At 38.0% G+C, this 72,089-nt stretch overlaps 1 pseudogene; it reads left to right on the top strand.

Moving 5' to 3' along the window:
• Nucleotides 1-50,812: 50,812 nt before the first annotated feature.
• LOC100992895 (superoxide dismutase [Cu-Zn]-like) lies at nt 50,813-51,770 on the top strand (annotated as a pseudogene).
• Nucleotides 51,771-72,089: the final 20,319 nt, after the last annotated feature.

Here is a 72,089-nt window from a genome sequence, read left to right as displayed (position 1 = left end):
AAATTTAAATACCATGGTAAGATTTTTTTAATTTTAAGAAAAAATTACATACAGTATAATTAACAAACATTAATCATTTGGCTCAATGAATATTTAAAGTTTGTTCCGGTGTACCTTCCATATCAGTATACAGTATTTCCAACAACTCAGAAAGTTTTCTGGAGAGATATCAGAAATAGCAGACTTTCAAGACTGCTCATATCTTCCCGCAACTACTTGACCTTATTGTGACTTCTATAATAGTAGTTATGTTGACCTGTTCTTGAACTTCATCTTCATGAAATTATATACTCTATATTTTTTGTGTCTGTCTTCTTTTGACCAAGCACATGTTTTAAACACTCATTCAATACTGTTATGTATACCAGTAGTTTATTCCTTTTAATTTCTGAATATTATTCTATTGTATTGCATGAATATACCACACAAATTTGTTTATTCTTCTGTTCAGAGACATTTAATCTGTTTCCATTTTCTTATATAAGTAATAAAGCTGCTATAAGTCATCTTATAGACTTATTTTTATGGATATATATATTCATTTCTCTTTGATGTATACCTAGGAGTGTAATTTCTTCGTCACAGGGTAGGTATATCTTGAATTTTGTTTGCAATGTCTAAAAAGTTTTCCAAAGTGGTTTTGCTATTATAAATTCCCACAAGCAATGTATAAGAATGTCAGTTGCTCTATTTCATCTTCAACGCTGATATTTCTCCAGTGAAGTTTTAAGCCTACAGGTTTAGGGAATTCAAATTCTGTACATTCCAAAGAACCATTGGTCCTTGATCTGCTCCTGAGAGATAACCTTAGAATCCTTGAAATATCCTGCATGATAAGAGGGAGTTTGTAAATGTGGGGCCTTCGACCATGCCAAATAGTTTATGCTAACCATGTGATTTATGGTGGGGAACTTGAGCCATGCTGTCAGTTTGACATCCAGAGGGGCTGAGTGCTGAGTAACTAAGGTTGGCCACATGGGCAATCCATGCCTCTGTAACTGAAGCTTAATAGAATCTCTAGAAAACAAACAGCTTGGGTGAGCTTCCCTGGTTGATAATATTCCACATTGTTTTCTGGAAGAATTGAACATTCTTTACACAGCTTCACTAGGAGCAGACAACTGGAAATTTGCCTGTGGTCTCTCTTTGGGAGACCTCTGTGTCTTTTACCTTTGCTGATTTTAACCTGTATCTCTTCGCTGTAACAAACCATAACCATAAGTATAGCAAAGTATAGCTTTTCTGAGTTCTGTGAGTCCTTCCAGAAAATCACTAAACCTGAGTGGTATTGGGGACACCCGGCACAACGCTGTCGGACTTTAAAAATTTAGTCATTCTTGTAGTGTTGGGGAGGTATCTTATGGTTGCTTTAATTTGTATTTCTCTAAAAACTAATGATGTTGTGTATCTTTCTATGTGCTTATTGGCCATTCTGATATTTTCTTTTTTGAGGTTTCTGTTTAAATTATTCACCATTTATTTTTTAAAACTAGGTGCTTGTCTAATTCCTTTTGATTAATGGAGGTTCTTTACATATTCTGCAGATGAGTTATTTGTAAAATGTATGTATTTCAAATATCTTTCCCAAGGCTGTGGCTTGTATTTTGACATACTTAATAGTGCATTTTGATGAGATGATTTTAATTTTATTAAGTCCAATTTATCAAAGAATAAATAAATTTTTATATTTTTTTCAAGAAACTTGATTAGCATTCACATTTAGATATGTATCCCAATTTAAGTTAATTTTCACATATAGTGCAAGAAAGAGGTTAAATTTTACTTTTCAATATGACTAGCCAATTGCTTCAATACCACATATTAGAAAGACCTCCCCTTCTCCCATTGAATTCCTTTGGCACTTTGTTGAAAATCAGTTAAACTTATATGTGATTATCTACTTTGGGGCTGTCCTTTTTTTTCATGTGTATTTATTTTATGCCAATATCAGGCAGTCTTAATTAGGGTAGCATAATAGTGAGTCCTAAAATCTGATAGTTTAGGTACCCCAACCTCTTATTCACATTTTGATATTGTCAGGTAGCCTAAGTTTTCCAACTGTGTTCTTCTTTTTCAAGATTGTTTAGGTTATAGGCATGATCATATCTACTTTAAAAGCAGCTTGTCCATATCTTTTTAAGTTTCTTGTCATTTGACTTTAATATCACAATTTTTGTAGGATTGCATTCAATCTGTGGGTCAATAAAGAATAGTCGTCTGATTTAATTTGGATATTTGTCCCTTCCAAATCTCATGTTGAAATGTGATTCTCAAAAGAAATGGAGCCTGGTGGGAGGTGTTTTGGTCATGAGGGCTGAACCCTCATGAATGGCTTGGTGCTGTCCTCGCAGTAATGAGTCAATTCTACTCTATGAGTCCATGCAAGATCTGGTTATTTAAAAGAGCCTGACACCTCCTCCCTCTCTCTCTAGCTCCCTCTCTCACTCCCTCTCTCGCTATGTGACACACTGGCTCCTTTTGCCTTCTGCCACGACTGCAAGCTTCTTGAAGCCCTCACTAAAAGCAGAAGCTGGCACGATGCTTCAGCCTGCAGAACCATAAGCCAAATAAACCACTTTTCTTTATAAATTACCCAACCTCAGGTACTTCTTTATAGCAATGCAAAATTGACTAATACACCATCTTAAAAATATTTTGTCTTGGCCAGGCGCGGTGGCTCACGCCTGTAATCCCAGCACTTTGGGAGGCCGAGGCGGGCTGATCACAAGGTCAGGAGATCCAGACCATCCTGGCTAACACGCTGAAACCCCATCTCTACTAAAAATACAAAAAATTATCCGGGCGTGGTGGTGGGCGCCTGTAGTCCCAGCTACTCGGGAGGCTGAGGCAGGAGAATGGCGTGAACCCGGGAGGCGGAGCTTGCCGTGAGCGGAGATGGCGCCACTGCACTCCAGCCTGGGCGACAGAGTGAGACTCCGTCTCAAAAAAAAAAAAAAAAAAAAAAAAAAGTTTGTCTTTCAATCCATAAACATAATGTATTTCTAATTAATTAAATATTATTTCAGCATTTGAGGGGTTACTTTTTAGTACAGACAAACGTCTTTCATTTATTATTAAACATTTGATATGATGGTATTTTACATATTTTATTATATTTTCCAAATGCCTGTTGCTAGTATATAGAAGTGTGACTGATTTTTGTGTATAGATTTTGTAACCAATTATTTTGACATAATTATTGATTAGTTCTAGTGGTTTGTAAATTCCTTTGCATACTGTACGTATACAATCACATCATCTTTGATTGAAAACAAATATACATATTTTTCCAATATTTATGACTTTTGTTTCTTTTCCTTGTCTTATTCTACTCGTTAGAACCTCCAAGTTAATACTGAATTGAAGCTGTGAGAGTGGACATCCTTGCCTTGCGTATTAGTCTCCTCAGGCTGCCATAACCAATACCTTAAACTGAGGGATTCACACATAAATTTATTTCTTATAGTTCTGGAGACTGGGAAGTCTCAAATCCAGGTGCCAGCAAATTCAGCTCCTCAGTGAGAGCTCTATTACTGGCTTACCGATGGCCACCTTCTCACTATGTCTTCACATGTCAGAGAGAGAGCTCTGGAATCTCCTCCTCTTCTGACATAAGAGTCCCACCGTGAGTGCTCTACCAGCTTGACCTTATCTAAACTTAATTGTTTTGTAAGATCTCATCTGAGTATCTCATCACATTGAGGATCAGCGCTTTCAGCATATGAATTTGGGTTTGGGAGGATGGAGGAACACAATTCAATCCATACCACCTTGCTTCAAATCTTAGAGGGAAGACATTTAGTCTTCCACCATTAAATATGATAATATCTGTAAAAATGTCTAAACTCTTAATCAGTCTGAAAAAGTTTCCTTTTATTTATAGATTGTTGAAATTTTTTGTTTTTTATCATGAAATAATGCATATATATGTATTTTTTCTCTCTCAAACTAAATTTTACCACTTTTTTTTTTTTTTTTTTTTTTTTGCTTTTCAAGAGTTTTGGCCAAGACTATAAACACAAAGATATAAGATAAGAGCAGTAATGTATACTAATGTATATTAAGGACCTAGAAGAGTACCTAAAATACAGTAGACATCTAATATAAAATTTATTAAGTGAATGAATGAATTATGGCAAATGAAAGAGATGTTATACAACTGCAGTGTTTCCCAATAAAGATGAATTATAGAGAATAGTAGACACCCTAGGTACATGCCTGAGTAATTCCTCCTTTCTTTCTAAATTGAAAAAATATGAGCTAAAACAATAGGGCCTTCCTGGTTTAGTTACAGGCTTAAGTGCACAAAGCAGAGGCAGTTAACTGTATGGAATCAAGACCCAAAGAACATAGTCCTTGAGAGAGAGGGGGAGGGGAAAAAGAAATAAAGAAACACAAAGGCATAGAGACAGAGACAGAAACAGAGACAGAGACGGAAAAATTGAGTCAGAGAAATCTGTTTCTGAGACCCCACTTATAACATGGATAAGTCTAAATTACCATTCATTCTTTTTAGGAGAAGAGCAAGTAAAATGTTGAACAAGAAGACGGAAGTGTCTTCTTGCAGTTCCTGTAAGAAGGCAGAAGTTTTTGCAGAGGGGAGAATGTGGAAGAAATAGAGAATAATTATCTCTTACCAAATGTAATGGCTTTTGTTGTGTTTTTTTTTTTCTAATAAAATAGTGTTAGCTGCCCTTTTCGTGTTTCTGTTTGTCTGTCAAATATTTTCCTGTCATTTACAAGTTATTTTTTATTTATAATTTTAAGTATTTTGTAAACAATTTGTGATTTGATTTTGTGTTTTAAACCTTATCCAAGCATTTGTCACTTACTAAAATAATTAACCCATTTACTTGTTTTATCATACGGAAGTCTACCTTTTAACTGACACTTTAAGTGATAGAATAGTGCTTATTATAACTTAGGGTACAAGTGATTTTTAACAATGTAGTAATGGCTAAATTACAAAGCAAAGACACTACTACCGAGCTCAGTTGAAAGACAAAATCACTCTACAATTGGTTCTTTCACATATTGAAAATATCATCAATTAAAAAAATAAACATCACATCAGACGGAACCAGAGACACTCAAGAAGAACAAACTGCAAGGAAAATTTGACCAACAAATTATAGCAAGAGCAAGAGTTTAACACTTGGGATCCTTTTTTTTTTCTATTAAGAATATGTTGTGGCCTTTTTGGGCTTCCGAAAATGACATTATAATAGGTTTAGCTAATAATAATAAGAGTTAACATTGAGTGGCTGTTTTGTGGGAGGCCTGTTCTAAGAGTTTTACATTTATCAGCTTATGTAATGCTCACAAAGATACTAAATGGTCCTATAAGTCTCCTTACTATTAGATAGTATGCACCCAGTATTGCCATAACCATCAGAGAAATACCAAAACCCTTCTGGGTTTTTCTGTAACATATTACTTAGTAACCACTTTGCTATGTACCCTGTGTATATGTTTAGAAAATAAAAGAAAATCTATTCTAATGTATGTATTAAAATGGCAATACTGGTGCATATTATCTAACAGTAAAGAGCAACTCTTTAACTATTGAGACCACAAGTCACCAAATAATGTCACCTGGCAGTGGTCAGAGACAGGTGATGGGGTCTAAGAGTGGTGCTGGCTCATAGGAAGAAAGACCTTGGTGACTGTTGAGGAAACTAAGGCTACAGAGAGGCTGTGTGGTGGCAAGAGCGTCTGCGGTGCCTACTGGCTGCTCCTTGGAAGCCCAGCATTGGCAGGGGCATCTGTCCAGGTGGCAGGACAGGTGGTATTCACAGCAGCATTGTCAGCATGAACCAAAGTTCAAGCAATAGAGTATGTATTCCCATCTAAATGAATACTTGGCTCTGCCTTATAAGCAATGTGTCCAGCCACCTTCTGGCTGCAACAAAACACCAGGCATCAAGCCACCTTCTGGCTAAAATAAAGCACTAGACACCAAGGACCTAATGATAATGAGTTAAATGGGAATGTTGAAACATTTTGATGCAGTTCCTATGTCAAGCCATGACTCATCAGGGGTAAAATCGCAATTACCACTTTTCAAAATTAACAGGAGATTTGCGAATAAAATGACTTGATAAGGAGTTTTCTCTGTAACCACATTACTTAGTAACCACTTTGCTATGTACCCTGTCTATATATTTAGAAAATAAAAGAAAATATATTTTAATATATGTATTTATTTAGGTAATAATTTATATTACTATACCAGTGGCTGAGTATGTTGAATATTACATCGGAGATCTATTTTTATTCCCTTTTTTTCAGATGAAGAAACTAGACACAGAATAGTTAAGTAGCTTGTCCAAGGTTATAAATATCAGCTCTGAGTAAATATCAGAGCTGAGATTCAAAAACAGATCAGCTCTAGACTTTATGAGCTTAAACACTATGTTTTATTGCCTGTCAAATTATTGCTCTGATAAATGATTTTTCCACCACTTTTTATTTAACACAACATTTTAATATTATTGTCAGATGCTAAATTACCTTTTTTAGGAGAAGTAGTGCACATTTCAAGTTCTGTTTTGTTGTCAAAATTGGTAAGAAACTTCATTTATGTTCTTTTATAACTAAAATTGTTTTGGATTTTTTTGCCCTACATTCAATCTAAAAGAAAAGGAATAACAGACACCTAACACATTCTCAGATTAACTAGCAAGATTATATTTGGTAACATGAAACCTTAAATTTGTTTTTCTTTTTAGATTCTAAATTTATTCTATGCCATATCCACTACAACACATTTTAAGGTTAAGATATCCAAACTCTAGAAAAAATATTTTATCCAAAACAGGTCAAGTACTGGATATTTCAGTTAAATTAGTTTCTATATCAATTGCTATGATTGATATTTCTTCTATTACTCTCTTTCATGCTTTCTTGTTTTTCTGCCTTGTTGTTCTTTTATGTCATTTTCTGTAAGTACAAAGTTTAATTTGCTTATATCTTCCCAGAGTTTTGGAAAGTTTATATGTCTTGTTTTTGTAATTATGCATAGAGAAATTGCCAAGTTTTTCAAAAGCACCTTTTAAGCTCTATTTCTCTAATTATCAGTGGCAAGAAAAGGCTACAATTAGTTTGTAAAATATAAGCTATTAAAGAGTCAGTACATTTTTTTCACTTTCACCATTATGCCATCCCCTATTATTCATACTTCACAATGTTTGTAAAAGTAATCTGAAATTGTAAATTGGTATTATTAGTGTCACAGTCTTATGTATTATTATTTTAAGTATCTTGTGCTTACAAATAATATAAACAGTAAGATCTCCAATGTGCCCATTCCCCAAGCTTATGAAATAAAGCTTAATGAAGACAAATTAAGGTTTTTCTATGGCCACCAACATTAACTTCTATCCCGAATTTAGTATTTATCTTTCCCTGCATTTAAACAAAAGTTACTACATATTTAAATGTCTCTACATTTTAAAAATGTTACTACATATATACCTTCCTATATATGTATGTTTATATAATATATAGTTTATAACTATGTATACAGTTTAGAAATATATATTGGCCGGGCGCGGTGGCTCACGCCTGTAATCCCAGCACTTTGGGAGGCCGAGGCGGGCGGATCACGAGGTCAGGAGATCGAGACCATCCTGGCTAACACGGTGAAACCCCGTCTCTACTAAAAATACAAAAAATTAGCCGGGCGTGGTAGCGGGCGCCTGTAGTCCCAGCTACTCGGGAGGCTGAGGCAGGAGAATGGCGTGAACCCGGGAGGCGGAGCTTGCAGTGAGCCAAGATCGCGCCACTGCACTCCAGCCTGGGCGACAGAGCGAGACTCCGTCTCAAAAAAAAAAAAAAAAAAAGAAATATATATTACATTGTTTTGCCTGCTTAAGCTTTATGAATAGTACATGTTCCATGGGCTATCCCGCAACTAGCTTATTTCATTCAATAGTATATTATTGTGATTACTATATTGATATGTACAGTTTTATTTAAATAATTTAAATGTGGTATTAAATAGATTGTAACCAATCTGATTATTCTCCTGTAAGTGGACATTTCAGGTTCTTTCCAACTTCCTACTGCAGGCAAAATGGCTGTGAAGATTCTTATTCACATATTTTTGTGAAAGGTTCTCCAGGATCAAATCCTCAGAGTGGAATTACTAAGCAATAGATCTGACTTCACACAGACTTCAGCTTTACTAGATACTGCCAAGTCCTTCCCAAATCAACTGCGGCAATTTACACTCCCACAAGCAATTAGAGTTTCCAACTCCATTCACATCCTTGCTAATGTGATTTTGTCAGAATTTTTTATCTATACCAGTCTGTTGCATGTAAAGTGTATCTCATTATGGGTCCTATTTTTACTTCCTTGGTTACTAGGGAGGTGGAACATCTTTTCATTTGTTTACTGGCCATTAAGGTTTTCTTTTACCTGTACCTATTCATTTTTTTTTTTTTCTTTTTGGTTGCCTTTTTCTTATGGATTAGTAGAAGTTATTCTCCTTTTTATTCTGGATGGAAAGTGCCTTATCAATTTTTTGTGTTACTAAAATCTTCTCCCAGTCTACTGCTTGTCATTTGTATAATGTCATTTTCTGCAAAGAGGCAGAAAATTTTAAAATAGCGCATCTAATTTTTCTTTCACGATTTGGGCTTGGCGACATCTTATTTAAAATATTTGTTCCTTCTCTAGGTCATAATATTATCTTCGAACGTTTTTGAAGTTTTACTTTACACATTAAGACTTTAATCCACTTATAATATATTTTTGTGTATCATATGAGGTGGATTTATTATATTACCTTTATATTTGGATAACAAATTGTTCAAGCAAGATTATTGAACAGTCTACTCTTTTCCCATTGGCTTTAATGCTTCCTCTGTCATGCATCGTATTTTCATGCTTTTGTATGGCTTTTTCTGGGTTCTTTATTATATTTCATTGCTATAGGCATATGTATAAATTCTTGTAACAATATTCCACTTGATTATTATATGTCATAATACATTTTGATATTTGATAATGAGGCTTATTATAAGACTTATATAAGTTATTACATAACTTTGTAATTCAATAAATTAGAGGTATTCTTTGGCCAGGATTTTTACCAGACACTTTTAATCTGAATACCAAGGGGAAAAGTTCATATCAGAAGAATTTTCTTAAATTAAGTTTTTGATTATTATGAGAAACAAACTCACCCATCCAAACCAAAGAATGAACTCAGAGCCCAGAGGATGGCAAAAGTGAGACTTTCAATGACGGTCTTGCAAGATCGGGGATCTAACGGGCAGGCACATGTAACACAGTTACAACAAGCAATTTTTCCCCTAGTGCACTGGTCCCTCCCCTGGTTCCTCTTAGGCTGAGTCCTATGGGGTCACAGTCTTCCTGGATGTCACCTATCGATAGTTAGGTAGGGGCTGTAGGTGCTTTCTTTAGGGTTGTCTTGCTGCATTTTGTTGCAGCCCACAATGCACCGCAATCCTAGTCAGCTCAGGGGTTTTTCAAGTATTTGACTTATGACCTAAGTATCTGGGCAGGCTGATAAGAACAGACAAACTGAGCTATTTTGCAGGCTAGTAAACTTTCATCTTGGATGGAACTTCTTTGGCTCAGGTGAGGGCAACTAAGAGGTGACGGGGGGCGGGGGGGGGTGGGGGGTGGGGAGGCCTAAAAAGCAGGCATTGAATATCCAAGCAGGGGCCTAGTATATCCTATTTTTTATGTATCTTGCTGACCTAAACCGATTCAAGGCACTTTGTCTTGGAAATGGACCACTGTATACATTATTTCCTTCAATTCCCTCCTCTTTTTCTTTTTACTCCTTTTGGTCCCATTTTCACATTTATTTTTGCATCCTTTGGTCCTCAAATCGTTTCAAGAACTGTTGACTTTCTTCATTATAAGAGAGTAGATGTGATTTGGTTTCTAATAATTGTTGATACATTATGGGCATTTGTTGATGGCTGTTTCAATTAATTTTGGGGTTAACCCTGTAACACAGGGGACACAGGGGATAATGTAACACCCTACAGCTGTCAGGATTTCAGCCACTATTATAAGGGAGGTTAAAATGGAGGCTACCATTCCTTTCCATTTCCCAAACCATCTCTCTAGTCAATCAGTAAATGGGTCATCAATTCTGACATTTTCCACCAATTCATTGGCTAAAGTTGTTAATCCTTATAATGTCTTTGTGATGTTTCCATCTGGGGCCATATTGTTAGGAATGAAAGTGCAACACTTTCCACCCAGCATGATGCATATGCCACATTTCTCTGCTAAGATTATGTTTAGTGCAAGTTTGTTCTCCCAGGCCATTTGGTTGGTGGCATTTAACTGGCTAGCCACCCCTTTGAGAGCGTTTTGAGTATAGTTGATGAATCTTTGTTGATTATAAAAGATGTAATTAATTTAATTCATATTTTTATTAATAGTCAACCACCAGAAGAGTGCTGATTTAAACCCAGCAGCTATTTGGCTTCAGGCCTTAAATTTATTAGGTACTCCTTTAGGGACTTCTATTGAGTCAATATAAATGTTGGGATTAAAATAATTTGTTAGATCTCTCCGACTTCGGTGGCCATGTGGATTCTTGGGGATTTTATGGAATGCCAGGGTGAATGGAATGGCCAATTGAACTAAGGCACAAGTCCCAGCCCAACTGGACAGTAACAAGTTACGGAGGTTCCTCTTTCCACAATACCACCAGACATCAGCTCAGGGTATATGAAGAGCCAAGTAGTTGCCTTTTTTTTGACTCACCAGTAATGTTTCAGATGTGGGTACAACTTGAGAGTCCTCCCATGGGCTTATTGAACTCTGCCCCCTGCCTAGAGAGACAAGAGGAGTGGTTTATATTCCCTATGGAGAACAAGGGGATTGCTCTAGGGTCTGATCTCTGCAAGACGGGAAAGAACAACAATAGACTTTTGCAAGCCTCATTTCCCCATGCATCCCTGTCCTGGTATAGGGCCAACATGCAACGCATTCCATCGGGATTGGTATCCCATCCTAGGGGAAATGGAACCACCTGTGCCCTGAGGCTGCCCAGCGGAGCATGCATAACAGTCGCTCTTATTCAGAGCCAGTACCGAAAATTTGACCCATTCAACCCAGGCATTTACGTCCCCCAGTCCAGTCTCAATTTCTAAAATCTGCCTCAAGTCAGTTACCTTAATTATTTTTACTCTCTTAGGGTCATTGTCTGGTGGGTTAAAGGAAGTAGTGGGACCAGGAGTTATAGTAACCCTGGGTGGGCTCAGGGTGGAGTTGGTGACTAGCCTAAAAGCCAACTCTCCCACGGGATCCATTTCCTGAGACATTTATTCCTAATCCATACCTCCAGGGTTCCTGGTCTAGAGTAGCTGGATTGTTTATGGTAATTGATATAGGATTGCATTCTAAATTTCTACAGTTAGGTGGCATGGGGCCCTTATACAAATGTATTTTATTCTTTAAGGGTTTGTTTTGGGAAGAATGGCTTACCCAGCCTCCAAATTGAGTGGTCCACAAGACCTCATTCCAGCTAGAATGGGGCTTTCCCCAGTAACAACCTGTTTCAGGATAGATATTTGTTTGTTTGTGACAGCTGTCTTTGGTTCCCTAAATTCCCGAAATGTAAGAATTGGCAGGCATTGAACTTTATGGTCTGGGGGATGGGGGTTCTAGTTACGTTGACTATTACTTTGATTGGATATTATTCTTCTACCGGGCTCCATCCAACAATTGTGAACCCTCTTACCCCTGGTAGTAGAATTAATCCCAACTACATCCACTTCCAATGACAGAGCCTGCTCATAGCTTCCTTCTAGGTTTTCCTTAGAGTTAGCTTTAAGGGTTCTTTAAGTGATCTATACACTTCCCATTCACCCATTTCTCTTCCTTCCAGGGGTTCTTTTATCAGTCACTTGACCTGAGTGTAATGCGTCCACCCCCATTCAGCTGTTCATACAGCTGTCTCAGAGATCAGGAGCACTTGATAGGGACCTTCCCAGCTTGGGCAGAGCTTGTCTTCTTTCCAAGTCTTAATTAGCACCTAGTCGCCAAGCTGAAAGTGGTAAACCATGGACTCAAGAGGCAGGGTTTGAGTGAGAGGTCCTTTCAACCTAAGGGATGACAGGGTGGAGGATATGGCCAGTATATAATTTCTTACAAAGTGGTCTTTCGTTTCCATAGTAGGAAAGTCAGTAGTCCTACCTAAATATAGGAGTCCATATAATAACTCATGAGACAATCCCACATCTTTCCTTGGGGCGGTCCTAATCCTAAGAAGTGCTATTGGGAGACATTAGGTCCAAGGCATTTTAGTTTCTAAGATTAGTTTAGTAATATGTTTTTTGAGAATCTGATTCATTCTTTCTACTTTTCCAGAGGAGGAGGGATACCAAGGGGTGTGGTAATCCCATCTAATATGTTAACCTACTGTAATTCCCCTTAGCACCCTTGAGGTAAAGTGGCTCCCATTGTCTGAATCAATATTTTCTACCAGGCCAAATCTGGGTATAATTTGTTCTAAGATTATTTTTATCACATTCCGGGGGGTGGCATTTGGGAGGGAGAAGGCAGCCAGAGAGGTGGTTTACCATTGCCAGTAGATACTTTTGTCTCCCTATTTTGGGTGTTTCTGTAAAATCTATCCGAATGCTTTGAAATGGCCTTAACCTAGGAGGTTTTCCTCTGGTAGTCTGTTTTTTAACTACCTTTTTGTTTATTTTCTGGCTGCTCACATAACCCCCACACACTTGTTTAGCAAGTGTATAAATCTCTATACACCCATAATTCTTAAGCTTTGTATTACACATCAGCTGAGGACCCCAATGACTTTCCTTATAGAGTGTGGACATTAGTTTTCTCATTATGGGTTTGTTTATCATTTCTCTCCCATCAGGGAGCACCCACCTCCCATCCTCAGTTTGAGTGGCCCCTATCTTGCCCAGCTCTTCCTCCTCCTCCTTAGAAAATTGGGGTTTTAATACCACCTTAGGGATATCTAGGATTGGTCCAAACAGTTTAACTTTTTCCTCCAGGGAGACTTCCTTAGCAGCTTTATTTGCAAGCCTATTTTCTGCAGCTTCTATACTGTTTCCTTTCTGATGGCCATTTACATGAACTATGGCTACCTCTGCTGGAAGCAGGAGGTTTTCCAAAACTTGTTTGACTAGTTTCCCATGTACCAATTCTTTCCCGCTGCTATTTGTTAGGCCCTGCTCTGTCCAGATTTTTCCAAAGGTGTGTACTACTCCATAGGGATATTTGGAATCAGTATATATAATGCCTTTTTGGCCTTCTAGGAGTTTTAGGGCCTAGTTAAGAGTATGTAATTCACAGGTTTGGGCTGGCCAGTTATTGGGCAATCTACCTTTTTCACATAAGGATTGTTTGTTTCCATCAGTGACAGCAAAGCCATCGTGTCTTTTACCGTTTATCACTCGGGATGACCCCTCCACAAGCAGCCTTATCCCATAATATAGTGGAGTTCCTCTAAGGTCTGGTCTACCTTTGGTTTGACATTCTATGATATCTAAATAGTTACGGTCTGATGCCTCCTCATTCTCCTCTCCTGTCCATAAGAAACTGGCTGGATTCAAGCAAGTATCTGTTGTTAAAACCAAATTATCTTTTTCTAGTAATATGGCTTCATGTTTTAAACTCCGGGAATCAGTCAGCCATCTCCCAGCTCTTTGATTTAATATATTCCTGACCCAATGTGGGGTGCTTACTACCAGGGCCCTGCCGAAGGTCAGCTTCCGACTCTCCTCTACCAGCAGGGCCGTGGCAGCTACTGCTTACTTGCGCTTTTGTCTCTTTGTCTCCCGTCTTTTATGGTCTCTCTCTCTCCCTCGCTTCTTCTTGTACTTTACTTTTTCTTCCTCTTACGTTATCTTTCTTTTCAATCTCACCTTCTGTGTCTCTCTTTGATCTCCGTCTGCCCCAGTCCCTCTCTCGCTTATTTTCTTCTTCTATCTCTCTCTCTGTCATCTCATTTTCTTTCTCCCTCACACTCGTTTCTTCCTCTTTCTCTCTCTCTCTGGCCCTCTACCTTTGCTGTTTCCTCTCCTTTCTCTTTCTGACTTCCCTTCTTACTTTTTGCTTTTCCTCCCTTTCCCAGTTTCTCTTTTCTTTCTTTCTTTTTTTAACAAAAACGTTTTGAGCTTCCCTCAGTAATCCCTTAATCCGTTATTTCATCCATTAATCTTTTGCAGTGTCTTAGTAATATCAGGACAGCTTTTAGTCACAAAATTAACCTTTAAAAGGCTTTGCCATACTGGGTTCTCTGGATCTAACCTTGAATATTTTCTCATTTGATCCCTGAGCCTCTGCAGAAGCAGAAAGGGAGACTCCTTTTGTTGTTGTTGTTGTATCTCAAATGCTTTGGAGACATGATATGTCCTAGGAGTGGACTTTTTAATTCCTTAGTTCCCTTAGGTCCTGCATTTGGGTCTGATCTCTGGGGTTATTGTTATCCCATCTGGGATTTGCATTTTGGAATTTCTACTCAGCTGACAGTACTCCTTGCCTGGGAGGATGCTGTCTCTCCCAAATGTTCATGGTTGCCCTTCTAATCATTCCCCTCTCTTCCTCAGTAAATAGAATATTTATGATTGACAGCATCTCAGCCCAAGTATAAAATCTGAGTCCTAAAAAATTGATCTAGCTGCTCTGCTAAAACTAGGGGATCTTCCAAGAGTGGCATCATTTCCTTTTTAAAACTCCTAACCTCAGTAATTGTTAGAGGTGCACTCACAAATCCAACTCCTCCCTGTCCCATAGGGACTTCTCTAAGAGGGTACATGTTAGACATCTGCTGTTTAGAGGGGATAGGGAAATTCTCAGTGTCCTTCTTACATTGTTCTAATTCTTTCCTCAAGTTTGGATAGGAATCTAAGAGAGCATTGGGTTTACCTCCTTCGGCCGGGCGTGGTGGCTCACGCCTGTAATCCCAGCTCTCAGGGAGGCAAGAGGCTGGAGGATAGCTTGAGCCCAAGAGTTCGAGACCTGCCTGGGCAATATAGCGAGACCCCATTCTCCAGAAAAAGGAAACAAACAAACAAACAAACAAAAAAGACAGAAAAAAAAATTAGTGTAACTCCCCTCCTTCATGACCCCCAGATTCCTCTTCCTCTCATCTTCCCGTTGTGCCCTGATCTCCATGTCTTCTACTTTGTGAGATGTATGGGGGTGGGGTCAAGCATTTTAGGGGATCCCAGGGCTTTTCATTGAGTGAGAGCTCTTTACTATGCTCTTTTTTTTTCTTCCTCTTCTTTAAGGGGGAACATGGGAGTTAATTCACCAATCCAACAAAGACTGTAACCCATCTCCTCTTGTGAGGATGGGGTTTTATCATTCACAGAGAGAATTAAAGTTTGGCACACTCAATCCTCATCTGAGCCAAACTTAGGCCAAAAGACTGAAAACTGATGAATGAGCTCTTTGGGCCAGCTAAAACAGCTATACTTTATCATCTTTTGTTTTTCCTTGTCGCTGGTTCAAGGGTTAGCCCTCCAAACCTGTAGCATTCTCCCCAGTGGACTATTTGGGGGAATTTCAGAGGGAGTTTCTTTAGTTCCCTCTTTCCTTTGTTCCCTAGGCCTAGAATTCTTATTTCCCATTTTCAGTTAGTCTCTGTGTCTGAGTGTTTCCCTGTATATTCACTGCCATGCCACTGGAGGTCTCTTGCACACCCAAGAATCACTTCATCCATCTCGAGCCATTTCCCTCGCAGGAGTACGGAACCATGGATTGGGACTCCGCACTCGCTTCGTATCTTAGATACATCTCAGTCACACACACTTGACCTCCGAAAATGCCCAACCACCAAGGCAGTGCTTACAGTCCAATTTTCCTACCTTGGCTCATGCACAAGGTTGCCTGGTTGCTGCAGTGCCTGCTTTTCTCCCTGTGTCACTTCTGTTGTCTCCTGAATAACAGTCTCAGGTTTGTCTATGGCTTATGTGGGGAGCCGGGACACAAGGAGAGAGTAGGCCACCTAAATCAAGTGGGACGAGTCTCCCCTCTCAGCCAGAGTCCCACTGCATGAAGGCACAGAGTTCCCCTTACTGGCCACCAGGTTGTGAGAAACAAACTCACCCATCCAAACCCAAAGAATAGACTCAGAGGCCGGGCGTGGTGGCTGATGCCTGTAATCCCAGCACTTTGGGAGGCCAAGGCAGGCAGATCGCGAGGTCAGAGGTTCGAGACCAGACTGACCAACATGGTGAAACCCCGTCTCTACTAAAAATACAAAAATTAGCTGGGCATGGTGGCACATGGCTGTAATCCCAGCTACTCAGGAGGCTGAGGCAGGAGAATTGCTTGAACTCGGGAGGCAGAGGTTGCAGTGAGCCAAGATTGCACCACTGAACTCCAGCCTGGGTGACAGAACAAGACTCTATCTAAAAATAAATAAAAACAAACAAACTAACTAACAAAAACCCAATGGGCTCAGAGAACAGCTAAAGTGAGACTTTTAATGATGGTCTTGCAAGATTGGGTGTCTGATGGGCAGGCACATGCAACACGGTTACAACAAGAAATTTATCCCCTAGTGTGCAGGTCCCTCCCCAGATTCCTCATAGGCTGAGTACTGTGGGGTCACAGTCTTCGTAGACGTCACCTATCAGTTGCTGGGTAGGGGCTTTATGTGTTTATTTTAGGGTTGTCTTGCTACATTTTGTTGCAGCCCACAATGCATTGCAATCCTACTCAGCTCACGGGCTCTCCAGGTATTTGACTTATGACCTAAATAGCTGGGTAGGCTGATAAGCACAGACAAAGCAAGCTATCTTGCAGGCTAGTAAACTTTTATCTTAGACTAAATTTCTTTGGTTCGGGTAAGGGCAACTAAGCAGGAGGGGAGGAGAGCTGACAAGCAGGCGTCAGCTATCCAAGCAGGGACCTAGTATATCCTATTTTTTCTGTAGCTTGCTGACCTAAACCAACTCAAGGCACTTTGCCTTGGAAATGGACCAATGTATACATTATTTCCTTCAATTATTAATGATTCAGAACATCTATCAAACTCAATCTCCAAAGTCTAATGTACTTTGTTTTCATCTATTTGTCTTTTTCCGCACATTTCTGGAAAGCAAATAATTTTATCCCTCACATTTCTGATCTGATATATTGTACTTTAAAATTGGCTTTCATTTTCTCCATGACAGATTTTAACCTCATCTCATTTGTATTTCCTGTACCCTTCTTTACCCCTTCTACCTCCACTTTGCAATATCTTCCCTTATAGTTCCCAGTCAGCCTATTGTCTCCTAAGGCATTCTGCACCTGTCTCATAGCACTTTCTCTCCACATTCTATACTGACAATTCCTAACAGATTCTAAAATTTCAATTCTGAGCCCTACAGTAGATAGTTTTCAAATAGATACTTCTCTTTACAGTTCAGGACCTTCTCCTCAACTTATTCTCTATTACTTTTCATGGGCACTGCCTGGGCATTCATCTCAAATGAGATGAGGTTTGGAGAGTCATCAAGAGTCAGTGTTTGCTGACAGGTAGGACATATGAATTTCCAGGACTCTGGCTGATATCATTCTCACATCCACACCCACTGAACAAGCTACTCATGTCAGCTTCTAGCACAGTTGCTGAAGATAACAGATAATTCATCTAATGGCGCTCACCTGCACTGTAGGCAGTAGAAGGGCATGTGGTTTCCTCCTGGCTCTATTGCTTGTTTCTTATTTTTCTTTTTGTACTTTAAATGAATTGAATTTATTAAAATTTGTCATCTCCAGCATACTCTTCTCACTAAACTTTTAGTTTCAGGTTAATAGCAGTCATGTCCAGTGGACTTTGACATCTGCATATCACACCTCAAAAGAGTAGTCTATGCTCTCTCTCTCTTCAGTTTCCTTTAACATAAAGAGAATTTAGTTACTGCAGTCCCATTTCAGTAGCTCATAATTTACTGAAGATAGATGCCTATTAATTTTCCTTGGAAGCTGAATTCGTGGGAAAATGCTCAATATGTTTGGAAGGTTAATTATGATTTAGCAATCTTTTCATCTCCCCTAAGAAATGTATATAGTTAGACAGTGAAGCAATAAAAGCAAATGTCTGCACAGCAGATACTGAGAGACATGAAGACCACAGGGGTAATATGGAGCTAACATGCTTTTGCTTAAAGAATCAACTATAGCTGTCCTGTCTTTAAAGGCAGGTAGTTTACCTGATCAGTTAGTCTCCCTTGTAGCTACCCTGAACATATCTTCAAGTTTAGTGACAAGGGGTGGTAAAGTTGTGTTTCAAGAATACTTCCGCATGGAAAGGTGGTATGTAGATCCCTTCTATTGGTTTTGAAACCTAGATTGTTCTTTCCCTAAAGTGGTTCTCCCACATTACCCAGTGAGCCCTTAAAAGCTAATACTGTATCTTATTCTTCTTTGTAAATTACATCCTTGGCACAGACTAGGTATTCCAGTGCATCCAAAATGTTTTTGAATATGGAAATTAATAAACAATGTTAAAAATCTGGGAGTTCATAGTATTTGTTAAATAAATAAATAAATTTGTCATTTATTACACAAAAAGTATTTTCATCCCTCCTCTTCCCCACCTACAGGCTACAGCCTGCCTCCATTTTCAGAATCCATCACTATATGAAATACATTTCATTAGCTTATTTGTTCTCTATCATACTCCTACACTATAACTTCCATTAGGGAAGGGAGTTATGCCTAATTTGTTCATTGCTAAGGACAGTCTGGCATATAATGAATGTACAATAAATATATGTCAAGCCAATAAACATAAGAATAAAGAAATAAATGCTGGAAGAACCTAAATCTCTCAGTAGTCAGGACTTAGCAACAAGTCACTCTTACTACTTTTTTGGTCCATAAATCTTGCCCTAGTACTTGAGTTTCCACCTCTTCCACTCTCTTCTATATTACAATTTTATTTTTGACTTGGTGAGGCGAAGAGACAAGTTTCTGGGGGCCCAAAGTTTATGTGTTGGGGGAGGTTCTGCTTGTTATAAAAGTTACAAATATAAAATTAGAAAATTAAAAATTGATTTATAATTAGAAAAGAAAAAATTACCAATTTATAAATTCTGGAAATAAATTACAGGAGACAAGCATAGTTTTTAATTTCCTTTAGTTACCTCATGAAACAGACCAACTAGAGTAGCCAACACAAAAAAAAATTACAAAAATATTGAACAGAACAAGATTTCCTGAGAACAATTTGGAGAAGATAGGAACCAATTACCAATAGATTCAAGACCCAAATTGTAGGAAGAAACAGAGGGAGGGCAAGGTATTGTGTTGTCCCCAAGAGTTTAAGAACCCCCAAATCCCCAAGAGGTACTCACAGGACTGGAAAAAACTATCATCTATCTATCTATCTATCTATCTATCTATCTATCTATCTAACCATCCACCTGTATTAGGCTGTTCCTGCATTGCTATAAATAAATACCTGAGCCTGGGTAATTTATAAAGAAAAGGTTTAATTGGTTTACAGTTCTGCAGGATTTATAAGAAGCATGGTGCTGGCATCTGCTCAGTTTCTGGTGAAGTCTTATGGAACTTTCAATCATGGCAGAAGGCAAAGGGGGAATAGGCATGTCACACAGTGAAAGCAGGAGCAAACAAGAGAGAGAGAGTCCAAGGGGAGGTGCCACACATTTTAAAATGACCAGATCTTGTGTGAACTCACCACCATGAAGACAGCACGAAGTCAGGAGGGATCCTCCTCCATGATCCAAACACCTCCTACCAGACCCTACCTCCAGCACTGGGGATTAAAATTCAACCTGAGATTTGGGAGGGGACAAATATCCCAACTATGTCACTATCTATCTATCTCTCTCTCTATCTATTGACATCTATCTATCTATGCAAGCATCATATACGTAATTAAAAATAAAAAACTAAAGTAGAATTAAACATAATAATAGGCTGAGCACTTTTATAAAAAGAAAAAAACATGTTCACAATGCCTAATGGGATAAATCAAAACTATACTGAGCACAGTTCAGCAACACAGCAAAATCAAATAGAACGAAAAAGTATTAAAGGTGTACAAGGACTAAACAACAAAATCAGTAAAGTAGAATTACATAATTATACATAAAGAGATACAGTTACATCTTGGAGAAATTGCAGGCTTGGTTTCAGACCACCAAATAAAGCAAATATCATAATAAAGTATGTAACCTTTTTTGGTTTTCCAGTGTTCATAAAAGTTATGTGTACACTATATTGTAGTTTATTAAGTGTGCAATAGCATTGTGGCTTTAAAAAGTAAATATCTGAATTAAAAATATTTTATTGCTAAAAAAAAGAGAAACCTACCAATGATCATCTAAGCCTTTTATTCTCAGCCTTTAGTGAGTCAAAATCATTTTGCTGGTGGAGTGTCTTGCTTCTTGTCCATGGCTGCTGACTGATCAGGGTAGTGGTTACTGAGGGTTGGAGTGGCTGTGGCAATTTCTTTACATGAGACAATGATGAAGTTTGCCACATTGATTGACTCTTCCTTTCATGAAAGATTTTTTGTACTGTGTAATGCTGTTTGACAGGATTTCATCTACAGTTGAACTTATTTCAAAATTATAATCAGTCTTCTCAAACTCTGCAGTTGCTTGATCAACTAAGTAGATGTAATATTCTAAATCCTTTGTCATTTCAACAATGTTTCCAGCATCTTCACCGAAAGTAAATTCCATCCCCAAACAACTGCTGTCTTTGCTCATGCATAAGAAACAACTCCTCATCCACCCAAGTTTTATGAGATTGCAGCAACTGAATCACATCTTCAACCTCCACTTCTAATTCTAGTTTCCTTTCTGTTTTTACTGCATCTGCAGTGACTTCCTCCACTGATATCCTGAACCCCTCAAAGGCATATATCAGTGTTGGAATCAACTTCTTCCAGACTCCTGATAACGCTGCTATTTTGACCTCCTCTCATGAATTACAAATGTTTTTATTGGCATCTAGAATGGTGAATTTTTTCCAGAAGGCTTTCAATATACTTTGCCCAGATCCATCAGATCAATGTCTATGGCAGCTGTAGCCTTTTGAAATGTATTTCTAAAATAATAAGATTTTGAAAGTTAAAATTACTCTTGGATCCATGGACTACAGAATGGAACAGATCTCCTTGTACTTCCCCATCAGAACTCTTGGATAACCAAGTTCATTGTCAATGAGCAGAAATATTTTGAAAGAAATCTTTTGAGCAGCAGTTCTCAACAGTGGGCTTAAAATATTCAGTAAACCATGCTGTAAACAGATGTGTTCTCACCCAGACTTTGTTGTTCTATTTAGGGCACATACAGAGTAAATACAGCGTAATTCTTCAGGCCCTAGAAATTTTGAAATGGCAAATGACCATTGGCTTCAACTTAGTCACCAACTACAGTAGCCCTATCCTTTGAAGCGGGGCTTCAGAGAGCATCAGCCTGTTCTTTGAGAAAGGCAGCAAATCCTTTGAAACTTAGAAGCGAGGCATGGACTTTTCTTTAGCTATGAAACTTCTAGGAACCATCTTCTTCCAATATCAAGTGGTTTCATCTACATTGAAAATTTGTTGTTTAGAGTAGCCACCTTCATCAATTATCTTAACTAGATGTTCTGGATAACTTGCTGCAGCTTCTACCTAAGCACTTACTGCTTCACTTTGCACTTTCCTATTATGGAGATTGAGTATTTCCTCAAACTTCATGAACTTATCTCTGCTAGCTTAAAACTTTTGCAGCTTCCTCACCTGTGTTAGCCTTCATAGAGTTTAAAAGAGTTAGGGCCTTGCCCTGGATTAGGCTTTGGCTTAAAAAAATGTTGTGGCTGATTTGCTCTTCTGTCCTGGCCACTAAAACTTTCTCCATATCAGCAATAAGGCTGTTTTGCTTCTTATCATCATGTGTTCTACTTGCCTATTGGAGTAGCAATTTTGATTTTCTTCAAGACTTTTGCCTTTGCATTCACAATTTGGTTAATCTTTTTATGCAGGAGGCCTAGTTTTCAAGTTTATCTTGGCTTTTGTCATGCCTTTCTCACTAAGCTTAATCATTTCTATCTTTGGATTTAAACTGAGAGACATGCAACTCTTCCATTCACTTGAACACTTAGAGATCATTGTAAGGTTATTAATTAGCCTAATTTCAATACTGCTGTCTCAGGGAATACAGAGGCTGGAGGAGGGAGAGAGAGATGAGGGAATGGCAGGTCAGTGGGACAGGCAGAACATACACATTTATCTGTTAAATTCCCTGTTTTATTTGGATGTAGTTCATGGCTACCAAAAGCAATTATAATAGTAACATTAAAGATCACTGATCACAGATTAACATAACAACTGTGATAATAATGAAAAGGTTTGAAATATTGTGAGAATTTCAAAATGTGACACAAAGACACAAACTGAGCACATGCTGTTGGAAAAATGGCACCAAACTTGGTCAATGCAGGGTTGCCACAAACCTTCAATTTGTTAAAACAAAACAAAACACTGTAGCACAATATCTACAATTGTATACTTTTATCTGAAGCACAATAAAGTCAAGTGCAATAAAAATGAGGTATGCCTATATCTGCTCTATCTATCTATATATATAAAATCAACCCTGCTAATCAAGAATACCTATTTTTAAATGCATATGAATCAGTCATGAAAATTGGCATTCCTTGATCTACCAAAAAACCTCAATAAATTCCAGGCACTAGAAACAATACAAATACTATTCTCTGACATTATGCAATAAAATAAAAAATTAATTAAAATAAAAAGGTCTTTTTATATGAAAAAATATTTAGAACTCAAATTAAAAAAAAAATTAAAAACTTTTAAAAGGGGTGCCTGGGCCAGTCACAGTGGCTCACACCTGTAATCCTAGCACTTTGGGGGGCCAAGGCAGGCAGATCACTTGAGCCCAGGAATTTAAGACTAGCATGGGCAACATGGCAAAACACTATCTACACAAAATACAAAAATTAGCCAGGCGTAGTGGCCTGGGCCCACAAGGTCGAGGCTTCAATGAGCCACGATTGTGCCACTGCACTCCAGCCAGGGTAACTGGGTGAGACCCTGAAAAAAAAAAAAGAGGGGGGTTGTCTATTAAATAACTCAGGACAAAGTTTATTTAAAAAAACAAAATTGGGCACTTTCTCAAAATTAATGATTGTGGAAACAAAGTATATCCAGATGTGTGGAATATGGCTAAAAGATCTATAAAGTGAAAATGTCTATTAAATACCTTTATTAAAAATAGAAATAAATGTAAATTAATCAAACTTACCACAAAGAAAGATAAGCATGCAAAATAACAAATATTAATAGATATAAAGATTTTTTCTGTAAAGATAATAGCAAATTTAATAAACTGGAAAACAAAAAAAGTAGAATAAATAAATATATCCAAAAAGAATTCTTTTAAAAATCTACAAAATTAAAAAAAAATACTGCCTAACCTATTTCAAGAGAAAAGGAGCAAGCCAAATACACATTTCAGAAATGACAGGTAAAAATAGCCATAAAAAGCAGAAAATGAATACATCAAAAAACTTTGCCTAGTTTTATATAATTTTTTTTAAATTTCAGTAGCCTTAGAGGTACAAATGGTGTTTGGTTACATGGATGAATTGTACAGTGGTAAGGTCTGAGATTTTAGTGCACCCATGACCTGGGTAGTGTACATGGTATCCAATAGGTAGTTTTTTGTCCTCATCCCCGCTACCCCCTCCCAAATTCTGAGTCTCCAGTGTCCATTACACCCCTCTGTATGTTTTTGTGTACCCAAAACTTAGCTCTCACTTATAAATGAGAATATGTGGTATTTGGTTTTCCATTCCTAAGTTACTTCATTTAGAATACTGGCCTCCGGTTCTATCCAAGTTGCTGCAAAAGACATTATATCATTATTTTTTATGGCTAAGTAGTACTCCATGATGTATGTATACCACATTTTCTTTACCAACTCATTGGTTGATGGGCGCTTAGGTTGATTCCATATCTTGGCAATTGTGAATTTTGCTGCAATAAATATATGCATGCAGGTGCCCTTTTTCTATAGTGACTTCTCTTCTTTTAGCTAGATACTCAGTAGTAGAATTGCGGGATTGAATGGTAGATCTACTTTTAGTTCTTTGAGAAATCCCCATGCTGTTTTCCATAGAGGCTGTACTAATTTACATTCCCATCAGCAGTGTATAAGCACTCCCTTTTCACCACATCCATGCCAATATTTTTTGTTTTTTTACTTTTTAGTAATGGCCATTCTGGCTGGGGTAAGGTACCAGCTCATTGTGGTTTTAACTGTCTTATGCAAATAAATTTAAAAGCTTAAGTCAAATGGATAATTTTTTTGAAAAATGTGACTTACTAAAAGTGACCCCAGTAGAGACAGAAAGACTAAGCTAATTACTGTACCTCAGGGGGAAAAAAAAATCAGAAAGTACAGTAGCTAAGAACACCTCCACAAAAATAAATGAATAAGAACCATGCCTAGAATTTTTAGAGACAGATCATTCCAAAGCTCTGTAAACTTTTTCAAAGTATAGAAAAAGAATTTGTTAAGACAAGTATAACTTTCATCCTAAAATCTAAAAATGTTAATGTTAAACAAAGAAAACTAAAGACCACTCCTACACATGAATGAGCATAGAAATTTCAAATAAAATACTATTGAGAATTGAATGAGAATTGAATCAAATTTTTCAGAACTTTTGATCATGTGAATGCAAGGGAGTTTCAACATTTAGAAATCAGTAAATATGGCTGGGTGCGGTGGCTCACACCTGTAATCGCAGCACTTTGGGAGGCTGAAGCAAGCGGATCCTGATGTCAGGAGTTCAAGATCAGCCTGGCTAACATGGCGAAACCCTGTTTCTACTAAAAATACAAAAATTAGCCAGGCATGGGGGCAAGTGCCTGTAATCCCAGCTACTCGGGAGGCTATGGCAGGAGAATCGCTTGAAACTGGAAGGCAGAGGTTGAGGTTAGCCGAGATTGTGCCACTGAACTCCCACCTGTGCGAAAGAGTGAAACTCTGTCTCAAAAAAAAAAAAAAAAAAAAAGAAAAGAAAAAGAAAAAAAAAGAAAAAGAAACCGGTAAACGTAACCCATCATATTTGTAGAGCTATACAGAAAAATTATGTAACATATCCATTGATGTCATTAGGTTGGTGCAAAAGTAATGGCAAAACCTAACATATATATTTAGCACTAACCTAATATATGGAAAATGTACTTTAGAAAATTCAACACCCATTTATAATAAAACATTAAATACAGTATAAACTGATGAGTAAATCTTTAACATAATAATATTGACCTTAGTCCCCAGACCAGCATCTTAATAGGAAACATTATAGGGTGCATGATTTTTCCTTTGAACTTAGGGAAAAGATAAGGATGCTTACTCTCTCCCCTATTTCTTAACATGACAGTGAAGGCATCAGTAGCCAAAGAAATGTGACAAAAGGAAGCAATTGGGGGAACAAGTTTTGGAAAGTAATATGTAAATCAATCACTGTTTACTAATGACATAGCTATAAATTAGGAAAATTCTCCTTGTCTCCTTTACAGTCTCTGCTGCTCCTGTCCATGCCATCAGCACACCCAAGCTCCACCTTCTGCTTTAAAGCAGACCCTCTGGATTTAGCTTGGCAGTGGCAAGATAAAAGGAGCAAGAGCCCCAACTTAGCTGTGAAGCCCTAATTGCCTGCCAGAGCTTAAATTTGTTCTCCTAAATTATAGGATATCAGGCATTCCCTTGATTGTGTAATCTGGCAATTAACCCTTAGGAGTATAAACTTTCCAGTCAATGTAAAGGAAGGAATGGTGAGTGGTAGGATTTCTGGATCTTCACCCGGAAAACTTAGTACCAAGTACGTCACAATTAGCTCTCAGAGATAATTGTATAGCTGCTGTAACAAACTGCCACAAACTCAATGGCTTAAAACAACACACATTTATCATCTTACAGTTCTGGTGGACAGAATCCTGTAAAGAGAAGCCTCGGCTAAAATCAAATTGTAGGCAAGGCCATATTCCTTCGGGAGGCTCTGGGAGAGAATCCCTTTCTTTGCCGTTCACTGCCCAGATTCCATGACTGTGGTTTCTTCCTCCATCTTCAAAGTCAGCAAAGATGGGCAGGTCATTCCCACAAGGCCATCTCTTTGGTTCCTTCTCTCTTCTGCCTTCCTTTTCTGCTTATAAGAACCCCTGTGGTTACACTGCGTCTACCTGGATAATCTAGTATAGTCTCCACATCTCACAGTCAGCTGCTTAGCAACTGTAATTCCATCTACAACCTTAATTTGCCTTTCTACGTAACCTGACACTCACAAATTTCAGGGATTGAGATGTGGACATCTTTGGGTGACCAATTATTCTGCTTACAGCAGGCTTTTAGAAGAGAGAGCCATAATTTTACAAATCAGGAATCTGAGATCAATAAAAGTAAAATGATCTGCCTAAAATCACACAGTTAGCTCTAATCTTGGTTGAATGTAGATTAGAATCAAATACTGCTATCTTTTAAACCAGAATAATATTCCCATAAAAGACCCAATACACATTAGATACTATAGCCCTCCTGCAATACAAAAATATACTACTCCATTGACAGTATATAGAACATTTTAAAAGTTTAATACACAAGCAGATATTTGACATACACTTAGTTTTCAAATTGAAAATGTAATGCCTCATTAATGTTTTTAGTGTACTAGGTGACAGTGAAGATGACAGCAACACAAATTACGGAATTGGGATTGTAATGAATATTCCTGCTAGCAAAATGAAAATCTGAGCCCTGATGTAAGAAGGAAGTTGTTCTTTTATTAAACATACATTGAATTTGCACGTGTAAAGGGATTTTCTATCACAGCACTGAAATTCAATGTTTGATCTTTAGGCTCAAATTTAAGCTGCTACACACTGCACTTACACATACACACACTTGCTTTTTTTTTACGTGAATAAATGTCTGGCCTTCTTTTTCTTGGAAAGGTCAGCGTTCTTCACTTTGGGAATGTCATTAGAGACACCTCTCCCTTTTTCAGTGAGGTGGCAGGGAATGTTAGTTCTTGGAACCACAGAAATTAAAGAGCAAGGGGAACCAGGGAGGTCATACATCATTCATCTGCATGACACTCAAGGACTGCCTTTTACAGACCTCTTCAGTGATTTGTTCCCTTCTATTTTGACTGCAGAAAAGCAAGGGTGCTGTCAACCTCATTTCGAAGGTTATTCCACATTTCTGTGTGTTAGGTGCTCTTTTCTCTCCATGTCTTTCTTCTTTTATTATAACCCAGTGCTCTTGGTGATTACTTTTCACTCGCATTCATACATTGCCTCATGAGCTTGTCTGCGTAGTTTTCATCCATGAAGATCACCAATTAGCTCTGCGTTCTATAAAGAGGTCTTCGGCCTCTTTGGAGAAAGATAAGGCTGGCAGAGAAAGGGAATTAGACTGACTCCATGGCTGAGTTTGGGGCCTGAGATTAAGAATCAATTAGATTGTTCTCTCAAGAACAAACTGTTCTTTCCTGCTCTGGTGTTGACTGAGGTTGGATACTTACACATCTCTGAAAATTTCAGGCTTTCTGAGCTCTGGGCATTATCCAGGGAGAAAAACAGTTGTGAATACGAAGGAGTGAAAAAGACTCTATGGGCTACTGGGAAAAATTCAACATAATTCTACTGCAGATCATGAGGTGCTTTTCTAAGCTCTGAAAGGATACCTTTAAGTTTAGAAGAAACAAATGAAAGAACCCATTAGTTCCAACGTGAGTAAGAGGAAGAGATGAGCAGGTGAGACGCTTTAGTGAAGGAGCAAAGTTCTTTAAGGGTAGCCACTGGCTTTTCATCATAATATCAGCACCCCAGAGGATTGTAGAGCCTTGAGTTTAGTAATCCTAGGAAGTTCAGTTCCATCCCCCATCCCCATCTGTGGAGAAAGTAGGTTTAATAGAAGGAAAAAGGACTTTGTAGTCATTTAAACCTTGGTTTGAAAATCACTCTAACACTCATGAGCTGGGGGGGGTCTCAAAAGAAATTTAACCCTCCTTAGTCTCAATTATCTCATTAAAAACAGCAGCAGGCAGAGGTGTCCCACTTCCAGCTTGTTTTGCTGATGAGAAAATATGCAGGCACTTGGAATCAACCCACATAAAATCATGCAAATCTTAGGATTTCAATTTTAAAATATAGTAATCCTATTTATTGCTCTCTTTCTGCTTCCTCTGATTCTTCTCCCCTTCATAACAGGGAGAATAATAACCTATTATTAAAGGTAATAGAGTAAACGGAAGCATAGTTAAGATGAAAATAGCCTGTAGCCTGTAGACCACTGTGGAACCTTTCTAACTCTTTCCACTTTCTAACTCTTTCCACTGCCTCTGTTCATTCAGTTGCCATCAAGATGGTCCACTGCTACTTCCCACACTTAACTTTATATTCCACATTACCATATCAAACTTGATAAAAGTGTTTCTCAGCTCAAAATAAAAGCTCTTCAGCATGAAATTTAAATCCATCTACAATCTGGTCCCTGTCTACTTCTCCAGCTGAGAGATACAAGGCTATTTATTTTTTCATTCATTCAACAAATATTTATAGGCTACCTACTATGAGCAAGGTACTATAGTAGGTGTTAGGCAATTAAGTTTGAAGATGTTGACAGAAAAAGAGAAGTGAAATGTAATTTTATAGATTTAAATTTCCATTATGCTCAGTTTATTTTCTAAAATAAATATGTATTACTGATATAATTATTTTTAAAAGCCATATCAGGTCTATAGTATCTCTGCTTTATTAATGAGGGCATCAAGACTCTGAAAAATTAAGTAAATTTTTCAAAATAAAACAGCATGGAAAAAGCCAAGTAGAATTTGAATTATATAATTTAAATTCTGCAGTTTTTGTTTTTGTGTTCCTTTGGACTTTAGCTTATTTTAAAAATGCTTTTTATCTGTATCTGCTCTAGTGGGTTTTAACAAAGACTTTTATGTTTTCAGAAATAATTTCTCTTATGTGACAATGAATCAAACATTTAAAGATGCTTTTTCCTACTTTCTGTATCCCAATAAAGGAAGTTTCTGCCTTAGCCAGAAACCATTGAATTATAGAATTGAGTAATGCAATTCTTGCATCTTTATAACTATTTTCTGGCCTAGAGTTTTTTATCCTTGGGAGATTCAGAAGCATTATTTATATATGACATTTGGAGGTTGGTAACCCTCTTCAGAAATTTTCTTTCCTTCCAATGCAAAGGAAAAGAAACTCTCTTTGCGTACATTTTTCACCTCAAAAACTCTCAGGCATGTAATCAATTTTGACCCATTTGGGAACCACTACATACACTGGAAAAAAAAATATGGCCTCGATGACCTTGGTAACAATTGCCCTAATTTTCAACCAAAACCAAGGAAGGTCTTAGGAATTTGAATCTCTTGTCAGAATGTTATCATTCATTATGTTGGCCAGGCTGGACAGTGACCTAACTGTTACAGAGTTTGTTTTGTTTTGATTTGTGTTCTTTGTCTTCTCGGGTTTTAGGATAGGGTAAGAACGTCATTTTCTTGCCAAGCAATGATGCAAATGACAAATCATAGGATAGGACTGTGACCTAAGATATTTTAAGAATACTGCCTTTCTCTTCTAGGAGTTTTTCTATTTGGGGACGTATTTTCATAATTCTTTCTCTAGGGGACAACATCTGACTAACACCCAAGGTTTCTGAGTCTCCTGAGCTCAAGTTCATCTTCTGTCTTCCTCTGGTGTTGGTTTTCCTTGGATGTTTAGCTATTCCATGTTGTGTGTTCAGTTTTTGGATTAGTATTTCCTGTCAGACGACCTGATACATCTCTGCAGTGTCAACTTGAAGGTAACCACAGAAGGTGCTGCTGAGGCCGTCCTCACTGGGAATGTGAGGCATCTGAGGATGGCAGCCCACCACTTTCTCCTAAAGGGACCAGCCATCTGGGATAACCCCTTGGCAGTGCGCCTACAGCCTTTTACATCCAATCCAAGCTCCACAACCTCTGCATCCACCTAGAAATGCACATCGAGGTGAGGATACATGAATATACAGTCAAGTGCTGAGCTATTCCTAGTGGCAAAACCAATGAATCACTTTGCTGGTTGTCACAGAGTTGCTTTCTGCTCTGAGTATAGGCCATTCCCAGGGTGCAAGCATTTTTCTGCCAACTTCAATTTTGTTATCACACCTTTTAGGGTAGTTTTAGGCTGTGGTTGCAGTCTTCAACTCTATGTCTTTCATGGATTTCACACAATTCCGGGTCCATAGAATGACTCTTTTGTGTGCATCATGTACATGGACTTATTTATTTATTTACATGCCATTTTTATCGTTTTGTATTTGGAGCAAGAGTGGGATGCGAGAGCCTGTTTCAGTCTACCATCCTCAACAAATGAATTGAACATACGCTCTCAACTGTGGTGGGTTGAATATGGATTGAATGTTTTTGTTTCCTCCAAAACCCATGTTGACATTTAATCCCCAATGCAACAGTGTTGGGAAGTGGGGCCTAATGGGAGGTGTTTTGATCATGAGGGCTCTGGCCCATTAATGGATTAATGTCATTTTAAAGGGCTTGAGGGAGGGAGTTTGCTCTCTCTTGCTCTCTTGGCCTTCCACCCTTCACCATGGAATGACAAAGCAAGAGGGCCCTTGCCAGATGCTGGCTTCTTCATTTTCAACTTCCCAGCCTCCAGAACTATAAGATATAGATTTCCGTTCTTTATAAGTTACCCAGCCTGCAGTAATTTGTTATAGCAGCACAAAATGGACCAAGGCAATAGTATCCCCTAAAAGCTCACTTTCACCCAAAACCTCACATTGTCACTTTATTTGGAAATAGAGTTATTTACAGATGTAATTAAGGACCTCAAGATGAAATCACCCTGGGGTTAGGGTGAGCATTTAAATCCAATGACTGGCATCCTCATAAGAGGAGAGGACACAGAAAGATTTAGATACACAATGTGGAGGCTGCCGTGTGAAGTGAAGGCAGATTGAAGCGTCTACTAGCCAAAGAATGACAAAAATTGCTGACAACCATCAGAAACTGATATATGGTGGGCAAGCCCCAAAATTAGCTTAGTCCAGGAGGGTCCTTGGCTTTACTCAGGAAAGAATTCAAGAGCAAGCCAGTGGTGGAAGAAAGCAGGTTTACTGAAATGGCAGTCCATAGCGGAATGGCTGTTCCTTCCATAACTGGGCTAAGCCCTTGGCAGTGCACCTACAGTAGCAGTGTACAGCAAAGTGGCTGCTCCATAGGCAGAGCAGCCTGGAGTAGTAGTAGCAGCAGCAGTAGCAGCAGCAGAAGCAGTATACAGCAACAGTAGCTGTCTGGAGAAGCCGTTGGAGCAGGAGCAGTGGCCACAGCTGAAGCCACAGCTGCAGAGGCAGCCCCGGCATGGATTGCTGGCTAGCTATATTTATGCCCACTCATAGTTCTATGCTAATTAAGGGGTGGGTTATTCATAATTTTCTAGAAAAGAAGCGGGGAGTTCCTGGAGCCATATAAGGTCACTTCCTAGTTGTTGCCACGGCATGTTGCCATGGCATTTGTAAACTGTCACGGCACTGGCAGGAGCGTCTTTAATTATGAACAGTGTGGGCACCAGAAGTCACTTTTGTCACCATCTGCTGGTTTTGGCAGGTTTCTTTACAGCATCCTGTTTTTGACCAGCAAGGTCATTACCAGTGCTCAGAAAACAAGTTCTACTGATCTCTCCACTTCAAAACTAGAAAAGAAGCATGAAAAAGACTTCCTCACAGCCTGCAGAAGGAACCAACCCTGTCAATATCTTTATTTCAGACTTCTTGCCTCTTAAACTGTAAGAGAATACACTTCTGTTGTTTTAAGCCAGCTTTTGGTCCTTTGGTACTTTTGGTACTTTGTTACAGCAGAATAATTATACCCTAGGAAACTAATACAACAGCTCTCCTCATTCACATAAATTTCATAAAGGTATAATAAATTATAATTTTTATAAGGCAAGGGTAAAATGATCTCTATTTATATAACTTTTCCATTATTCTTTTCATGGTATGGCTAGAAACCCAGAAAAGCCTGAATCCTGCTGCATAATTTATTCCTACTTTTTTCATTCTTTCTTCAACCTCCAATCCCCACCCTGTAACCCACCCCAATCAAAGCCAGTTTCTTAGAGAGCTACATATAAGAACAGAGGTTATATGAAAAACAAAGTATTACTATACTTAATGGAATAGCACCATTTAATCTTTAAATCAGAGCACTGGTAAAAATTAGAATGGAGAATATATACCAAGCCTGAGGCTTAAATGCGATCCCCTAGGTCCCTCTGAATTTAAGTCCTGAGATGGAAAGAGGAGAGACGTGGCTCTGCATCCAGCTCAGGGCTATTGACCGTGCTGATGTCTGCTTCCTATATGAAAAGGAGAATCAGAAAGTGCAAGAGAGTGCTATCTGCACATGTGCATTCTATCCTTTTAATGTCACCAGACTCCAGTCACCAGACTCACTAATAACTATTATCCAATCCAAATTCAAGACTCTGATTGAATTAGCAGATTCTCCTATCTTGGAGGAGGGCTTGAATTAAGCAAGAAGAGGTAGAATCTTCCTGTTAGGGCAAAGAGTACAACAGTATTTTCTTCCCTCTCCTTTCCAAATTTATCCCAGTACTATGCATATAGCTAAGCAGCCAATAAATGTCTATTGAAATAAAACATTCAGTTTAAATAATACATATTAAATATATTACTGCCATCAATTTATTAGGTCCAGCTCTGACTTACTTTTGCTCAGACCGAAGGGAAATCTCAACATACATTTGCTTTTAAATCTATTCATTTATTTCAAGCCTATATAAAGTGACGATTTAATGGCAGTTTTTCTGGTAGGCACTTAAGATCAGAAATAATGAAATAGCTCATGAAGCTCAGAATCCAGTGAGGGTATGTATAGAAAAATAAGCAAAGAAGTATGATGACCATGATAAATGTCATTGCACAGGTATGCTCAGACATCCAGAAAAGCCCAGGGGAGATACGGCTAACACTGAATATCAGGGGCTAGAAGATCAGGAAAGGTGATACTGAAATGAGTCTTTTTTGTTTGTTTGTTTGTTTGTTTTTGAGACGAAGTCTCACTCTGTCACCAGGTTAGAGTGTTGTGGCGCAATCTCAGCTCACTGCAACCTCCAACTCCCTGATTCAAGCGATTCTTTTGCCTCAGCCTCCTGAGTAGCTGGGATTAAAGGCGTGTGTCACCACACCTAGTTAATTTTTTTTTTTTTGTATTTTTAGTAGAGACGAGGTTTCACCATGTTGGCCAGGATGGTCTCAATCTCCTGACCTCGTGATCCGCCCACCTTGGCCTCCCAAAGTGCTGGGATTACCAGCATAAGCCACCGTGCCCGGCCAAGATGAATCTTCAGTGATGAGTACAAAGAAGTACAATCAGGAGAAGGTTGGCAGAAGGCAGAATATTTGAAGGAGAGAATAAGGTTTACATAAAAGTCTGTGAAGATGACAGAGGATTGCGTAGAGATAGGAGCTACAAAAAAAAAAAAAGCAGTTTAGACTCTCAGAATCATGGGGTGTCAATAGGTGGAGAAAATCAATGAAGTTAGAAAGGCAATTGGAGGTCATGCCCTGTTGCCTCAGAAGGGACCGAACTGCGTATTTAAAACTAGAGATTGTGATATTCATGATGATGATGGCATCTTCAAGCAAAGGCTAAATAAAGTCATGTTCAGCATTTTCTAATGGAAGAGATTCATGTCAAGACTGCAGTGTCACTTACCTAGGAAGCTAATTTATCATAAAATTTTTATTATAAATAAATTATAGAGGAAAGATTCAGATATTTTATAAATAAAATTTGTAATAAAACTAATTTGTATTAACTACTGTTCCAAGCACTTAACAACATATTCTCTCTCATAATACAAAATCCTCCAAGGTGAGAACAGTTATCACCCTGTTTTACAGATGGGAAAACTGAGGTGTGGAGAGGATATCTTGCCCAAAGTGGCAGGTCCAGTCAAGCCAGGATTCAAACTCGGGCTGGTAAATCAGGAGCATGTTCTCTCACATCAGCGCATTACAGTGTGATGATGGACCACCAAAAATATAGAGAATGTGGGTGCCCCGTGGGTTTTTCTCTCAGTTAGTCCCGAAACCCACAGTACAAAATCAGGGGCAGCTCTACTAGGACCTAAGTAAAAGCCTCACTTGAAATAAGTTGTATTCCTCTGGCATCTATTTTTTTTTCATTTTTTAATATAGCCTAATTCAAATATTATTCCCTTGTCATATGATTTGCTCCTTACAGGCATTTTTGTGATGGATATAACCTTATTTTTTCTGCTACTAACCAATGGGTACTTGGCTTTTCCAATCAGTTTGTGCTGTTTATGAATTGCTATCTCATCTTTTCCTGGAGTTAAGCCGGAGTTTTCATAGCTCTCATAAACAAACCACTCTGAGTATATGACTCACACGTGAACAGCATCTGGCTGAATCTGACTAGGGGAAATCACTTATGGCATGATTGGTATATTAGCCTACTAAGGCTGCCATAACAAAATGCCGTAGTCGGGTGGCTTAAACAATGTAAATTTATTTTCACACTGTTCTAGAAACTGGAAGTCCAAGATCAAAATGTTCATGAATTTAGTTTCTTCCAAGGCTTCTCTCTTTGGCTTGCAGATGGCTGTGCCCTCACCTTGTCTTTTCTCTGTGCTTGTGCACCCTCGTGTCTTTTTATGTGTCCACATTTTCTCTTTTTATAGGGACACCAGCCAAATTTCATTAGGGTCCACCCTAAAGGCCTCATTTTGACTGAATTATCTCTTTAAAGTCCCTATCTCCAAATAAAATCACGTTCTAAAATACTGGGAGTTAAGGCTTCAGTGTATGAATTTGGAGGCCAGGACATGAGTCATCCCACAGCACTCAGTCTAAAAACATCAACATCGCATAATTTGTAGGGCACATACCAGCTCTGATGTGTTTACATGAGCATCTGACAATGTGTCTTTCAACAGATTTTGAGATGCAATGCCCTCATATGCAATATCTTCCCTTATAAATTACCAAGGCAATAACAGAGAAATTGAGGCTGAGAGTCTTGTGAAAGCTTGCTTGGATACAAATTTCAGCTTCACTACTTGCTAGGTATTAGCCTTAGACAAGTCGCTAATGTGACTAGGCCTCGGTGACCGCATCTGGGGATAATAACAGTGCATATCTCATAAGGATTTTTGAGGATCAAATCTGATAATGCCTGCAAAATAATACAGTCCCTTGCATATCATAAACACTTCACAGACATTAGATATCATCACCATTATTATTATAAATGGCTAAAATCTACATATATATATAGTTCATTAGTAGTCTGTATTTACAGAGATGAAAGAGCAACATAAAATGTTACAATAATGGAGGTTCCCAAATTTCCAAGTAAGCAGTGGAAGTGTTTATCGTGATTTGGTTTGAAAACTTACATATGAAGTAGTTGCCTCTCTAATAGGGGCAAATCTCATAGGTTGGTTCACTTAACATCTATTCACAACAATGCTCTCCTCAATCACAGGGGTAAAAGGAACCAAATACTTGATTTTCCAGGTCAGCTTATGAGAAAGAAATAAAGTCTTCTGGAAAGAGTTCCCCTTCCTAAATAAAAAGACAAAGTGCACTTGGTACCAATATTTGTTCTTTTAATGTCATTCTCCAATAAAAGGGACCAGGGCACTTAAAGAAATGGCTCACTCTAGGATTGAGGGACAGAATACACAACATGAGTAAGGAGCACATTGCCAGAAAGAAAAGAAGTGCTCAAAACAAAAATGATGGGTGTATATCAAAGAGACCCAGGAGTCAACTGAAAAAGCTCCCAACAGCCAAAACTGAAACCGTGTCAACAACAAAATGAATAAAGTAGTATTGGATAATAACCCAAAACATAAATTCTCGTGAATACACACACAAACACAAGCGCACACACACACACAGGCACACACACAGCAATATATTTATATTAGAGACAGGATCTTTCTGTGTTGCCCAGGCTAGAGTGAAGTGGCACAATTATAACTCACTGTAACCTCAAACTCCTGGGCTCAAGTGATCCTCCTGCCTCAGCCTCCTGAGTAGCTAAGACTATAAACATGTACCAAACACCTGACTAATTTTTAAAAAAATTTGTTTTTGTAGAGACAGGTGTTACTATGTTGCCCAGGTTGGTCTCAAACTCCTGGTCTCAAGCAATCCTCCTGCCTCAGCCTCCCAAAGTGCCTGGATTAGAGGCATGAGCCGCTATGCCTACCCTGTAGAGATATTAATAAAGGATTGCCCATATAAATAAAAGAAACAGATATATAAATATAAATATAAATAAAAGAAATATAAATAAATAAATAAATAAAAGAAATATAAATAAATATAAATAAGAGAAACAGAAGAAATACACCTCTTGTGCAGAATTTCAGTTAACACTGTATGTGTCTTCAGAGATGGCCTTATATTCCATAAGTATCTATGGATTATTATTTATGACAATAACAATTGTGCAGGGCTGAGATTGGCCCCTGTTTGAGCTTGAAATTTCTCAGATTGTATCTGCTCTGCTCTGACCATATCACAGTTTCAGGGACTTTTCCTTCCATACATTCTCCACCTGTTGATAACCAGGACCCACCTTCTCTCTTGTGGGTGAAGGATGAAGGCAGTGAGGGTGGTTGTTCCACAGGGTAAATAAGGCAAGGACCAAGCAAAGGGTTAAGGCAGACATGGGAACCACTCCTGCTGAATGGTTCATGGGCAATCTCTGGCTGTGTTATGGACACTAATGATGGCATCATCAGTGTAGCCCCTCAAGATGCAACAAGAACAGCATGCACTCATGAGAAGCTGAACTATCTTGGGATGGTGATTCTACTCCTCCAAGAAAGTCTGCTCAGTTCTGGCCCCTCAGTTGGGGCCACACATTCCCCTCGCCCTTTGCACATTCTACTCCCTCCTTCCCATCAACAAAGCCTGGGGAAATTATTATCTGGTCTCATTATAGAAGCCTTTCTCTTGTCTTCACATATTCCAGTTTTATTTTCTATGCCTTGGATTTTTATTTATTGGCCACTAAGTTTTAAGATCTTGACTCTCAAAACAATCTTACTGCTGCCATATCCTTTATTGGAGGCAGTTAATGAACAGCTTAGATTAAAGAGAACCAAATGATGATAGAATTGGAAAAAAAATAGTTAACATTTTTAAAATATTCTACTTCGTTCTCTCTCCTTTTTCTCCTTCTCTCCCTCCAGTCCTGAAGTATCCATGTATTCCAGTCATTATGATGCAAGGTAGAATTTCCCCAGTGCCTTACAACATGTATGGATGAGATGAAGAGGCAAATGAGAGAGTATGGTCAGCTTGTAGATAAGCCTTGAAGGATGGGGAGCTAGGCACACAGGACTTGGGAAAGGGCATTCTTGGAAGAAAAAGCAGCCTGGAACTAAGCAGGCAGCAGAGGAGGGACCATTTATAGCAAGAATAGCTTGGCCAGTTTGTTTGGAGCACAGGCTTACAATGCCAGGAAAGCTAGTTTGTACTTTGCACCCATGTTAGGACATGCTGCAGTCATGAGAGGAGGGGAGGGGCATGGTAGGAACAGGGCCGAGTAAGACATACTGCTGATCATCTGAAGGGCAGATGGACAAGAATAGAAAATAGAAACAAAGTCTGGTCCAACCACTTTTATAACTATCAGCTGAGAGACAATGAGGGCCCAATCTGAGCAATGGCAATGAAGAGAATGAATAGTACAATCAACATGGGACCACAAAACAGTCAGAGCTCATCCAGCACCCGCCACTCTGTGCCAGACACAGGGTCTCAGGTTTCACCAGGATTACTTCATTCAATCCTTACTGCAGGTCAATGAAATTTACCTTATTATTACCCGTATTTTACAGGAAAGGAGACTGAGAGTGAGGTTGGATGGCAGTCCCTGGGGTAATCCTGGGTTACATATTTTTTTCCTAATGTAATTATTGAGGTAGCTCCCCTCTGAGAGGACCACCACCAACTCTTTTCCTCTTGTATGAAAGTACCATTGTCCCATCAAGAAGCATAGTCTGTCTATTCATCCCATGGACTCCAGGCTGTCCTTTGGTCAATAGAATTTTGTGGATGTGACACTGTGCTGGTTCCAAGCATCAATTTTGGAGGACTTGGGATTTCCACCTGTGCCTCTTAGAGAATGTTTGTTGGTATGGATGTCCTTCCTCAGAACCCAGTGCCATGCTGTGGTTAATCCAAGTCACAAAAAGAGGTCACACATAAATGCTTAGGTCAGCAACTCAGCTAAGCTCCCAGTTGGTAGCCAACACCAACTTCCTGCCAAATGAGAGAGGGTCATTACGGACATGTAGTCCAGGTGAGTCTTCAGATGGTACCACTCCCAGCCAACAACCACACAAAAGACTACAAGTGAGAACCACTCAGTTGAGCCAAGCCTGGTCAACACAGAGAATCATAGATGATAATAATAATGCCTGCTTTAAGCCACTAAGTTTTGGAGTCTTTTTCCACAGCAATAAGTAACAAAAGCAATTATTAATAATGTTCCCTTTGTCTCTCAAAAGGGAACTTATTTATTTATTATTTATTCTTATTATAATATAAATAATAATATAAATATTATTTATTATTTGTTATATATTTATTTATTATTATTATTTATTTATTATTTATTTATTCTGCTGTGGACAATATATTACATTGGCCAACCTAGCTAAGTAAGTGTTGATTAAGTATAAAGGTTGAATTAAAATGTTTGTTAAGTGAATAATTAACTAAATGAATGGATTTAATGGATGTATTAGGGTTGACTGCCCTTAGTTTGTTAAATGATTGGGTAGACACTTCTCCACTTTGGCCAGCAACACCGCTTGCAGAAAAAGAGCTAGTGGATGCATTTACCAGGTCACAGCATGGCCTCATTGCCTGTTCTCAGCCTAGTCTTCAACCACCATGGGGAAGTAAGGGTTGGGGGGCGGGACAGGGAAAACTGAGTATGAGATAAAATCTATTATGAGGTCTTAATAAACTCTAGAGTGGACTCTTTAAAAAATGATCTAACTTTTTTTCTAAAATAGAAATTCTGTCTAGCTTTTATAATGGCTCAGGCTTTCCTCAAGCACTTTTCCCATAAATTTTAACATTAGCATCCATGGTAATGCTTAACTGCAGGTAATATATTTTTTAAACCATATTTTTCTCCTAGAGCTCATTGAAAGCACTCACTCTACTAATGATTTCTGAGCCTCAAGTTAGACTTATTAGTGCACAAGGAGCAATAGATGCCTAAATGTCAGGTCTATTTACCAGCTCAAAGTGTGGTTGCCGTAGAGGCATTTGTCTTCTGTGGGACATGCTGACTCTGGTTAGTTCACTCCATTTTTCCTGATGGGAAATGATCCTGAATCCAAAGCTGTTTCGTCCAACCAAGCTTCAACATGGAGAATTACACTCTAGATCAGAACCTTGCCAGTGTGGGTTTAAATGAAGGAGTTATTGCTGACGCTGCCTTGGAGTCTTCCCTGCCTTCTGGGCAGACTCTAAACCTGCAATTTTATGTATCCTTTTGTTAGTAATGCTTGTTATAGTGCCTAGAACAAATGTCCAAACCAATAAAGGTTTTTCTGCCTTAGTTTCACCTCTTTTTCCTTCTTTCTGTATCATCTGCTTCTATATGATCAATGTTTAAAAATTTTAGATTCAACCTCCTTAATAATTCTCAAACCCAACCCCTCTCAGCTCCATTCTTTCTCTTGTTACCTGAGTCCAAGGCTGCCATCATCCCTTAATTGGAATCTTGTGCAGTCTTCTGACTAATATCCTCCGCCTCCATCCATTCTCCACATTGATGCCAAAATGATAGTGAGCTTTGCTCCATTCATACTTAAAACACCTCAGTGACTCCTCTTCATCCATCTCTTATCACAAGGAAAATTCAAACTAATCTTGGCAGGTAGTCAAGTCCCTTTAGATCTATTCTCTCTGTGAACCCACAAAACTTGAGACAGGTCTCAGTTAATTTGGAAAGTTTATTTTGCCAAGGTTGAGGATGCACACTCATGACACAGCCTCAGGAGGTCCTGATGACATTTGTCCAAGGTGGTCAGAACACGGCTTGGTTTTATACATTCTAGGGAGACATGAGACATCAATTAACATATGTAAAATGAACACTGGTTTTGTCCAAAAGGCAGGACAACTGGAAGCAGGGAAGGGGCTTCCGGGTCACAGGTAAGTGACAGAAAAATGGTTACATTATTTTGAGTTTCTGATTAGCCTTTCCAAAGGAGGCATCAGATATGCATTTATCTGTTAGTAGAGGGATGACTTTGAATAGAATGCAAGGCAGATTTCCCCTAAGCAGTTCCCAGCTTGAATTTTCCTTTTAGCTTAGTGATTTTGGGGACTCAAGATATTTTCCTTTCACATCCCAATATGTTCTAGCTACATTTCTTACTCAACATATCTAGGCAAACTATGGCTCAATCAAGCCAGACTCCTCATTCTCATAATATTTCATGCACTTTTCTTCATCTTGTTTTATTGTATGGTTTTCTTCCAGAGCCTGGAATATTCTTCCTGCTGTCACAGCGTGTCAAAATTTATGTTTTCTTTATGACCTAGTGAAAATGCTTTCAACACCCTCAAATTCTTTTCTACCACTTTCTTAGGACCCCCAAGCTTAAATGAATTACTCTCTTCTCTGTCTCCTCCACACCCTCCCACACTCACATCTTGTTTGTGCTATTGAAACTCAGCAGGAAGGCAGCAGAGGATAGGGGTGACAGCTCAAATTTGGAGGTTGCCTGCTGGGTTTAAAACAAAGCTCTGCTGCTCACTGGCCTTGTTACCTTGAGCAAATTATTTTATCTCTCTCAGTTTCCTCAACAATAAAATGGGAATAAAGATGGTGTCAAATTATAGCATTACTATGGTAATTAAATGACTTTATTATCTGACCCATTGAAAGTGCTTTGTAAGCATTCTTCAATGAAATAAAAGAGCACTGATCTCCTGAATCACTGATCAGAGGTTCTCCAAGCACGACTAGTAGCATCAGTCCCACCTAGGAAAGTACTAGAAATGCGAATTATCAGGTCTCATGTCCAGCCTACTGAATCAGAAACTCTGAGCATGGGACCTAACAGTGTAACAATCTCTCAGGATGATACCGATGCATGATCAAGTTTGAGAACCACTCTATAGATGATCTCTAAGATGTCTTTCAGCTCTCACCACCTATGGATTGATTACAATCCTCCTGTTCAGTCATTGAAAACTGGAATATCCCATTTGAAGGCAATTTTAAATGATTGGAAAGGGCAGTAAGGAATTAAGTCAAGAAATCAAAAGTGAAAAGGGAAACAACGTATTTATTTGCAGGAGAGAACAAATGAGGCAAGAGGAAAAATAACACTTAGAGGAGGAAAAAACCAAGGGTTTTTTTTTCTTAGTTCTTTCTTTTCTCATAAAACCAAGTAGCCTCACATAGACTAGTGATCTAAAGATTTATTGATAAGTTGTTTTTATTTCTATACTCACATTAACAAAACTCTCTTTCCTTCTTAACTTTTCTTGACTTGGGAATTGCATCTTTGGGGCAAGAACACTGAAAAAAATTTGTTTAAAAATGCAACCAACTTAGTGTTTAATCACTCAACATAAATATGTGTGAAAAACTAAAATAAGACACAAGATGGGTTGCACGTAGCACCAAGCAGCAAAATAGTTCTTGGCAAGGCTGAGGTCATGCAGCAGAGACTGTTGCCAAAACAAAAGGCATTCTGAAATATTTTAGAAGTACAAAAATGTACAAAATAAATATATATGTATCTAACAAGAAGCTGAAGAACCTTCATGCACCCAGATATTCCTACAATTGGTTTTCAAAGGAAGAAAAATATTTATGTATTTAAAATGCTGTGTGGCTATTAAAATTAATTTAAAAAGCATAGCACAGGGCTTATCACAATAAATGTCCACTCCCTCCTTGTGCCCCTCCTTTCAAAATGTGCAAACAAGCTGTCTGGCAGTGGGACTTCCAGACTGAAATATGCCTTTGCAGGTAAACTTTGGGATGGTGAAATTGTTACAAGTGAATAAAAACAATTACTGCTGTTGTATTCTCCAAATGAAATAATGTGTTCTTACAGGGGGTGTATTTTACCCTTTAATAAAGAAAGATTTGTGTTAAAAATGCTTTGGAAAGCTCTCAGGGATAATTCCGCTATTCATGTGAAATATTACAGATTCTGAGGGTGAAAAAATGAATGCTATTTAACTCTGATGATTGTGAATGTTTTTGTAAGCATGAGGGAAAAATATGGCCATGAAAGCCTACAGAGAAATTAAACAAACATGTAAAATCAACTAAATATAACTTCCACGTGCTCTTTATTGATTTCCCTGGAACTCTGGCTTCATAAGATAAAATAGAAAATGTAAAAGGTTATCTGGATTTTCTCCCTTCTTTTCTTGGTTCATCTTGCTATTATTGGTCTATCAATTTTATCTTTTCTCAGCAAAATTGGCATACAAGGGACATACCTCAATGTAATAAAAGCCATCTATGACAAACCCACAGTCAACATAATACGGAATGAGGAAAAGTTGAAAGCATTCCCTCTGAGTACTGGAACACGACAAGGATGCCCACTCTCACCACTCCTCTTCAATATAGTACTGGAAGTCCTAGCCAGAGCAATCAGACAAAAGAAAGAAATAAAGGGCATCCAAATCGGTAAAGAGGAAGTCAAACTGTCGCTGTTTGCTGACAATATGATCGTTTACCTTGAAAACCCTAAAGACTCCTCCAGAAAGTTCCTAGAACTGATAAAAGAATTCAGCAAAGTTTCTGGATACAAGATTAATGTATACAAATCAGTAGCTCTTCTATATACCAGTAGCAAACAAGCAGAGAATCAAATCAAGAACTCAACCCTTTTTACAATAGCTGCAAAAATAATACAATACTCGGGAATACACCTAAACACGGAGGCAAAAGACCTCTACAAGAAAAACTACAAAACACTGCTGAAAGAAATCATCAAAGACACAAATAAATGGAAAAACATCCCATGCTCATGGATGGGTAGAATCAATATTGTGACAATCACCATACTGCCAAAAGCAATCTACAAATTCAATGCAATCCGCATCAGAACACCACCATCATTCTTCACAGAATTAAAACACACACACACACACACACACACAAAATTCTGAAATTCATATGGAACCAAGAAAGAGCCTGCATAGCCAAATCAATATTAGGCAAAAAGAACAAATCTGGAGGCATCACACTACCTGATTTCAAACTATACTGTAAGGCCACAGTCACCAAAATAACATGGTACTGGTATTAAAATGGCACATAGACCAGTGGAACAGAATAGAGAACCCAGAAATAAACCCAAATACAGCCAATTGATCTTTGCCAAAGCAAACAAAAACATAAAGTAGGAAAAGGACACCCTCTTCAACAAATGGTGCTGGGATAATTGGCTAGCCACATGTAGAAGAATGAAAGTGGACCCTCATGTCTCACTTATACAAAAACCAACTCAAGATGAATTAAGGACTTAAATTTAAGACCTAAAACTATAAAAATTCTAGAAGATAACACTGGAAAACCCCTTCTAGACATTGGCTTAGGCAAGGATTACATGACCAAGAACCCGAAAGCAAATGCAATAAAAACAAAGATAAATAATTGCGACCTAACTAAACTAAAGAGCTTTTGCAAAAGGAACAGTCAGCAAAGTAAGCATTCAACCCAAGTGAGAGAAAATCTTCACAGTATATACATCTGACAAAGGACTGATATCCAGAATCTACAACGAACTCAAACAAATCAGTAAGAAAAAAACAAACAATCCCATCAAAAAGTGGGCTAAGGACATGAATACATAATTCTCAAAAGAAGATATACAAATGGACAAGAAATACATGAAAAAGTGCTCAACGTTACTAATGATCAGGAAAATGCAAATTAAAACCACAATGGGATAACATCTTACTCCTGCAAGAATGATCATAATCAACAAATAAAAAAACAGTAGATGTTGGCATGAATGCGGTGATCAGGGAACACTTCTACACTGCTGGTGGGAATGTAAACTAGTACAGCCACTATGGAAAATAGTGTGGAGATTCTTAGAAAACTTAAAGTAGAACTACCATTTGATCCAGCAATCCCACCACTGGGTATCTAACCAAAGGAAAAAAGAGTCATTTTTTGAAGAAGATACTCACACACGCATGTTTATAGGAGCACAATTCGCAACTGCAAAATTGTGAAACCAGCCCAAATGCCCATCAGTCAATGAGTGGATATAGAAATTGTGGTTTATATACATGATGGAATAGTATTCAGCATAAAAAGGAATGAATTAACAGCATTTGCAGCAACCTGGATGAGATTGGAGACTATTTTCTAAGTGAAGTAACTCAGGGATGGAAAACCAAACATCGTATGTTCTCACTGATATGTAGGAGCTAAGCTAAGAGGACACAAAAGCATAAGAATGATACAATGGTCTTCGGGGACTTGTGGGGAAGGATGGGAGGGGAGTGAGGGACAAAAGACAACAAATAGGGTGCAGTGTATACTGCTTCAGTGATGGGTGCACCAAAATCTCACAAATCACCACTAAAGAACCTATGTAACCAAATACCACCTGTACCCCAATAACTTAAGGAAAAATCAAAATAAATAAATAAACAAGAAAATGTAAAAGACATAATAATGTTTACTTTCAAGGAGCAACTTTCAGATGAAAGTCATTGTGCTAAGTACTTTATAGATGTTAATTTAATATTTATAATGATTCAAGTTGGTAGGTATTGTGAGGCACTTCTTCTAAGAAAATCAATCATAAGAGAGGTTACATGACTTGTCCAGAGTCAGTGTTAGGAAATGGAGGTGTTGTGGTCTAACTCCTGTATTTTAACCAGTGGCCACTCAGAGTATATTGCCAAAGGCTGAGGACCCCTAGTCATTTAGGAAGCAGTTGACCAATAGATCACTCATATAGTCCAATCTCTTCATCTCAGGGGTAAGGAATCTAAGGCTACAACGGGAAAGGCACTTCTCCAAGGTTACAGAGCTTAGGCTAGCACGTAGGATTCCTAAATCTGTTTACCCATTCTCACTTCCTCTGCCTCACTGGTCGAAATGGAATGGATCTTCTTTCCCTTCAAAATCTGGTTATGTGTTCAGCCATATTCTAGGTCCAGAAAGGAGTGTGTGTATGTGTGTGTGTGTACACATAACATGTACAATTTTAAAAGATTGTATCTTCCAAACAAGAACCACACTGAGGCACACACAGTAAATGCATATGTTTCTCCATCTAACAAACATTTACCCAACACCTGACTCAAACTGTTCCAGTTGTGTCTGGTTGCACCACAGGGTCATTTGAGGAATTAAAAAAAAAAAATACGAAAGCCAGACCACCACTCAAGATATTTTTACATATTTTGGTCCAGGGTGGGACCAGGACTCTACATTGCCTCAGTTTGTACGTATTATAGGGTTCTCAAAACTAACATGGACACAATAGCTCCTCCCTTCATTCTGTCTCTGTAACTCAAAGAAACCCAGGTGAACCCTACTCAGATGCAAATCTTTTGCATCTCAGTAAATAGCACCACCAGGTGGCTCAGGCCAGAAACTAGCATTTATTCTTGATTCCTCTTTTTCCTATCCATCTATATCCAATCCATCAGCTTGAGTCAGATGTTGGGTAAACGTTTGTTAGATGGAGAAATGCATACATTTACTGTGTGCATCTCAGTGTGGGTTCCTGTTTGGAAGGTACAATCGTTTAAAATTATGCATGTTATGTGTACACACACATACACACACTCCTTTCTGGACTGTTTCTCCTGCCATTCCTTCAAGTCTTTGAGGGCTCAGAGCTCCTCTCTGAGCAGGTTGAGCTGCAGACAAATTACACCCTTATGAAGGGTTTGGCTGCTTTTTGAGCTCTCACATTTTTCAGTTATATTCTTCCCTTCTATCCTTCATGCTTTTCTCATAATTGGCCTATCTACACAAGCATTTTTGTGGCCCTAGAGGAGAATGCTCTTCTCTGGAAAAAACTGAGAAAGTTTCATTACTGTATAATCTCCATCACTTTTTAGCCAAACAAGAAATGTGTAGTTTCAACATTGAAACAAGTCAAGCAGACGCCTCTGATCGGTCTTGAGTCCGATCTATCTGGATTATACTGTCACAAAGAAAGGGCACCTCTTTGGCCTGCCATACCTTAACCTCACTTGCAGTGATGTGAACAGACCTCACATTCCGGGGCTGTGACCTCACATGTTGGGAAGAGTCAATGGTCAATAACAATTTAAAAGTCAGAAAGCCATAGATGATTTTCTTCTTTCTGATGATCACACAGCAGTTACAGTACTTCAAAGTTTGAGCTTTGTATTTTAACCAAGAAATAAAAGTATTCTAGAGTAGTGCTGTCAAATAGAAATAAATATGAGCCAAATATGGAACTTGAAATTTTCTAGCAGCCACATTAAAAATAGTAAGAACAGATGAGATTAGTTTTAATATTTTATTTGTCCTAGTACATCAAAAATTATTACTTCTACATCTAATAAATATAAAAATTGTTAATGAGATATTTTACTATTTTTTGATACTGTCTTCAAAATCCAGTGAGCATTCTATGCTTATTGCACATCACAATTTGGATGCTAGGTTTACAATAGTTTAAGTGAAATATACTTCTACCAAAGCAATAAAGTTACATTTAATGGAAAATAATTAAAATTAAAATTTAGTTTCTTGGTCACGCTATCCACATTTCAAGTGCTTAATAGTGCTGGGTGGCTTGTAGACACCATATTAGACAGCTCACCTTTAGATGCTAGAATATGGCTTTTATGATTTTTTATTAATAGTATTAAGGACCTTGTAAAGTATCCAGTCCTTATTAAATTGAATTCTTACTAATTGATAAAATTATTTTTAAAACCACTGAAACAAACAAAAGAAAGAAAAATATTAAGTATGGAATCAGAAAGAAGGACAAGTTTGTTTTACATCTCATAACTCAAATATTCTTATCTGTCAATGAAATGTTAAGTTCTTCAGTACTACCCAAAGCGTATCTGTGGACAAATGATTCAAGAGCAAGCAAATGTGGGAAATGCTGCATACAAATCAATCTCACCAGATATTCACACAACAGACTACTATTATCTTTTTCATTCATGGATCAGAGATTCAGAGCAAGCTTTGTCTTATGCTATGTGCTCATCTTTGGTCTACAACTATCTTTCTTCTTTCTCTCTCTGTTTCTTTTGTCAATGCAATTAGCAAGTATGAGCCCACAACAATACAGAAAATGCAGAACTTTAAAGTAGCTTACAACTTTGGCCTAAGGTAATCATTATTCCAGCCAAATCCTATGCTTATGATTATGATTTCCTTACTTTCACTCGATAAATATTTATATCACGTTTTAGCAAAATGTGATATATAATTTATTACACACACAGAGTCATAATATAGTGTTATCATGTTATATATAATTTTGAAACCTACTAGACAGAGTCAGATGGAAAAATCCATAAGATATCTCCTCAATCTTTGTTCAAGCCTCTATCATCTCTAAATCTATCTCTAGACTATTTTATTAGTCTTTTAAATACATTTTGCCTAACTTCAATCTTTTCTCTCTTCAGTTCATCTTCCATACAACCTTAATAGTCATCTTTCTAAAATACAAACTTGACCATGTAATTCCCATTTGATACCTTTTAGAGATGCCTCAATCACTAAAAAGTAAAGTTCAAATTCCTTATAAGATTGTGTTAGACTTTTAAAAATTTCCATAGTTTTCCTATTCCAGTAGACACCACTATACTGCAATGTGACTTCGCCATTCCTGTCATAATTCCTGGGGCTCTTTCTGCATTCTCTTTAATCTGGGCTAGCTTTTTAACTTGCTTTGATTAACAGAATGTGGCAAAAATGACAATTCAACTTTTTTAAAATTTTTATTTTAAGTTCTGGGATACAGATGTAGAACGTGTATGTTTGTTACATAGGTATATGTGTGCCATGGTGGTTTGCTGCACCTATCAACCCGTCATCTAGGTTTTAAGCCCCACATGCATTAGCTATTTGTCCTAATGCTCTCCCTCCCCTCACCCCCTAACCCCCAACTGGCCCTGGTGTGTTTTGCTCCCCTCCCTGTGTCCATGTATTCTCATTGTTCAACTCCCACTTACAAGTGAGAACATGTGGTGATTGGTTTTCTGTTCTTGTGTTAGTTTGCTGAAGATGATGGCTTCTAGCTTCATCCATGTCCCTGCAAAGGACATGATCTCATTCCTTTTTATGGCTGTACAGTATTCCATGGTATACATGTACCATGTTTTCTTTATCCAGCTTATCATTGATGGGCATTTGGGTTGGTTCCATGTCTTTGCTATGGTAAAATAGTGCTGCAATAAACATATGTGTGCATGTGTCTTTATAGTAGAATGATTTGTATTCCTTTGGGTATATACCCAGTAATGGGATTGCTAGGTCAAATAGTATTTCTGGTTCTAGATCCTTGAGGAATCACCACACTGTCTTCCACAATGGTTGAACTAATTTACATTCCCACCAACAGTGTAAAAGTGTTCCTATTTCTCCACAGCCTCGCCAGCATCTATCGTTTCTTGATTTTTTAATAATCACCCTTCTTACTGGTGTGAAATGGTATCTCATTGTGATTTCGATTTGCATTTCTCTAATGATCAGTGATATTGAACTTTTTTCATATGTTTGTTAGCTGCATAAATGTCTTTTTTGAGAAGTGTCTGTTCATATCCTTCACTCACTTTTTGATGGTCTTTTTTTTCTTGTAAATTTCTTTAAGTTGCTTGTAGATTCTGGATATTAGACCTTTGTCAGGTGGGTAGATTGCAAAAATCTTCTCCCATTCTGTAGGTTGCCTGTTCACTCTGATGATAGTTTCTTTTGCTGTGCAGAAGCTCTTTAGTTTAATTAGATCCCATTTGTCAATTTTGGCTTTTGTTGCAATTGCTTTTGGCATTTTCGTCATGAAGTCTTTGCCCATGCATATGTCCTGAATGATATTGCCTAGGTTTTCTCCTAGGGTTTTTATGGTTTGGGTTTTACATTTAAGTCTTTAATCTATCTTGGGTAAATTTTTGTATAAAGTGTAAGAGAAGGGTCCAATTTGTTTTCTGCATATGGCTAGCCAGTTTTCCTAGCACCATTTATTAAATAGGGAATCCTTTCCCCATTGCTTGTTTTTGTCTGGTTTGTAGAAGATCAGATGGTTTTAGATGTGTGGTGTTATTTCTGAGGTTTCTGTTCTGTTCCATTGGTCTATATGTCTGTTTTGGTACCAGTACCATGCTGTTTTGGTAACTGTAGCCTTGTATAGGTTGAAGTCGGGTAGCGTGATGCCTCCAGCTTTGTTCTTTTTGCTTATTATTGTCTTAGCTATACAGGCTCTTTGTTGGTTCCATATGAAATTTAAAGTAGTTTTTTGTAGTTATTTTTGAGGAGGTCCTTCACATCCCTTGTTAGCTGTATTCCTAGGTATTTTATTCTCTTTGTAGCAATTGCGAATGGGAGTTCATTCACGATGTGGCTTTGCTCATCTATTGTTGGTGTATAAGAATGATTGTGATTTTTTCACACAGATTTTCTGTCCTGAGACTTTGCTGAAGTTGCTTATTAGCTTAAGGAGTTCTTGGGCTCAACTTTAGTTCCTTAAAAGTGTCTGGTCATATCTGATCAAATAAGCGTCATTCTCAAATATGACATCCAGGCAAAGCCTTGGTTGTATTACCAATGTTTTTGCTTGCGTCCTGTTAACAAGGAGGACAGACTCTTATGGTATCTATGCAAATAACTATATTGCCATGAAGATAACAAGACTCAATGAGAGTTTCCAGATTTGGAATGGGTGAGTCAGGGAAGAAAAGAAAGAAGTCTCATTTCTGTTTACAAGAAATTAGCATAGTCTATAAAATTGTTTGAGTGATAGCTTAAGAGAAAAAGAAAAGAAATTCTTACTTCCAAAAAACAGAGCAACAAAACCTGAACAATATTTCAAATAAAAATCATAATCATCTGCTCATTCAGTTCTATAAAATTAACTCCTCTTCCACCTGATCTTGTGGTGTTTCATGAATGCATCCGCTTCTCAACTAGACATCTGCAACTCCTGACTCAGTCCAATGGTATGATTTCATAGTTGTTTAAACAATGCCATCAGAAATCTGTTCCCCAGAGTATATGGCATGATCCTTTTCCACCAGACTCTAAGATTGTTCTTTTTTGCTGAAGATAGAACACCTTAGCCGATAATTGATTGCAAGGATTTTATGGAAACATCAATGTAAAACAGAACAAACAAAACTATCAGTAGATGACAAAAGTCTAAAAATGGCTATCATGTACATATTATTGATAATTTTCAAAAGTGAATAATCTGAATAGAGTTCATTATAAGAATAATGCGATTGACAAACACATCTGGTTGTTTCTGTTGTACAAAACAAAATAAATTCAATCCAAAAAACATTTTAGAGAAAATATCTATAAACACAATGTATTGGCAATATTTTCAAAGAGGCTATATTATATCCAATTTATAAAAATGCTTATATATAACCTTACAAAGAAAACATTTTCATATATAACATAAAAATCCTGAGACATTAGATGCCACAAATACCTAGCACTTCATTAGAATTTAGTAAAAATATATCAAAGTTATCAAGTAAATAGAGTCAGTACATCTGAAGTAGATTCTAAACATTAGAGTATTAATAAAAATGCATAGATAAGTGAAGTGAATCCTCAACGTAAAACTACCAGCCTAGCATATACTGGTTCCAAATAAAAGAAGTAAAGTTGCAACCAAGTTAAAGTTTGAAAATATAATTAATTATGACTGATAACACTATACTGCTTTTATCTAACATCAAGCAAAGCGACCCCAGGACTCTGATAAATAGAAATACATCATGGACAGTGAAAACATTAACAATTCTGGGGTTTGCGTTGTCATCTCTTATAGCACCTCCTGTTTCCCCGGCAATCCTCAGAACCCAGACAGGAGCTTGGCCCCATCAGTGCATGCTGAAGGGCAAAGGCCTGGTACAGAGAATTATCCATTTCAAGCAGAAGGAAAATGGACCAGTTGTGGTGTTGGGACACATTACAGTATTGCCTGAAGGCCAGCAGATTCCATGTTCATCAGTTTGCAAATAATATACAAGGCTGTACCAGTGCAGGTTCTCACTTTAATCCTCTATCCCCAAAACACGGTGGACCAAAGGATCAAGAGAGGCATGTTAAACACCTGGGCAATGTGACTGCTGGCAAAGATGGTGCAACGATGTGTCTATTGAAGATTCTATGATCTCACTCTCAGGAGGCCACTCCATCATTGGCCATGCAATGGTGGTCCATGAAAAACCAGATGACTTGGGCAAAGATGGAAATGAAGAAAGTACAAAGATGGGAAATGCTGGAAGTTATTTGGCTTGTGGTGTATTTGGGAATTCCCAGTAAACATTCCCTAGGATGAGGTCTGAGTGACAGTAACACATGTGTTATCCTGCTAGCTGTAGAAATGTAACTTGATAAACATTTAACACTGTAATCTTAAAAGTGTAAAGAAAAAAACACACATTCACAATTCTCCAGAAACTTCTTATGTAGAATACAGTTTTAAACATGTTTATGTTAATGACATTTTACCCATACAAATTTAAACTATGCAAACCTGAGCATCTCTTCTGATTGGACAATGCTTCCTAGACATCTTGTCAATGATAACATATCAAACAATCCTAACTGTTTCCAATTCTTGTCTTTTCCCACGGTGAAAGAACACATCTTTGCAACTTTCCAGAGGTCCTCTGGGAAATCTCAAAGGCAATTTTGGGCACTGAGGAGGCTGAGAAGACTGTGCTTGACTGTTAGCTGAAACAACTTTTGGCTGTTTGGCAGAGGACTAACAGGCCCTCTGCTTTATGTGAATTTCTCACTTTAAATTGTTTGCTCCATTTTGGGTGCAGATCCAGCCCCATGTGCCTGACCACAAACCAACATTTCCTGTCTCAATTCTCCTATTCATATAATGTTTGAGGATGTTTATTAAGTTTTAAGAATTCCCTCCCACCCCCAGATTTTCACAGGGTTTTGTTGATTTCCCCTCAACTTTCCACAAGTATCTTAAAAGCTTTGCTCACTCCTCCCTTCTCTGACTTAGGATTTGAGCATCTTTCTGTTATGCTGTTGCCCCACTCCTATTGCAATACTCCCCTTCTTAAGAAAGTTTTTGTAGACTAATGTCTAGATTAAACTTCTTTTCTTTGACAATAATGATGCCATGACTTGGACAAAATGCCCATTGCCTCTGGGTCCTGCTTTCTTCACCCAGTGCTGCCTTATTGGACTCCTTGTGCCTCTCCTTGGCTGGGGAAATCAGAATCCACAGTGGTAAGTCATGATTTCTAATCCAGTGTTCCAGACGTCTGTCTGTTGTAGCACAGTGAGAAGTTGACTTATATTTCTCTCATTTTTGTCATTTTCTTCTGTTTTTCTATCTTTCCCTTCTGCCTTTTTTGAGTGTGGTGAAAGCCCCTCATTCTCTCCTGAGAATCATACCTGAGTTGAAATCCCAAGGCCTCTAGCACCGGCAGGTGTCCCTTCCATTATCATGAGAAACCGTCAATTTGGCTGTTGTTCTCCAGACCCCTCAACTCTGGGGTATGCTCTGTGTTACTATGGTAATAATTCCACCCACTTTCTTCAAAAAAAAAAATTGCAATATTTTACAACTTAAATTTCAATGGCCTCTTTGGAGAATGTAGAATTTTTCCAAATTGCCTCATTCTGTGAAGGGCAATTAAATCCTGTGCCACCAAGATCTCATCCAAGCAATAGATGCTTTGTTAGTGGTGGTGGGCATTTGGTACAAAGAGGCAGAAAAAAAAATGCTCTCTCTCAAAAACTTTTCAGTGACCATTGCTTCTTTCAAAGACAGTCGTCCTTCCCCAATCTGTGACCTGTGTCTTCTCATCACCTATCCCCCAATCTCTCTTTTCTACCATCTTCCATGTTCCCTTCAGCTCCCTTTAATCCTTGGATCTTCCTCTTTCAACGCTCTATCTCCTCCACCTTTCCATCCACTCCTGCCAGACCTTTCCTCTCCCACTCTGGCCCCTCAATTCCTTATAATCCCTTGAACTTTAAGTCCTGTCCCTTCATGGGAGGCTCTAGAGAAGCCCAGGGGCACTAAGAGCAACAGCCTGAGGCTAAAAAGGCTCACCAGAAACAGGCTGAATGTTTTATCCCCTCAGGTGGGCTCTGGAGACACCAGATGACCGCTTGGTCTCTCCTCTATGCCTCCCTTGAAATTGAGTCCACAGCTTCCCTAGAATTATACACCAGAGCCAAGGGTAGCTTATGGGTCTCCTACACAAATATTGGTGAAGATGCTTCAGTTCTCATACTGAACAGGTTACTTCAACTTGCCCCATCTACCAAAAATATTATCCTTGTAAAAATATAAACGTGAGGCAATGATGATACTTTGTTTGTTTGTTTTTTTTGAGATGGAGTCTCACTCTGTTGGCAGGCTGGTGTACAGTGGCGCAATCTCGGCTCACTGCAATCTCTACCTCCCAGGTTCAAGCAATTCTCCTGCCGCAGCCTCCAAAGTAGCTGGGATTACAAGCGCATGCCACCATGCTCAGCTAATTTTTGTATTTTTAATAGACACTGTGTTTCACCATGTTGGCCAGGATGGTCTCGATCTTCTGACTTAATGATCTGACCGCCTTGGCCTCCCAAAGTGCTGAGATTACAGGCATGAGCTACCGTGCCCAGTCAATACTCTGTTTTTTTATATGAATCTGTGAGTTTTGTATTTCTGTGATTATGCCTAAGTCATGGCTAAAATTTAAAAATTAAAGCTGTAAGTTGGCTATGTCTGCCTATATGTTTATGTATGTGTGTTTGTGCATGTGCACATACATTTTGTTTGTGTAATATTTTCCTACCTCCAGATGGTATTACCACATTAAATTATAAAACACCTTAAATAAGCTCCTTTTGGATTGTCTTAGAGATGAATGAGAGCCTACATAAGTTAAGTATTCTTGAACTTCCTTGAAATTAGGAAAATCAAATTTCTAATATCATCAATGTGAAAAAAGTATTTTTATAAAAGCTTAACAAAATGTTAAAAAATTCAAGTTCACCTAATTTAGATAAACCTTTGGCCATTGAGAGTAGTTTCAAATAATTGATTTAATAAATATAGCTATGTCTTCTGAGTTGTCCACATAGTAAGAATACATTTTTGTTCTACTTGAGTATTTTTTTCCTAAACCTATACAAATATACTGAATCTCTTTGCTTCATAATCTAAATATATTCTTGGTATATTCTAACTATATGTTTGATATATTCATGACACATTATGTCTCATGATTATCATGTTATTTCTTTTTTTTTTTTTGAGACGGAGTCTCACTCTCTTGCCCAGGCTGGAGTGCAGTGGCACGATCTCAGCTCACTACAACCTCCGCCTCCCAGGTTCAAGAGATTCTCCTGCCTCAGCCTCCCGATTAGCTGGGACTACAGGTGACTGCCATCACACCTGGCTAATTTTTGTATTTTTAGTAGAGATGGGGTTTTACCATGTTGGCCAGGCTGGTCTCCAACTCCTGACCTTAGGCTTGTGATCCGCCTGCCTCGGCCTCCCAAAGTGCTGGGATTACAGGCATGAGCCACTGTGCCCAGTCAATCATGTTATATCTGAAAATGTTTTCTCTATAAAAACTATGCCCATCCACTTTCATAAATTTGATGTAATATCCACTCTTTTTTGAAAATAAAATTAATTATTATGTTTACACATATTTTCTCTGAAACTTTTTGTAGCAACTTTAAGTGCCATAACGACAATTAAATTTTTCTGTCAATGTATTATTTTTATAGCAAACTTTCATCAGATCTTTTACTTTCAAAAATTATCAAAAATATGTTAACCACAGCAATTTTAAGTCTTTTGTTATCTATGGAGGACTTTGTTTCCACAAAAAAGGACTGACTCAGAAGTATGTGGAAAAGGATTATGCTAGGTGCTGTTGTGTTAAAGTTTCTAATTACATTGTTTAAGTAACTTTGGGACCAAAACAATATACTGAGTTAGGAATTCCAGAACTCTAGTTGAAAAAGAGATGGGTTCATAAGCCTACTAATCCGGGATCAAGTGGGACAAGAACTAATTACACAGGAGTGAATGAACTGATGATAGATAATTATGGGACTTTTTTGGAATAGGGCTATAGGGCTATTCCTTTAATGTACTATTTTCTTTTTTTTTTTTTTTTTTGAGACAGAGTTTTGCTCTTATGCCCAGGCTGGAGTGCAATGGTGTGATCTCAGCTCACTGCAACCTCTGCCTCCCAGGTTCAAGCAATTCTCCTGTCTCAGCCTCCCGAGTAGCTGGGATTACAGGGGGGTGCCACCACACTTGGCTATTTTTGTATTTTTAGTAGTGACGAGTTTTCACCATGTTGGCCAGGATGGTCTCGATCTCTTGAACTCATGATCCACCCGCCTCAGCCTCCCAAAGTGCTGGAATAACAGATGTGAGCCACCACGCTCGGCCTAATATCCTATTTTCTGGACATAAGAAAACCCCTCCTCTTTTTTTTAAGCTATTCATCACTCATAAAAATTTCATATACTATGCTAATTTCTTGTAAACAGAAATGAAACTTCTTTCTTTTCTTCCCTGACTCACCCATTCAAAATTTGGAAATTCTCCTTGAGTCTTCTTATTTTCATGGCAATATGGTTATTTGCATAGATTCCGTAAGAGTCTGTCCTCTTTGTTAACAGGGCACAAAAACATTGGTAATACAACCAAGGCTTTGCCTGGATGTCATATTTGAGAGTGACGCTTATTTAATCAGATATGACCAGACACTTTTAAGGAACTAAGGTTGACCTTATAGGGCCAATGCTTACAAAGCTCCTCTTGTGAAAACTGGCTTGAAACCTGGCTTTGCAGGGTTTGCAGCTTTGCAGGTGAGCAAGGAATGTCACTTCCCAGCAGGCTCTGGAATCTTAGGATATTTGTGGGATCTCAAGAAGAAAGGAATGCCTGCCAAATCGATAGGTACTGCATGTGAAATCTGATGTGAGTTGTTGGCTTGGCTTCTTATCCTCAAGAGGCTTTGGAAAGTCCAATTTGACATTCTTTATGAAAACTTCCAGCAAAGCAAATATAATATGATCTATATGTAAATTGCCACTCTTGCAGCACCTATGCAAATAACCAGGCCGAATCTCATGAGACCAACCTTAATTTGTGATCAAGAATAATCTTTCTTTGAGATTGTCTTTGATCAAAAGAGGAGGAGTAACTGTAGAAAGAAAATTTGTGTTTCCATGGGAAATCATAGCACATCTTTCTGGATTATCAGATTCTGATCCTGTTAATTTGTGTTTGAGCTATTTAGTGCCTCTTTGTAAACTGCGAGTAACTGATAGTTATGCAAACTCTCTCTTCTCTGGTAGAGATTTAATTGACTTTCTCTCACACTATGGGAAAACCAGTTTTTGTAACTACTAATAAATTGTACTTGAATCTGTTATCTTGCACAAATTGTCCACTTTTACTAAATTTTCAAATCTTCCAATTTCCCTCAATATCTAGCCATAAACCCCTCAACTAATGTTCCAATTTTTCCCCTTTTTTGTTACTCATAGTCACTGAGAAAACTTTACTATCCAGATGGCAGTTGAGACCCTAGGTTGCCTTGTGGCTGGCCCCCAGTCTCTGAAGAATTACTGCAATCTCAAGTCTGATGACTTGTTATCAACATATAAAGACCCATCATTGCTAGCAGACTATGCATGGTTCTCTTTTTCTCTGGACAAGCCCTGACTGGACCACAAAAAAAGGATGGGGAAATGCTCAGGTCACGCATGTTCTGATAGAAGAGGTAATCCAGGCTCTGGGCAACATTACCAAGAGCATCAAAACGCTCAAAGAGCAATGCTACATGATCAAAAGGGCTCATCCACTAACCCCTTGAAATCCCCTGAAATGGATACCCTTGGGTTCAACTTCTGTCTTTCTCAGTTTAATCTCTCCTTCTATATTAACATTTCTCTTTTTTCCTTTTAGGTGTCCCACTTCTAAGATGCCTGATCTGAAGGACAGTAAAATAACTGACCTTTGCCAGCATGTCAAACACATGGTTTAACTAGTCCTCCAGGAACAACACTGAGCAATCCTGACCTGGGACTACTTTACTCAGCCATCTCCTACTTGAGATTCTCCTTGTCTCTCTGTTCAAGGACACCTTTTCTGAGCCTTTCTTGAACAAGAGTGGAGGACCGATAGGGCGATTAAACTGTCCTTGACACAACTTTAGGTTGGTTTGCCTAAACTACTAGGTTCTCAATCTATATGAACCTCCTCCAGCATTCTAATTTGTTTGCTCTGTCTTAGACCCAGAATCCCACCCCATGAGCCTAACCATAGACCAATCTTCCTGCCTTAACTTCTCTGCTACCAATTTTGATGTAGCCCAGTAAGTTTCAGCATCATCCCTCACCACCCCACAGTCCCGCACCCTGCCCCCACCCCCACCACACACACACATACCAGCTCTTAGCATCAAACCCCCTTCCATTTTCCATAAGCATCTCTTCCCAGGTCTCTGCATATAAAAGCTATGTTTGCTCACCCCATGCCTGAAACTTTCCTGGCTTAGATCTTGAGCATCTTTCTATTATAAGATTCTCCCTTAGTAATGATTTCCTCACTTAAGTTCAGATTTGTACATTTTTTTTCATTGACAGTGCAAAAGATACCATTTAGGATTTGATTTTCAGAAGGTAAAATATAAAACATTGTCAGGAAATTCGAATACTTAATTAAGTAGGATAATGGATTACTGAGAAATAGTACTTGGTTATCTATTTAATCAAATGATGTAAAATAATTTTAGAGTAGATATAGGAGGTAACATAATTGCAAAGAACTTCATCTCTTTTATATGAAGACTGTTCTCTTAAATAATCAAGGACTTGAAAAAGTCAGCACAAAGCACAGAAAATTATTCTGATGAGATTCTGAATGTTTATCTTCTAAGCAGATTACTCAGAAGGTAAAGAAAAATATTTTACAAGCTCTTATTAAGAGAATACACTAATCCAAAAAAATTATTTTAATAGAGAATAAAACAAATTCTAGTTTTGCATCTGCATATTTGATACTAATGCTTATATTAAACATTTTGTAAACAAACCCATTAAACTTCAGCCAGCTGTGACTACAAGAAATAAAATTTCCTATCTATGAACCCTCTACAGCTTTCTCTATCTAGTTAGGGTTTTGTAGGGTTTTGCCCTACACTTTCCCCTTTCTCATCCTGGAATAACTACTCATTTTACTTCAGAAAAAAATTACTCTTGTTTTCCTTAACAAAAAAATATCCTGCACACTTTGCACTCAAAATGTTCCTTTCTGCCACAGTCACTTCTACTAGAGTCTCATTCATCTCATTGACATATATTGATTATAACTTTTTTTTTTTTGAGACAGAGTCTTGCTCTATCACCCAGGCTGAGTGCAGTGGTGTAATTTTGGCTCACTGCAACCTCCGCCTCCCGGGTTCAAGCAGTTCTCCTGCCTCAGTCTCCTGAGTAGTTGGGATTACAGGCGTGCGCCACCACGCCCAGTTACTTTTTTTATTTTTAGTAGAGACGGGGTTTCACCATTTTGGTCAGGCTGGTCTCAAACTCCTGACCTCGTGATCTGCCCGCCTTGGCCTCCCAAAGTGCTGGGATTACAGGTGTTAGCCACCGTGCCTGGCCTTGATTATTTTTAACTACGGTAACTCCTATTGCATAGAGAAACTTTGGAGGTAGTATAAAAGAAAAGTTACTGGATATGTATTAAAACAGCCAGATAGATCTTATTCAAACTGCTGCAGTAGGAGAGAGAGGTTTCTGTATGGAACTGAGCTCAACTTCTAATACAGCAAAGACAGTTGTGGACTTATAGCCAAGGAGTAGAGCAAGGTGGTAAGCAGATGGAAATTTACTAAGAACTTAACTAGATATCAAAGGTAGAGGGATTCTTGCTAAACTAGCTTAATAAAATTATTTTTAATAATAAAACTGTTAATTAATAAAAGTATTAATAATAAAACTACTTTCTAAAACTAAGATATCCAGAGTGGAGAGTGAGAAACTTGATCAAATATCCAGTAGTCTAATATCAAGAATTAGTAAATTCTTGATAAATTCACTAAGCAGGAATCTTTACTAAAACTGGGCTGGGCAGGCCAAGGTCAAAGTCTACTTAGGAAGAATGCTCCAAGGAGCCTAACTCAAGTTTGGTCAAGGGAAGAGTCTTTTTCAGTGGATAATTGTGAACTATTTTCATACACACTATTTCGTAGCAGACTAACAGATCTTATGAATATACATCTCATAATTTTTGCAGTAATAAACATCCCTATAATACAACTCACTGTAGCAAAAAATAAACATGCTCATTAACACACCCAAATATATAGGGTCTCCATATTATATAAAAAATAATAAGCAAAAAGTCTATAAGCAGAAAATCATACTTAGTAATTAATGCTTCAGTATTTTATTATAGTTAGATAATCTAGGTATCTAATGAATGCCCATTAATTAACCAAATTTAGCATCAGTCTAAAGTTTTATGTTATCAAAAGATCTTGGTCTTCAGCCAGGATGACACACTATAAAATGTAATTAGTTAATTTTGAATTAACATTTGTCAAAACAGTGATTCAATTTAACTAAATGCAAATTTATATTTTTATAATTATAAACATATAGTAACTAAAATGATAGATTATTAAACCAAGAAAGCTGTATAAGCTGAGGAAGAATGTGCATAAGTAGATTAAAATGTATGCTTGTGTAATACCTAATACTGAGAACTCAGAAGACATAACTGTTTTAATTAAACCAACAAAATAAAGCTAGTCTCACTTGCCAAAATTTACCTAAATTATGTAACTTAAATTCTTAGAATATTCAAGCTAGTATCTATAAGCATATTAAAAGTAGAAATGCAATTATCTTAATTTCCAGAAATTTTTGAATATTTTATTTATATAAGACTTTAGTTAGTTCTAAGTCAATCAGAAAATAGTACCTTTAAAAATTTTGATAATCTAATTTAGTAATACCATCTGGAGGCAGGAAAATATTACATACCCACAGACACATAAATATACATACAGATCTAGAGAACTTATCATTTTAATTCTAAAATCTCAGCCATAGACCAGGCATAACACAGAAATACATAACTCACTTGTTTCTATAAAAGGGGCTCTTTTCGTTCCACTGGGTAGAAATTCTTGATTGAGTTCAAAATAGAGAAAAAAATAGACGAACAAAAATAACAAACCCAATTTTCTGGCATCTTTCTGACGTAACAGAGACACAATATCTGCAAACCATTTAATTCATTTACAGAGATTACCAAGTGACCACATACACACACACACACACACACACACACACACACAAATCCAGCACTAGAGATCAACTGCATACTCAATGAAAATTAAATTCCTACCATGCTACCAACAGACAAGAGTCGGAACATTGAATTAGGAATAGGGCTCACCTTTAGATCCCTGTATTGCCAGTCACAAATGGAGCACAAAGGCTCCAAGTGTCCTTATTACCTGGGTGGAGCAGATGGAGATCTGAAGGCATGGTCCCATTTTGAGTCATGGCAGCAATCCTGTCAAAGAAACAGATAAGTTAAAAGATTGCTTTTATTTGGGCTATTGCAATAGGGAAACCACCCTTATCTGAAGATGATGGGAATGGCTGAGCCTCTTAGGCAGTTTGGCTTTTATAGGGAGGGGTAAACAAATGCAAATGATGTAGTTTAACACTGTGGTCAGTTGCAAACTGCAGATGTCACAGTTTGTTAACTTTCCAAAACATTTGGAGATGTTTTTCTCAGTAGTGGTTGTGGTTTTTCTTAGTAAGCTTTGGAGAGCAGAGATTATCTCAGCTAATCAGCTATGAGACAAAGAACAGGATGTAGATTTTTTTGCTTTGTCAGCAGGTTTTGTCAGCAGATGAAAGGGGACAGTTTGTGGTAGGTCTTGTCACACTTGACCAAAGATCTTCTAGGATAGTTTCACACAGAGATAATATCAAACAGAAAAACCAGAAACAGGAAGGGGGCTGCGGTCATTCCCACCCCCACCCCCCACCCCAAGTAAAGCTAAGAGGCTGAGACATACCTCCTTGCAGCCTAGTTCACTTACTTCCATGTGAAGCACTTCCTTCCCATGCCTGCCTGTCCCAACCCCACCCCACCTTCTTACACATAGCCTTTCTTGCTCCGTGAATACCCATTTCTACACCTCTCTATTTGCACTCATGCTGACTCAATCAGTGTGTCACCTCATCCCTCCAAGGCTACTGTACTACCTTCCAAAATGGCTGCCTTCCTTCCACTCTTTTTTCTCACAATTTAGTTTCCACAGAGAAGCCAGAATGAACAAAAGTGAAAATCTGATTTTGTTACCAACCTGTTCAAAATTTTTCTGTCTCTCCCTATTGCCCTTCAAGGAAAGCCTATGCTACATAGCACAACATTCAAATCCTTCATGTTCCAAGTCACCCCCTTTTTTTGCCAGCCCTTAGCCAACTCTACATTCCAGCTGTGCAGAAGCTCCAGCTGCTTTCCTACACCCCCTGCAATTCTCCATGTCTAGGACTTTGCTTGTGCCTTTCCTTCACCCCCTGCAATTCTCCATGTCTAGGACTTTGCTTGTGCCTTTCCTTCCACCTCCAATGCCCTCCCTCCAACTGGCTAAGTCCCAATGTATGTATATAAGAATTTAGAGGATACCTCTTCTGGATTTATCCCAGGCCCCAACTTCAGCCCCCAGCCTTCCCCACCACCTTGAAGCTGAGTCTGGCTGAAATTCCTCTATTCCCTACCCTTTCCAGTCACAACACCTACCACACTGTTTAGCAAGTTCCTCCTTCTTTTTCTGTCTCTGCAGCTAGACCAGGAGCTCCCTGCAGGTCAAGACCATGTGTTCTCTGATGCTTTCTCATGGCAAGGGGAGACATACGGTTGCAGTAGTGAGTGGGCATCTGTTCTCAGAAGGCAGTGCCTGGAGCACTATAAGTACTTAATAAACTCTTGTGAAATTAAAAAGTGGGTGAATTCACCATATGTGTTTAAAATTGTGCAATACACTGGATTTACAGAACACATCTCAAATCCTGTAGAAACAAAACAAACTCATATAAAGCAACTAGCAAAAACTGAAGACTCTAAGAGGTAGAATATGAAATAGAATGATTTATGCTAATCAATTGTGTTACATCTCATGAAACCTAATGAATGTTAGAACATGGTAACTAGCCACTCTGGGGGTCTGGATATTCACTTATTTTAGGATTGACTTTTTTAACTCAAACCCAGGAGAGAATTCCTCCTTAAAAGCTAATTCTTGGGATACCTTCTGAGCAAACCCCATACTGAAATCAGTTTCATTCCTTTTTAATTAACCAATGTGAACATCCTCTTGGCTTTCATGACTAATGGGATGTATTCCTCAAAGTCACATCCACACTCACAACTATATTGGCTCCCACACAGTACTCTATGCATGCCCAAGGCTTGATAGATACTGCCTGACTTGGTGACTTGCAGAACAGCTGTACACCACTTCTGGGAGGGTTATGATTTCCTTAATATGAGTCTTGGTTTTTTTAATCCCAAATGTATCATCTGCAATATCAGTCAATATTGTTAAGATCATTGTCACAATTTTAAAAAAAAGTATGTATCCTTACTAACCATATTCATAAATATGAGTTACAAAGTGTAGAATAACTTCAGAAGAAGCATACTCCAAAACTGCAGAGTAGTGTTGTAGGTAAATTGCCTCTTATAGACACTGCATCTCAGTAGAGGGCACTCAGGGGACTAGGAAAGGTCTGAGGTGGAAAATTCATGGTTTAATTTGGGTTCCCCCAGAAGAAGACCCTGACACAGGATTATTGCAAATAGATTTGGAATGGGATCCCAAGAAACATCAGTAGGGGGCTGGAGAATGAGAGAGGCAAGAAAAAGAAGCTAAAGGGGAATGTCATTGTAGGAAACAAGGTCTCAGTCTCCCGGAGATGGAGCAGAACAGCCTCAGAGATGACTCATCTGAGCAGTAAGAAATATGAAATATTTAATATAACAATTTCCATTAACTATTAGTTGACAGCTGCCCTGAGGATATTAATTCCCTGCGTTTCAGCCCACCTAACATCAGAGCAAACATATTATCATGGCAGAGGGAGTTCCTAGGTAGAAAATCATGGATTCTTGTAGTACAAAGAACATAGACTCTATTATATTTCAGCTGAATCTAAACTGTTGCATGTGTAATAAGCTGTCTCAGCTGATAGGCAGGCAAAAAAGAATTATGAATTTATTTAGCTTCATTAAATTTCTGAAACACACCATCCAATAACTGGGTTTCCAAACTCGTTCTCAGAATGTTCATTCACTCCTTTTCTACCTAAATGAGAACAGTTACCTCAAGCGAATTAAATATGCAGATTCTGTCCTTTAAGCTTTCATTCAATCCATATCCAATGCATGTTTCTTGTAGGTCCAGAAGCAGATCCTGATGCAGGGATCCCAATATAAATGATGTACTAAGGATGTTCTCTTATAAGAAGGCAGACAGGAAGCAGGAGAGGGAAGGGAAGAAGCCAAGTAGATGTATGATTTCTCAGGAAGCTCCAACTGCGCCTGGTTTGCAGAAGGCTCTGAAGTATAAAATATACCCTAGGGGTGGTCATGACTTAAAGGAGCTGGGTTATTCTATTCCCAATAGACAATCAGGCATTGGAAGCATTGCCCTGAAATACTCTGGGTGGGGCACATTAAGTTTGTCTCATCTGTCACAGATTCTTACATTTTCAGGTTAGTCACAATTTCTAGGAGAAAATTTATAAACAGAAAAGTTAGTGGAAAAAAGTCATCTGTTGTAGCATTTAGACCTGAGGCCGTAAGTGATGATCATCATCCCTCTTCTCTGACACTGTTTTAGATTCCTCATGAAGCTTTGGCTAGTGCCTCTGTCAGTGTGGGTGACCTTCCTGGAGGGGCTACTACAACCACCATCCCTGAGGAGTCTAGGCCCCTAGTTACCACATTTTATCAAGCCATAGCATGATAATTCTAAGAGATGCCCCAGTAGGTTTCCCAAGTGCAGAACATTTTGTCTGCTCCCCTTATATAGCAGCAACGCCTTCTCATGGTCCTGGCAACTCAGCTCTTTCATGCCATCTCCTGCTGCTGAGCATCCACTGAGTTTCAGCTCAAGATCTCACCTCTTCCATAAAACCTTCCCTGGTCCTTGCATTCCTCAATGCCTTCTTGTCCCCATAACTCAAAGAAGTTCCTGTTTATGCCTCTTATCTGGCCTGAATCGCATTCTGCATTGTAATTCCTCGTTACAGAATTTTTATTGACCTTGGACAATGCAATTTGGTTGACTTGTGAGTGTATGTGTTGTCTTTTTATGGGAACCTGAGCACCTGAACAGGGTTCTACCCCACACTTCACGGGCTGCCTCCAGTGCCGGACACAGGTTGCTGTGCATCCCCAGGCCTCAGGGAACTCACCATGAATTAGCAACTGAACAGCTTACAGAATATCATCTCTGCACTGTAGAACTAATTGTGATTTTTTCTTATCATAAGTCTTGCTTCCAAGAGTTCTCTAACTTATTTGGTTGTCAGTGACACTCATTATCATTCAGGCCACAATCGTCTTTCAAAAAAAAACCCGACAGCTTTCAGAGGCTTAACCATATTATATTTTAAAACCAGCCCTTAAAAGCACATATTTCTAGATGCTTTATTATTAATCCAAATTGTGTGCAAATGAATGCCATAACTTTCCCCTACGAAGGACAGGTGTTTCGTTTTTTTTTTCTTTTTTGGCATTACTCAGACCTTGAGGTTGACAAACCTACTTTGGGGACATTGGGTATTTGTGGAGAAGGCATAGAAACATTTACATAAAGAGGCAATTCAAGCTATATTGAACACCTTTTGGGTGCCAGGAATTGCCCAAGAGACTTTACATAGACTGCATTGTCCAGAGGTTTCTTCTTCTCTTTTTTTCTGAAACACATATGTTGGAGTATTTTGAGGCATTTTATAGCCTCTTGTGGGAGCTTAAAGAGACAGGAGGAAAACTCATGTCACTTCGTTTTGCAATTAAGTACTTCTTCTGGGAAGACTTTGCCTTGTAATTGTAGTATTTATCTCTATGTATTTATTATTTCTGATTGTTTCTGTCTTGTATTCTCTACTCAGAAGCAAAAATTGGATAGAAAAATAGTACTAATCTTGACTATGTATCTCTAGGTATCTAATCTACTCTCCACAAATAGTATTGAGATGAAATAAAATATTTATGTTACTATTAATGGAGCTTAAAATCTATTGAATGCTTGCTGTAAGTCAGGCACTCTGCACAGCCCTTTATACATATCATCTCATTTAATACTCACAGCAATTTTCAGAGGCAAATACTATTATCATCTCTGTTTCATAGATACAGAAATTAAGGCTCAGGGCAGCTGAACAACTTCCCAAAGACCATACATCTAGTAGGTAAAGAAACTGAGCTTATGCTGCACAGAGGAAAAAAGCCTCCCTCCTTGGTTCTCTCCTTGGAGATGGCTAAAGAAGTTGTATTCTCAGCCTGTGATCTTGCTAGCCGAAAGATCACAAACTCTTTGGGTCTCAGCTTCTTTATTTATTGAATAGATACTCTAATGTCCACACTGCTATGCTCATCTATCTGTCCATCATTTATCCATCTTCTAGCATTTAACTTTCACTGTTTTACATTTTGCTTATAAGAGTTACTGATAGCTCTCAAAGAACATAAAGTATGTCACATTCATCTTTATACCTAGAGTTCCTAGGCCACTATTCTAAACGCTTTAAATGTATTAAATCATTTATTCCTCATGATACCATGAGAAAGGTATTCTTTTTATCCCCACTTATTTCAGACTTAAGGAGGTTATTTGACACCAGTCACAATTACATTAATGGTGTCAGATAGTTTTGAACATAGATATCTGGCTCCAGAGTCCATGCTCTTAATTACCATGCTATACAAGAAAGCAACTTAATTTTCTTCTCAAATCCAGGTGCTGTTTCAGAATAGATTTTCATATGTGTTTTTATCTCGTTTTTCTCTTTACTCTTTAGCTCTTGTTTTTATTCCATGAACTGTATTTATTTTTGTGTAATTAGAGATGTGATTTTTCACTGCACATTACTTTTAAAATCCCAGATATGAAATCTCATATGGACATTAATTTTAATTTGCCATTGATTTTTTTCTTAGAAGTACCACTGGAAGAGAAAAATTTTCCTCTAATTTTTAAGTTTTATGACCTTAAATGTCACGGGTAGCAAAAATGCCACTTTGGCATAATAACAATTTTGAGTAAAAAAATTGTGAAGAAATAGATACGCCCCCCCCCCAAAAAAAAAAGCTCTCCACCCTCCACCTGTTTTCCTAAAATTAGGAAGTAAATTTGCAAAAGTGCTCCTCTTGACCTCTGTACCAGGAAGGACGACAGTTAATCACCAGAGACAACTTTAGATCCTTGTCATCCTGGAGATGGGATGGTACCAGAAGGATCTGCATAATAAACTTTACCAACTAGACTTCGTCTATGACTAGTTTTTCATATATTTGCATTTCCACAATTTACTATCCCTAGAGGTTAAAGGTCCCTTTCCTCTGTCTTGTCACTTCTTTAAAAATTTATTGTTCCTTTGCTATATAAGTCCGAGTTCTAACCAAACCTTTAAGTTACTCATCCCTGAGTTTCTCTCATGTACATAGGAGATATATACATTACTAAACTTCTGTTGGTTTTTTGCTCATTAATCTATCTTTTGTTGCAGAGCTTCAACTGAGAATCTAGAAGAGAGTAGATGGAAAAATATTTTTCCCTCCCCTCCAAATGCAAGGATAATCTTACATGAGTCCAGGAGGAAGGTAAGTAACATTAAAGATACAAGAAGATGAATGGCTTCAGATTTTGCCTTTTAGACTTTCAGAAGACAAAGGTTTAGATGAAAATCAACACAAATCTAGGATAAACAAAGCAATTTCAAGGAGTGGTAAGTCCCAGATATGCTAATTTTGGTCTCTGCAGGTCATAGAAAACAGAATTAAGACATAGGGACTGAAAAAGGTTGTTACCTAAGTCCTTCACCTTTAAAAATGAGAAGTAATAAATAATTTAAAATTCAAACTAAGTGGAACATAATTTTAAAAAATGAACACTATGACGAAAAAATCAAAAGCAGTAAAGCCTCGGAAAAAAAGAAAAAAGATTGGTCAGCTGAGCTATTCATTGTGAAAACCTTGAGGTACAACCAAAGAATATCCAAAAACATTTCTGCCATCAAAAGATTACCCTTAAGATTAATATTAAGAAATAAAGGAAATGAAGCCTAAAATATAAACAGATTCACTTTTTAATGTGACTTTTATCATTTACTTAAAAATCTGCGGTCAGAAAACATAAAAAGAACATTCACTAACCAGAGCCAAGTGACTACTCTCCCACAAGTTCTTAACACATTACAGTAAATTGTTATAGGCATAACCAACATCACACACACACACACACACACACACATGTTGCACACATTCTTCCCAGCTTTCTTGCAATTGGTTTGGGATCCATTAGTGAGAGATGTTTTTGTAGCCACACGTTTAACAAATTTAGAAAAGAAAATAGAATAAAATAGCATTTAAGCATATGACCTCAAACTAGGGAAGCAATAATATACATAGTAAAGATGGATGATGATGGATAGATAGGTAAATCATAGATAGATGATAAACAGGTGGATGGATGATAGATAGATAAATAGATGATAGATAGATAGATAGATAGATACATACATACATACATACATACAAAGATTTCAATTAATGTGCATTCAAAAAAAGATTAATCACAATATTCACTCAGAATATTTAACTGTAGAAAGGTGATATTCCAAGGCCATCAACAGGCTAATGCAAGTCTGCAAATGTTTATCTCTGACAAGATGAGTACTGAAATTGAGAGTAAGTCTTTAGAAACTTTTATAGACATTTGGCAAAGAAATTTCATGTCTGTTGAATCTGATGATAAAAAAGAGCTGCATTTTATGCCCTTTTAATAATTTTTGTAGTAATTGATTTTTATTCTATTTTATGAAAGAATCAGCATTAGAAATTAAAAAAAATAAAATTATCCTTTTCCCACAGGTAGTTTGAGAAGCTTTGAATAAAATTATATTTGGTCTTGGGGAAGCTAGGGATTCTTCCTTCTGTTGTGGTTATACAAAACATACATTTTAGGGGCCTATCATTTTATTTTTGCAGGTATTGTAATTGCTTACTGTCAATGTAAGAGAAATTACAGGAGGTGGGTGAGCTGAGAGAAAGGAAAAAATACCTTCCTGTTTAGTAGTTACAAGTTAGAACTGTAGGCAAAGTGTAACATTAGGAAATACAGCTGCTGGTTGACCAGTAGTTTGCCTATTTGTATCAATAGTCCTGAGGTTATTATTATTATTATTTTTAGTCTATACAGTTTTTCAAAACTTTGTTGTGGACTTCATTCTGTTATTCATAGATATGACAAGATAACTTGTCCCTTTAACTTCTGGGCTAAAGCTACATTTTAGACTAAAGGACAAGAAAAATGTAAGCATCCCTTTTAGGCTTTGGGGAATTAGTGGTATCTGTGACATTAGCCTCACTTTGTTTTGGTGGCACTTTTTATGTGTGGTTTGCTGTCCATGCAGGGCAAAGCTGACCTCCAATGGGATGTATGTAAGCAAAAGGTGCCCAAGAGTATAAAGAACTAAAATCTTTATGCAAAAACAAAAGAAGATGTAAACCTCAAGCGTACCTCCACCCATTTACACTTTTTAGCTCCAAACCACAAAGAGAACAAAAAAATTACTTTCCCAGACTTGTTTTTTTGTCACGTTTTCTGAGAAAAGACATGGTTAACTCTGAAATGCACTGTCCTGGCCGGCCTTACTCTTAGATGTTGATCTTTTCATAAAATTGATAACAGTTGACTGCTCTTAGAGAGAATCTACCTCGCCCCCCAAACCACATCCCTGTTTCTTGGTCCACTGGTCCTATGACCAGCCTTGAACTACAGGACCTATAATGTACAAAATGTCTGCAAATTGCCAGATGTCAAGGCTACTTCACATTTAGACCAACCTTCATGCTAGCAACACATACAGTTTTTTTTCTTCTCACCTCTATAACCTCTAAGAAGAAGTTTTTGTAAAATTAGGGCACAGTCCATTTTGCTGCCAGGCAGTTGTCTCTCCAGAATTCCTTCACATGGACTTTGTCTATGGGCGAGAGTGTATGGCTAATATGAAATTCAGTGCTGCAGAAAATAGGATAAAAGTAAATCCTGAAACAAATTAAGCTCTTTTTGTTGTAGAATCTAAGGAAACCCCAAGTGTTGCAGTTAAATTCTTAAATACTAGTGACAGCCAGAGTGTGAAATGAATGGATTCCATTTCTGGCAGCAAAAACTGAGTACCTACAAATTAATGCATTAAGAAAGAGATGTTTTTTAAACACACACATACCCCACCCTAAATGTACAAGAACACACACATCAGTGGAGAGGGAAAGCCTCCATGAGACTGAAAAGGCTTTAAAATACCTATATTATTCTAAGTGGCAATCCATGTCAGTGGTGTTATTTCTGAGTCCTGTCATCCCCCATTCACACTCCATCCTAGCTTCCACCACTAGATTGAATTATCCTGAAATAGAAACCTTATGATATATCCAATGGTCTAAAACCTCTTCATCCCCCAAACTCCACCCTTGCCTAGCACAGAAAAGGCCAAATTCCAAAGTCATACAAGTGGCCCCATCCATTCTTGATGTAGCTCCACTTACTTTTTAAGAAATTCATAATTATTAAATTTTTGTTGTCATTTATGGCAGTAAGAACATTTACCATAAGACCTGTCCTTTTAACAAATTTGTAAGTGTACAATATCATTAACCATAGGCACGATGTTGTACAGCTGATCTCTAGAACATGTTTTTCTTGCATAATTGAAACTTTATGCATATTGAACAGTGACTCCCCATTTCATCCTCCTCCCAGCCCCTGGAAGCCACCTTTCCACTCTCTACTTCTATGAGATTATTTTAGATATTTGTGTAAGTCAAATCATACTGTATCTTTCCTTCTGTGACTGGTTTATTTCATTAGCAAAATGTCCTTCAGTTTCACCCACGTTGTTGCACTTACTTTTTATATTCATTTTCTGGTCTCCTCAGAGTCGCTCATTTATTGACCTCCAATGTCTATGTCATAGGCTCCCCAACCCTGCATTTTTTTATTTGTGTGCCTTTTCATGAAGCTTTTCTACATTTTTGCAATTTAGACTACTTATCCTTTCATCACAGGGCATTTAGTCTTATATGCTGCCATTTATTGAAAGTTTATACTTCATTTTGGCATTTCTTGTTGGCTTTGTTTGTACTGCAATTTACAAGTCTGTGTGTTTCTGTCTGAAGTTTCCAATTAGGTTAAACACATGTCTTACACCACATTTATATCTCTCATAGTATTTAGTGCAGTGTCTTACACATAGTAATTGTGCAGTAAATACTGTTTAATCGATTGAACGGTTGTAAACTCCTTGAGGGACCATTTTATTTGGTTTACTATCCCCAAAGCCTGGGAAGTATCTGACATTGAGTAAATGCTCAGTAAATATCGCGTTGTGTATGAGGAGAAACAGAAAGAGGAAATTAGATGATTCTGCTAAGACCACACATTGCTGAATACAGAGGTCAATTCTCAGTTCTCTTCTTACTTGACCTAAATGCTTTTGATCCAGCTGATAACTTCTTCCTACTAAAAATGCTCCCTTTGCTAGATTTCCAGCATATTCCTTGTCTTGGTTTTTCTCCTATGTCTCTGACTGTTTCTTCTCAGTCTAATTTGCTAATTTTTTGTCTCCTCCCAGTTGCTTTATCTGCAATGTGTTAGGGATCAGTCAGTCTTCTTCTCCTCTCTTAACTACATTCACTCCCTAGGGGATCTCATTCGTTCATGACTTTTAAAATCCCACATGTTGCTGACTCCCGTATTTATATCTTCAACCTTGACACCTTCACTAGCTCCAAAGGTATGGTGTCCTATTGCCTATTTGATGTTTCCACTGAGAAGGCCAACAGTGTTTCTAACGAATATACCCCTAGTCTTCTTCCTTGAGCCTGCCTTCCAGCAGTATTCTCCATCTCAGTTCAAAATGGAAACATCCTTTTCTAGTATCTCAAACATTATTGGCAATCTCATCTCTTATATCTCAATCTATGAGGAAACACTGTTGTGCTCTACTTTCAAAATACTTACAGACAGCAACACCTTCTCATCTCCCACCCCTTTACCTATCCAACCTGAAACATAACCATTGTTTACCTGAATTGTTACCAAAGTATGCACAGTTTATTCCCCACATGGCAGCCAGAGGGCTCCTTTTAGAATGGAAGTCAGATCATGTCACTCCTCTTTCACAACCCCAGAAGAGCTCTCTCTTTCACTTAAAGCAAAACTCAAAGTTATTACAAGAAAATATCCTATTGAACTTCCCAAGTCCTCTCTGACTTCATCTCCTGCTAATTTCCCTCTTGCTCACATTCCTCTAGCTACCATGTTCTCCTTTTTATTTATTTTAGTTATCTATTGCTCCATAACAAGCCACCCAGAATTAAGCAGCTTAAAACAGTTTGTTATGTTCTCTATTGGGTCTGTGGATTAACTGACTTCAACTGGGCATTTGTGCTT

This window comes from Pan paniscus, chromosome 7 (genome assembly GCF_029289425.2).
Source record: "Pan paniscus chromosome 7, NHGRI_mPanPan1-v2.0_pri, whole genome shotgun sequence".
Classification (NCBI taxonomy): domain Eukaryota; kingdom Metazoa; phylum Chordata; class Mammalia; order Primates; family Hominidae; genus Pan; species Pan paniscus.
This window is presented reverse-complemented; position numbering and strand designations above follow the sequence as displayed.